A 63,307-nucleotide genomic window follows, 5' to 3' on the forward strand; every position below is an offset into this window, starting at 1 on the left:
AAAGCAGGTTATATGTTCAGTCTACACTCACGGTGTTGCCAAGTCTACAGGTCGAGCCACTTTTGCCACTTCGTTTAATTTTAGGCAAATTTTCTTGACCTCGGTTTGGAGGTTTGCATTTTTTGCATCTAAGTCAAATAAGCTGGGAACAAAACCAAACAGCAAACGTACAAGCTATTACACATCCATTTTCTGGGGTTAGCCTACTGAGTTACAAGGGTGCCATGAATCAATACCCTTACTGAAGCTTTACATTTATAACCACATCATTTTTCACATGAAATTATGCCATGCCATCTTTCATACATTGTTCTTCTGTAGCAGGTTTTGTAGTACAGTCACAAGATCTCTCATTAACCATAAGGGAAAAAAATCTCAAAATGAAATTGTTTGTGGATCCTTTTTGTTTGAGCCATCCACAAACATAACGAAATCAGGGTAAACCAGTGGTACATCAAGTAAATCTGGCCTAGCCGCCATTTTGTCATGTACAATAGTTAAGCAGTAATGATGCGGTGTACTGTTATCAGGTGTAGGTAAGAGGGTAGCCGGATTTAGTATTGTGCACCTCTCAGTGGTAAGGTGTGGTTGAGTCAAAAGGACAACAGTGTAATAGAGATGTTGAGCAGACGATAACAACTGTCTTTTTCTGCAACAAAAGCACTGAAACTGCATGTGGGAACAATAGTTTCAGTTCCTTAAAAAGTACAAGCACTGCCAAGGCCTCGACAGCTAAAGCAGAGCAACGACAGCTTGTAACCCTACTGACATTGCTCATTCTACTGGATCTAGCTTAGTGGAAAAGAAAGCCACTGGACGTAATTTAGCGTGTGTTTGCAGAAGAACAGAAGTCATAAAGCCATTTTTATGTCAACTGTTTGAACGAAAGGTTTGGACATATCGGGTAATCCCAGAGTGGGTGCGGAAGCCAACTGTGTTTTCAGGTCCAGAAAGGCTTTTCAGTCTCTGGAGTCCAGACTATTTTATCAGTTAGACACAAATTCCAGCCATGCGATATGGAGAGCAATGGTGCAGTTCTTTCAGAAATATGAGGTGTCCAGGCTCAACAATAAATTTCCATTCCTAAAATGGAAAGGATCTGTCTTTTAGTGGATGGTTTAGGAAGAGTAGTGACAGCCTGTACTCTATCCATCATAAGTTTTCTTCCCTCTGTGGAGATATTATATCCTAAGTATTTTGCATTAGGTTTCCAAAGGTGAAGTCCATTTTCTGCCAAAAAGTGTAGTAATGCGTGGGTGTCTTTTTGATACTCGGCTACATTATTAGAGCATAAAAGAATATCGTCAACATAAAGAAGGACTTTACTGCCACAAGGGGGATAAAATCTTTCTAAACTTTCAGCCATTTCCATAAAAAACACAGATGGATGCTTTCAATACCCTTGCAGGCACAGAGTAAAAGTGTACTTTTTAGTGACTATCTTTATGCACCGGTATTGAAAAGAAGGCATTAACAATGTCGATGAACCCCGAAGGGATATTATTTTAAAGGGTATATGGATCTGGGACAATAGGAGTACAAGGTATTATTGTGCTATTTACAGCTTGTAAATCTAAGACCATCCTCTACCTGGTGGAGAGAGCTTCTTTTTTTAAATGGAAACAGGGGCATGTTACAGGAGGAATCAGGACATGGAACAGTCACTCCACTGTTAAGTAAGTCTTGAATGATGGGACTAATGCCTTCAATGGCCTCTGCCTTCAGAGGATATTGTCTTTTACAGGGTCTCTGCATGGAGACACCATGTTCACCAAATTGGAACCCCCCCCCCCCCCCCCCGATCCCTTGCAACAATTCATTGTAGAGGTGGACACCTCTGACTCAGCTGTGGGTGCGATGCTCTCCCAACAGTCTGCCCCTGACCAGAAACTTAAACCCTGTGCCTTTTTCTCTGGTTGCCTCCAGCAGAATACACCTACGATGTGGGGAATCGTGAGTTGCTAGCCGTGAAGTTATCCTTGGAGGAGTGGAGGCACTGGCTTAAAGGGGTTTAGCAGCCCTTTATCATATGGATCGACCATAAGAACTTGGCCTACATCCAAAATGCCATGTGCCTTAGCTCCCTTCCAGTCATACCCTGGGCCTGTTGAAACGGCACTTCTGGTAGCCTACATTGAACGCTGACACCCGAGCCTTTGTCGCTGCCTGCACCGTATGTGCCCATAATAAGACCTCACACCGCCCGCCTTCTGGCCTACTACGACCCCTGCCTGTTCCCAGTTGCCCTGGTCACACATTGCCTTGGTCTTCGTCACCAGTCTACCCCCTTCCCAAGGTAACACTGTCATCCTCATCATATTAGACTGCTTTTCAAAAGAAGTACACTTTGTGGCCCTTCCCAAGCTCCCTACCACCCAAGAAACCGCAGACCTCCTCGTAAGCACAGCATCCTCCAGGACATTGTCTTATTGTGACTTTTATTATTTTCTATCTTACCTCATGTTAGCTCTGTATGCAGACTGTCATGTAGCAATATTTTGCAACCAATGAGTCTTTAGAGTAAAATAACTTAACAAGATAACAGAAACCTAAGTTTCTAAGTTTATTAGGTAAAGGAACACTTGTACACCTTCTCAATTATGCAGTTTCCAATCAGCCAATCATGTGGCAGCAGCACAATGCATACAGTCTACAGTAACTCAAATAAGCAAATAAGCATCTCAGAGCACACAACACATCCAACCTTGAGGTGGATAGGCTACAACTGCAGAGACCACATTGGGTTTCACTCCTGTCAGCCAAGAACAAGAATCTGAGGCTAATTATGGGCACAGACTCACCCAAAATGGACATCTTCAGCTGTCCAGTTTGGATGAGCCTGAGCCTGTTTGGCTGATCTCTGTGACAGTTAAAGTCAAGGATGAAGCGGAAGAGACGGATCCAGACGGAAATAAAATCATTGAGTATTACCTGTAAGAGACCGCAGCAGTCCACGTACATCGGATCTCATCACAATAGGGGCATATGACTGGTTGGTCCCATTGTGATTTCTGGACTACATCTGCCTTAATGTTTGAACATATAATTTGTCATCAGTCATTCTCTGTTACACAGATATTATGTTCAGGCCTACATCGCTATATCTCTATGGAATAATAGCTCTGTGAATAATAGCTGTTTATTGACTGTGTTTAGAATAACAAAAGGTATGTTTATATGTTATAAATAATGGCTTTGACATCAATACAACCACAAAGAGGATTATATGGACCACAGCGACAGATAGATAGATAGATAGAGAGAGAGAGAGAGAGAGAGAGAGAGAGAGGGAGGGAGGAAAAATACGAGTCTAAAGAGAGCTGGGAGCTGAAGTTACACTTATTTATGCAAGTGATAATCCTGGAATTTGGGATATATATATATATATATATATATATATATATATATATATATATATATATATATATATATATATATACACACACACACACACAGATTGAAGCAAGAAATTCAATTTGCACAAATAACAGCTCTTTAAATATTTAATATCCTGCAAAAGCATGTTATTTTATAAAGCTTAATCAGATTTGAATTAGCAAATTCATAACCAGAGCTACAGTTTACTTTAATGTAATTCAAACCTAAACTGAATTTTTCTGCAGTCATTCTGATTACTTTTTATTACCGTTTGAATCTCTGATGACAGAAAGGAGCCATCAGTCTTTAACACCACTTCATAATCTCATCGTTGCTGTCAGCACCTCAGTGACTGTGTGTACTTTGGCAAAACCAGCATGTCAACACCCGACATCGAATCCGTTAATACACTGCTCTCGGTGTGTGAGATGCAGAGCTCAGTAGCACATTTGTATTTCTGAAGGACGTTAATTTATCCAATGCTGACAATCTATTAGTGCAGGATGCCGTGGGCCAATTACATAGTGCATGTAAGTTTGTGACAGCATTAAAGTCTCAACAGAATAAACTCTTTAAAAAAAAAAAAAAAAAGAGACTAGCTGTGTACATTTACATTTACATTTATTCACTTAGCAGACGCTTTTATCCAAAGCGACTTACAAATGAGAAAAATACAAGCAAAGTGATATATCAAGCAGAGAACAATACAAGTAGTGCTACCATACAAGATCCATTAATTGAGTTCCAGGAGAAGCAAAGTGCACAGACTAGAGGTGTAAGTGCAATTTTTTAATTTTTTTTTTATGAGTCGGTTAGGTGTTCACGGAAGAGGTGGGTCTTTAGCTGTTTTTTGAAGATGGTGAGAGATTCTGCGGTCCGGATTGAGATTGGAAGTTCATTCCACCACTGAGGAACAGTTAGCGTGAAGGTTCTGGAAAGGGACCTTGCGCCACGCTGAGTGGGAACTACTAAACATCGGTCGCTAATCGATCGCAGATTGCGAGAGGGAACGTAGGCCTTCAGGAGAGAGTTGAGGTAGGGGGGTGCTGTTCCAGACAAGGTCTTGTAGGTGAGCATCAAGGCCTTGAATTTGATACGGGTGGCTACAGGAAGCCAGTGGAGGGAGATGAAGAGGGGTGTGACATGGGTTCTCTTGGGCTGGTTGAAGACGAGGCGCGCTGCAGCATTCTGAATCATCTGAAGGTGTTTGATGGAGCTGGCTGGGAGGCCTGAAAGCAGTGAATTGCAGTAGTCCAGTTTAGAGATAACAAGAGCCTGGACTAGTATCTGTGTAGCCTGTTCGGTGAGGTAGGGTCGGATTTTCTTGATGAAAATCAAGTGTAACACACCTTGCTATTTTCCTAATTCTAGCTAGTTTTTAGCCTGCATCTAGCATGCACAGGTTTGGCAAAATTTCCAGCCAAACCCAAAAAATGCACAAAAAGAAGTGAAACTATCCCAAAATACTATATGTTGGTGGAATATCACAGACCAGAGACAATATAGTGTAAGGCCGTTTATTCATTGGTCAAAAAAAACACAAGTAATCAATTTACTCACCTGCCTTGAAAATGCATGAACATCTTTCTTTTCTCTTGTTTCCTTTTTGAGGTTGAATCTAAGACTTTGCCAATCACAGGTTATTTTTTAAACCAACAAATTTGTTCCAATAGTAGCCCAATATGGTGTAAAAACCATGTCCCTGGTAACCCTGAGTATATATTACAATAGCATACTAGCTTTTCAGCTTAGATAAAGACACATGTAGGCTTTTTAACAAGCATTTTCACACAGGTGTTTACACAGAAGTAAGTAACAAATATTAAAATTATATATATATATATATATATATATATATATATATATATATATATATATATATATATATATATACACACGCCTCTCTCCTTCTGTCGAGCCACACATGATTTTATGGAGATGCTACTGATCCTGACCCTTTCTGCTCTCCGAATCTGTTTAATACGTTCGGTTGCCCTGCCTCAGGATGGAGCTCTCATCAACTCCAATTCCACATGGACATTCTCGCTGTGGTTGCTGGGACTACGGTTGCTGCTATGGCCTTGGGACTGCAATTACCACATGCAGTTTTGCACTGGGGTCTCCTTTGAACAGTGGACTAGTTCAACAAAGACTTCATGTACAAACTATAATGAAAGTTCTTTCAATTTCACACCATCCGTTATTACCTTGATGAGGATGGGTTCCCTCCTGAGTCTGGTTCCTCTCATGGTTTCTTCCTCATATCATCTTAGGCAGTTTTTCCTCACCAACAGCTTGCTCAATTGGGATTAATCCACAGACTTAAAATCTGTATCCTGTGTTTATATGTAAAGCTGCTTTGAGACAATGACCGTTGTAAAAAGCGTTATACAAATAAAATTGAATTGAATTGAACATAAATAATTCAATTGTCATTTGGAATGTAATCTGATAATCATCTTTAATTTTTTTGTATCTTTTTTTTGTCTGTTTGTTAATTTATCATTTGCCATGGGTGATTGTGGATACTTCTGCATTATTGGGTTATGAATAGGGCTGGGTATTACAACCAATTTGGTGATTAGATTCTTATTCATATGGTTTCAATTCGATTCAGTATTGATTAGTTATCAGTATTTCATTTAGAATTTTTAGTTTTGCAGACATGGAATCCATGTTTTAATATAACTGCTGGTAACTGAAACTCTCCTACTTAGCTATATTACTGAAATACACATTTACTTCAACAATAGGGCCCACACAATTATGTTTAATTACTTTTTACTTTTAGTGACAAACATTGTAACAAGAAATCGTAAATATGTGCATACAATGCACACAAGGTAAGCACAAACTGCACATTACTGTAAAAAAATAAATAAAAACGTTGCAAATGTGAAACAGTGAAATTCCTTAACAACTTGAACTATTTTTTTTTGAAAAACCATTTTCAAAATTCAAAACATGACAGATGGCGCCATATTCAGGACGAGAGGCGAACTACAGATAATATTCACACCCTCTCAAGTAAAGCACGCGCATTAAGAATTGATATCGTTTCATTAAATTGAAGATTGATTAAAATCGAAGAATCGATATTTTTTACGAATATCAATTTATGAATGTTAATTTAATGGGGAACCTGATTATCTCACCCACACACTGAACCTTGGGTGAACCTTCGGTCCTGGCATTCATGTGGATGTTACTTTGACATGTACCACTTATTTACAGTAAATATTGTTGCAGACCAAGTACATCCCTTCATGGCAATGGTATTCCCTAATGGCAGTGGCTTTTTTCAGCAGGATAATGCACCCTGCCACACAAATTGTTCAGTGGTTTGAAGAACCTGACAAAGAGTTCAAGGTGCTGACTTGGCCTTCAAATTTCCCAGGTCTTGTGGAGTCCGTGCCTCAGCGGGTCACACAAAATTAGGCAGGGGGTTTTAGTGCTATGGCTGATGGGTGTATGTGCTTGCTGAAAATCCCATTCCAAAACCATGGGCATTAAAAGAGAGTTGGTCCCTGCTTTGCTGCAATAATGACCTTTACTCTTCTGGGAAGACTTTCCACTAGAATTTGGAGCATGGCTGTAGGGAACATTAGTGAGATAAAATTCTTTATTCTAGTATTTTGAGATACTGGATTTTTGAGCTGTAAGCCGTAGTCGGTGTTGCTTTAAATAAAGCTTTTATACTCATTGTATAAGTTGTTTAGCTGGAGTGAAACAAGTGGCTTTTTTATTCGCTGCCATTTCACTATATCTTCACTCGACTGCTAGGCCTGCTTGTATAAGTATGCGTGAGCCTTAATTGCCAAATTCTGGCTTGAATTAAGGGAAATAAGCTATACCTGAATTTTGTTGATCGAACACATTAAGCCTCCTGGATTGCACGAAGTCAAGCACGGCTTTTTCAAATAAGCTCCACTTTTATTAGCTTTGTGGAATACACCCTGGTCAGGATTGTGGTGGTTTAAATTATACTGATAGTTTGTTTATATTTTGGGAAATAGAACCAACTAAATTCATTAGAAAATACTGCAGGCAAATACATAAAAAATTAAATAAAAAGACCTCTATGAGTATAAGAAACAGTCCTGCATCCATGAACTTTCCACAGACTCTGGAAATTTAGAGGTGAAGATGAAATCATCTAACTACAGCACGTCGTCACCTGAGAGGTAGTGAGATTATGCCCAGGAAACCAACACTATGGTAAATGTTACAGTAAACGGCTCATGAAGAACTAATGTTTAGAACTGTAAAAATCTTTAAAATAAAAAAAGTAAAATAAGATTTTACTAAGTGTGTTAAACATCAAATATAAAAAAATAACACATTTAAATAATAATAACAACAACAACAACAACAACAACAACAACATACATGTACAAAAGCACAACAGTTCAAAAGCTTTACTTATATTTTTGGTCTGTTAACAATATTCCAGAGGAAAAAAGTCCTCAGAGGAATCCATAGAAAAAGAAAATGAGAGAGTTATTTAGGTACATGGTCATGTTTGGTCTTCTTTTTCATTGATACCTCTGTAAATTTGCATGTAATGTCTTAATGACATTGAGACAGTAGTAAAAAAAAATGGGTAGGATCACAGTTAAGCATTACTCGTTAAGCATTTGAAGTGGTTCTTGAAGTAATAAAGACCATTTAAGTTGTTTGAGTAGTTGATATAACGTAACTTAGCATAGGCCTTATCAGTTTCTGATTGTCCCCATGGCAGCATCCCTTTGATCTTTGATGCATGGTTGACTATAACATCATCACAGGAACCCACATGGAGAACACCAAGGCCATCGATGAAAAACTCTAGAGTGGGAGGAGATTTTTTATAGACATAAAAGTGAAATGAGAACCTTTACATCACATCATACATTGTACATAATTATCAATAAATGTGACAGACTTTTTCATTTGACATCAAACTGCTTACCTAGGTGTGCGACCCGTGCCAGGAGAGGGTCAAAGCCCACTTGCCGCACCTTGTCAGTACGCGCCATGAAAAAGTTAATGACGGCATCCGTGACCACACAATTAGGGAAGCCCTCAAGAGCTTGATAGAAGCCTCTTCTAATGTGTAAACAGTCTCCATCTTCTCCACCTTTTTCTGATGAGATGATATTGCGGTAGGTTGCAGTGTATCCTGTCACCTCCCTGACTGCTCCTCCAACCTGGGTGTGTGCAAACAAACACACAAGGACACTTAGAATACATGGGTAGATAAACCTTTTATATCACTATATTGTCATAGGGTCTCAGGCGTACTTGCTTTCGGTGGTAGGAGATGCAAATTATCCTACATTCATGAACATAGCTTTAAGTCATGAATTAATTACATCAGTATTATTACTCGAAGTAAATAAATTAGTCTTGAGGACAGTCATTTATAGTTCTGTAATATTACAGAATTACAGTCCTCTCTAAAAACTATTGTAAATGCAAGACCAATTCATTTTTTTTTTTTTGTGCTATACACCAAAAACATTTAGGCTTGAGATCAAAAGATGGATATGAGATGAGAGTTTAGCATTTCAGCTTTTATTTCCTGGTATTTACATCTAGATGTGTTAAACGACATAAAACCTTTTGTATCAGACCACCCATGTTTTAGGTGAGCAAAGGCATAGGAACAGATAACTGCATCAAGCCTGTGACTCACTGATTGTGTTTACATGGACAACAATAATCCACTCTTAAACTAATTAAGACCATAATTTGATTAAGAAACTACCATGTAAACAGCAACCTTAATCTAATTATGGTCATAATCTAATTAAGCTCTAATCGAACTAAGACGGGAGATTACTCCTGTTTTAATCGTATTATGGACGTGCATTACAGACATATAAACACCTTAATCACATTATGAACGTCGTGTGAGCGTTTTCACCGCATTTTGCGACAGGACACGATCACACACGGCAGTTTTACGTTTTACGGCGAACAAGAGAGTTCGGCTGTGTCCCAAACTGCATACTTGCCTACTATAGGCCTGTAGTGGGGAAAAACACATGCATCTCGGCTACTATACAGTAGGTAAGTATGCGATTTGAGACGCAGCCCACGGCTTCAAGCAGTCGTCTATTTGCACTTATAGCATGACTAATAATTAACCGCACTTGAAGCGTTCGTAAAAAATTTAAATAAAAACACCCAAAACTGTATACGGTACCATAACGAAGACCAACTGTATGTTGATACGTGAAATTCCGGAGGGACGTCGGACGGCGTGGCGCGGTGACGTAATGACGCGGGCTCTTAATCTAATTATGATCAATAACATGTAAAACGGGTACATGACAGGAGTATTCTAAAAGCGACTCATGTAAACACCTTAATCACATTATTACCTTACTTAGATTAAGGTCAATAATTAGATTATTGCTGTCCATGTAAACGTAGTCATTGACGTCACTAAATTGCTGGATTCTTCTTGTGTTACTTTCTCAGGCTTTTACCTCAGCCTCTTTCAGTTGTTTGTTTCAGGAGGTTTCTCTCTTCAGTCTCCTCTTCAGAAGGTGAAATGCTGCTCATGTGGGTTAAGGTCTGGTGATTGACTTGGCCAGACTAAAACCTTCCACTTTTTCCCCTTATAAAGTCCTTTGTTGATTTGGCAGTGTGTTTTGGATCATTGTCTTGGTGCATAATAAAGTTACTCCCGATTCATTTGGACGCATTTCTCTGTAAACTGGCATGTTCCTGTAAACTTCTGAATTCATTCTGCTACTACCATCATGAGTTCCATCATCAATAAAGATTAGTGAGTCGGTTCCAGAAGCAGCCATGCAAGCCCAAGCCATGACACTACCTTCACCATGCCTAACTGAGGAGTGTCTATGTTTTGGATCATGAACAGAATTTCTTTCTCCACACTTTGGTAAAGGTTAATCTTGGTTCCAGAACTTTTGCAGCTCATCTCTGTATTTCTTTGAGAATTCCAATTTGGCCGATTCTTACTGCTCAGGAGTGGTTTGCATCTTGTGGTATGGCTTCTATATTTCTGCTCTTGAAGTCTTCTTCAAATGTTGGATTGTGATACCTTCACCCCTGCCCTTTGAAGGCTGTTGGTGACATCACTCTCTGTGGTTTTTTTTGTTTTTCCTTCACAGCTCTCACAATGTTTCCGTTATCATCTGCTGTTGTCTTTCCAGGCCACCCTGTTCCATGTCTGGTTGTTAGTACACCAGTGGTTTCTTTCTTTTTAAAGACATTCCAAATTGTTGTACTGGCTATGGCCGATGCTTGTGCAAGGGCTCTGATAGATTTTTTTCTTGTTTTCTCCCACAGACAGCTATCTGGTCTTCATATTGGTTTATCATTTTTTATTAACAAATGCAGTCTTCATAGGTGAAAACTAGGGCTCAATCCAAGAGTAGACATTAAGACCTATTCATTCTTTAAACAATCAATTTAACAGGGCACACTGGTGCAACAAGAAACAGCAAGACATCACTCACGTGTTCCAATATTACTGGTCACTTGGAAAAAAATTAGTAGGTTTAAACAAAAGCTGCCATGTTCCAAGTTGTTTAAAGCACCTAGCTGTAAATATGAGGAAATGAAAGCTGAAATTCTGATCCATCATCTCATTCATCTTTTGATCTCAAACCTAAATGTATAGTGAAAACAATAGAATTGGCCTTGTGGTTCCAGATCTTTTGGAGGGGAATCTACATCGAGGAGTCTCACAGTGACTGGTCCAGCCCCATGGTCCTGGTAGCCAAAGCAAATGGTTCGGTCTGGTTTTGCGTGGACTTCCGAAAAGTCAACATTGTGTCTAAATTTGACACAAATCCAATACCACGCACAGTACATCACACAGTAGCAAAAGCATGCATGTTCAATTGTATCCCACACTCCCTTCTTTACACAATCATATTTTAAACACACAATATGAGAAGTGGCATCAATGTATCATTTAGTCAGTATTTTAATCAAGGAGCACTTTAATAAAAATAGTCTTTTCATCCAAAAACTGGAAACATACATTACAGTATCTGACCTGCCAATTGAAATATATAAACATTACAGACAGTTTGGGAAAACCAGACTATTAAACATACATGTACATGATACTGTACATCACATTGAAAAGATCCATTAACAGTGTCTTGGTTGAGTGCATGACATCCTCTTCACCATGTAGACTATGAATGAACCTTTAGCTGCAAACCAGTTTTTAACACAATGGTTCAAAACTATTTTTCGGAAAGCCTCATTTCACTATCACTACTTACGTGCAATTTAAGCAAACTGGCAACAAGTCAGAACATTTTTGTTTGCAAGAGTAAGTTGACTTGGGTGGTCAGCGTAATCAGAGAGTAAAAAGCAAAGCCAAAGTCAATGTGTTCCTCTTACCAGGTCTAAACTGGTGCGCTCTAAAACATCCACCATTTTCTCCAACCTTGTTTTAGAGGTGAAGATAAAGTCATCATCCGCCCACAGCACGTACTTAGTCGTCACCTGAGAGACAGCGAGATTACGCCCAGCAAACCAACCCTGTGGTAAACTTTAAAAGGTTAGTTATAAAATCAGCAAGCTTTGGCAGCATAATGCATGTTAGATTGCATGCATGCATGCAAAAAAAAAAAACCCTCAGAAAAACCCATAATGATCCTGTCATAAGAACAACGCTGACAACCAGGACGAAATATTTAAATGGTTCTATAAATTCATACATTTAAAATCTATATCCCGAATTTATATATTTCTATAAAGCTGCTTTGGGACAATTCCCATTGTTAAAAGCGCTATACAAATATTACTGAATTGAATGGAATAATGTATAATCATCAACGAGCTTTAAAATGAAAGGTCATCAAGGCTAACAAGGAACTAGCATAATAAACAAACAAACCCAAAAACATTTCTATTAATCTCTATTAATATGCCCATTTTAAATTAACAAACTGCCATGCCAAGGTAATGAAACACCACATCATTTGAACTCAGTTCATAATGTCAACAAAGGGTTAAAATAATAATAATTTAAAAAAATGTGCGCGCTGCTGCGATTAGCTGTCAGTTAGCATGACATAGTTAGCAGTGCAGTTTGTGGTGGTCATGCTAGTCTTAATTTAGCCTACATTTGAACATGCTAACTATATCACACATATTGACCATGCTAACTATATCCAGCATATTAAGTGGCTGTATTAGTCAACTAGTCCATGCTATCCTTAGTATATGTGACATAGCAAAAACTACCTGTTGGTATGTGCACTTTATTATACGACTGTTTTGCTGTGTGCGCCTGATACATTCCATGAACATGATGCGTTCGATTCTATCTATTTCTCATAACTGCATGCAACAAAACTACTTCCATGATTACTGAACTGAAAGCTAATATTACATTTTTTTCTAAATTACTCTACCATGTTAAGATAGTTGAAATACAGTATTTGTGTTGACATTTGCTAGGACAACACTTAACAAATAAGAGCTTGTCAGGCACAACTGTTTGTGTGCTAGGATTAGAGTCTGTAATATGACACTATTCAGACATTATACTGAAGGGACATTTTAATATCAAAAGGATGGCTCTTAGATTAAATCCATGGTTAATCCATACCTGTTGTACAATAAGCCACCCAACCATTTATTTTACACTACAGAACAGTAAAACTCTTTACCTTTTTGAAAGGCATGGTGTAGTGCTCTATGTAAGGGCCAGTTACAGGCTTAGGATGCTCGCTGTCATCAGCTATAACTATCGTGACCGTTGGATAGAACTGTCGAATGCTGTCAATCAAATCTTGCAGCTTGTCATAACGCAGAAATGTTTTCGTAGCAATGGTCACAAGTGCGCTTATGTTGTATTCTACAACAGGAGGAAAGTAAAAATGAATGAAACACAATTGTTCATTTTGAAAACATTTGTATGTGCTAAATTATGCTTCATTAAGACCAGTGTGAATTACCTCCTTTAGGTCCACTAGGTCCAGGATAATAGAGTTTAGGAGTGATTGCATGCCGGATTTTAATGGTGAAGGCTGCTTGGAATCCATCAGTCTCGAACTGCACTGTTTTTAAAAAAATAAAAGGGATTAATTGTCAATGCCAAAGTCAGATTAATAAAAAACAACCATACAAGACTACAAAAAAATGGCACAAGTTAAAACCAGACAAGGTTAAGTGATTCCATCCATCCATCCATTTTCTATACTGCTTATCCTTACTAGGTTGCGGAGAGCCTGGAGCCTATCCCAGGGGACATGCCAATCACCCCTGGATGGTGTGCCAATCCATCACAGGGCACAATCTCACACAGTCGTACACACATTCATACACTAAGGAAATTTTGGACAATGTATGCCTTTGGACTGGGGAAGGAAATTGGAGTACCCAGAGGAAACCCCTGAAACATGGGAAGAACATATAAACATTTGCACAGACAGGGTTGTGGCAGGAATTGAACCATCAACCCTGGTGGTGTGAGGCAAATGTGCTAACCACTAAGCCACCGTGCCCCCCAGTTTAAGTGATATTTGAAAAAATATATACGATGTCAAACTTCAAATAGAAATAAAAATCTTATTTCTAGATCATCTATGCACTTCCAAGAAATCATCTATTCTCATGCAAAATATGTAAGCATTTCTACCATTTCTTAAGACAGGACTAGAGAATGGAAAAATACATATTAATCAGTCACCTTGATAACATTGTTACAGTTTTAATAGCCAAGACAATTCAATAGCCAGACTTGAGCTATATGGCAGCTCACCTATGTCTGCAGTATTGGGATGAAAAATTGTATTTGTATAAGTGACAAACTGCAGCTGTCTGTTAAGTGCAGATAGAAGTGGGCTGGAAAAGCTTATGTGCATTTTTCCTTCTCCGCTTCTGCTGACATCATCCACCAAGGCTGTTACGTCAAACGTGCCCATGCTGGCAGTTAAATTTACCTGCAACAAACAGAGAGGTAGATTTAGGTCAACATTACTATAGCAAAGTCCATATATACAAGGAACGCCCTAAACCAAATGTAAAAAACAAAAAACCACATAGCAATTGTAAACATAGATGAAGAAGAACATTTGGAAAACTCACTGAATAAGACTGCCTTGACATAAGTTTCAGACCCAACCCTCAGAACAAAGAAAAAATAATTACATTAGGACTTGCAAAAGAAAACTGAAATAAAACAAAACATAAATGGACACAGCACACTAATCTATGCATTTAAAGGCAAACAAGCAATTATTAAAAAAAAATTAAGTATGAGACCATGTTGATCACACATCCTCTTCACACCTTCAGAAAATAAGGTTTTACCACCCTCAACACTTTTAATTTACCTAACATCCAACAATTTATCTATTCATTTTCGGTTCCTATGCATAGCCTATGTGGTTTTCACGTGACACAAGAAACCAGAGTACTCAGGAAGTGAACTCATTTATTCCAATTTCCTGTACAGGGGCCTATGCAGTTTATCATGTTACAAATATAGAAAAATATGTTGCGCATGCACAGCCAACACAAATGAACAAATCACTCTCTGAGACAACTTGTTATTCCCATTTCAAAAAGAATGAATAGTCCATGAATAACCCATCACTACATTTCACAGAGATATGTTGTGCAAAAGTGAGAGCTCGTGGAACTTGTCATTTGTGAGCGTAAAAACCCCCCCAGCATTCGAGGCTCGTAGTGGCAGATTCAAGCAGTTGTAGTTATTGAATTGTGTTTATGCTAGAAAAATATCCCCCAAAAAATCTATTTGTAAGAAAATATTGTACAGGTGTGCAACTGTCATTGCGTGAATTCACATACTGATTTGCGGATGTGAAAAATTTGTCTGTTACTTCACATTTTCGCAGAAATGAACACAAAATCAAGCAAACTCTGCAAAATCCAAAGGAGCTTGCAATTTTTCAAAATGATCGCAGATTTTCCACAGATTTGTACAAGATGCATCATGTGATGTCATCACAATGGCATTAAGCTAAAGCCCTCTTCGAGTTACGTGTGAACATGAGCACAGCTAAAAAGTCTCATTTACTAACAAACATCACTGCCAAAGACCGTGCAAAACAATTTCGTGCAATTGCGATTTGTGCAAAAAAGCACAAAAAAACTCTGTTGCAAGTGTTTTGCACCATATTCTCTGTAGCAAAAACGTGAGCATACGAGTTTGTAGTTTGTGGAATAGGGTTTGTGCACCTGCAATGAAGGATTTGAGAAGGTGCTGTGTTGCTGAACAACTGCTATGTTGCATTTGTGGGAGAGATAAAATTCTAGAAGTTTGCAAGTCCTAAAGCATTTTTCTCTGTGACTTCAAATTTACTGATACACGTGTGACTATTTTCTACAACTACAAATTCCACTGTCACAGGTGCTCAGTTGTTTTGCTCGTCTCACAAACAGTGACACTGGCAGCTGTTTCCATAGATGTTAAACATCTCTGTACAGAAAGCTTCACCATATCAACAAATCTACATTTTTCCTAGTTAAATAACATTCTCATTAATTTCATTAATCAGTGGCGCATCTGCCGTACAACTCACTGTGGACGAGTTCTTATATTAACAAGAACAAGATATTAGAACAAGTACAATATAAACCTGTGATTTGAATGATAGTAGGCACTATTATGAGTGCTGCTGGTATAGAAAATTAATCAACACCTTCTGACCAATCAGATTTGAGAATTCATCATGATGTGAATAAAAAGCAACCACAAATGTAACAATGATCTCTGAACATTGTGCAAAATCGAAAAGCATACATGTTAAACTTGGTTCCAGACATTTTTAAAAATCCACTCATGCCCAGGACAAATTTACATACAATTAACTTTAAATATCTATTCAGTGACGGGTTTATAATGGTGGCACTTACCAGGAATTAAGGTGGACTTTTTAGGACGGACCTCCACACCCTGGGTGGGGTACTGAAGAGGACTATTGGCCTCAGCAACAACGAGAAGGTTTGCTGCTGTATGTGAGCTGCAAGTCAAAAATAAATAAATAAATAAAGAAAGAACACTGATCACAGTATGAAAACACATTACACAGAATATCCTGGAAGTAGTGGAGCAGATAAAATTTATTTATTTATTTATTTTCATTTATGTATTTATCCTGGTCAGGGTGGGTACAGAGCTTATCCTGGGAACACTGGGCAGAAGGCATGGAGACACTGATGGACCATCACACACACACACACACACACACACACACACACACACACACACACACACACACTTCCACATACTCATTATGGATTATGGAATCACTCAATGTTGAGAAAAAAAAATTATGGAACCACTCAATGTTGACAAAAAATTGGAATCACCTTGTAATTTGCATTTCTAAAACAAATACCAGCACAAGTCTAAAAATGCAAATTAGTCTGCAGTTAAGAGAAAGTGTTTACAGACCTTAACCTTGGACTTTTTGAAAGGAAATATGGCCCCAACAAGAGAGTTGTTAACTAAAAAATATGTAAAGGATTATAAAACTCCTTCAAGAAGGAAATCCAACACGGAGTGTGGCAAAAGATGTCGGTTGTTCCTGGTCAGCTGTGTCTAAAATTTGTTGCAAGTATAAACAAAATGGGAAGGTTATAAAAGGAAAATGTATGGGTAGACCAAGGAAGACGGCAAACAGGATAGAAAACTCAAAGCAATATGCCTTGAAAATAGAAAATGCACAACAAAACAAGTGAAAAACAAATGGGCGTAAACAGGAGTCAGTGTTTGTGACAGAACTGTAAGAAATTGGCTGAATGAAATGGGATTTACGTGTAGAAAATCCAAACGAAAACCAGCACTTACACTTAAACTGAAGAAAATAAGGTTACAGTGGGCTAAAGAGATGCAATCATGGAGTGTGGATGATTAGATGAAAGTGATATTCAGTGATGAATCACGCATCTGCATTGTCTAAGGAGATGATGCTGGAACTTTTGTCTGGTGCTGTGCTAATGAAACATATAAAGACTACTGTCTGAAGAAAACAATCAAATTTCCCCACTCATTTATGACATGGGGTTGCAGCGATAGAAAATAGGTTTGGTTTTGATGATGATAATGATAATGCATCTTGCCACAGAGCAAAGAGTGTTAAAGCTTTTCTTCAGGAAGGCATATCAACTCAACGGCATAGCCAGTAAACAGTCCGGATCTTAATCCTATTGAAAATTTATAGTGGAATTAAAAAAAAAAAATTAATAAAAATAAATCCGTCCATGACAAGAAAGTTGGAACCAGCTTGATGGAGAATATTGTTTTTCATTAGTGAAGTCCATGCCTCAAAGAATTCAGGCGTTCATAAAAGCCCGAGCAGGAGCAGCAAAGTACTAATTGTGATTTTTTTTTTGTTGATGACTCAACATTGGGTGATTCCATAATTTTTCAAGTTTCAAGAAGCCAGGATGTTCATCTATTAAAGAAAAATTGTTTTTAGTCATATCTGTGATTTGTTGATTTGTTTATAAGTAAAAATCCCAGGTGAGCATCCTTGAAGTGTGACAATACAATAATTTGTTCCATAATTTTTGCCAGGGGTTGTATAACTCCCACAAAGCTATTAGAAAGGTCTGTACAAGTTGTATGGAGTTAAGGGGGTTATTTAAAGTCAAAGAACAAATTGTTTGACTAGTGCAACTTCAATAATCCATGTGCACCTATATTAAGCAAATAAAAAGACTTTTGAATGTAAAGATTTTTACACTTTAACAATATGTGTGGTGGTCTGTGAAAACCAGGCTTGGGGAGTAACAGAATACACATAACAGCATTACATAATCAGGATACACAAAACTGGTAACTGTAATCCGTTACAGTTACGTCAAAAACAAAGTAATCAGATTACAGGAACACTTTGCAAAAAATGGGAATACTGTCAGGATTACAATTATTTTCATTTAAAACCAAAGAAATTAATTTGACAACACAATATAGACTGCTGCTTGATTATAGTTCTGGTTCTCTCTTGCCAGTCGTGGCTCACATGAGCAACCTCCTGGTGCATGAGCAAATAAATTTAATTTGGTTAATAAAGTTAACTTGGTAGAAATTAAAACAAATTGTTCTCTGAAATGCTCTTGTTAGGGGGAACATCTCCCTCCCTACCCCCCCCCCCCCCCCCCCAGACATGTCCTCTTTTTTGGACCTAAATTTGAGAAAATGCCCAGGATTCTGCTTTAGTTTCATTATGATGTGCTTATTTTCTAATACTGCAACATGTGCGTGCATGTTTGCATTACTTTAACCCCTCTCTGTAATTCACACCTTCTCTCACACCAATTGGTCTAACACTTTCACACTAGAACTGTGTACTGATCAGCACTACACTGTCACACTTTGTCCTGTTTTAGTAGTTATGTACCATCTTGTGTTGTTTACACATGTTTGCATGTGCACTTTATGTAGAATGTGTAAGTCTTACTTAGTTCTGTCGTCTCATGTGGTTAGTGTGTTGTTTCCATGGTCCTGGAGGAACATTTTCATTTCACTGTGTACTGTACCAGCTGTATATGGTTGAAATGACAATAAAACCAACTTGACTTGTTGTGGCTGTATTCAGGCAAATAGCCTAAAGCATTGAAAAACTGGGTTTTTACCAACAGTGGGTTTTTTTTCTACTAGGAAAATACAACTATTTCCCCCAAAACAACATGGAACATTTTTTTAAATTAACTTTCTAAACTTGCCTGGGTTCTCTATAAAGATCACATTAAATAGATAAGAAACCATTATAAGGAACATGGCTGCCAAAATGGCTGTAGAAAGGCAGGTATGAAGACAGACATGTCTTTCATAGTCATATTTCTCATTTTTATATTTCATTTATTAAAGTAAAAGTAGTGAAATTTCAGTAGCATTGTAAAAAAATGTTTAAATGCAATTCCTCCCAATTCACTTTTGCATTGAGCCGTATTTCAAAATGGTAGAACTGTACTTATGATTGAGATACAGAAAAAGAAAGACATTTCAGTTCAGGAAAACATGCAGGTACTCACTAGGTATAGAATGAAGAAAAAACAACACTTTGACCAAAGCATGGTGCTGGTTGCTATTTATCGCCTCACCTTCTCAGGAACTTCTTGTACTCATTTTGTCGACGCTGCTTCATTTCCTCCAACTCTGAGGCTCTGAATGCAGATTGCAACTCCATAGCATCCACCCAAGGAAAAAACAGGTGACCAAAAGGCACATTAATATGCCATGTGTCTCCTTTACAAACGCACTCATTTCTGCGGAGTAAAATGACACATTAAGTTTAATAAAGAATTTCTCGGATTTCAACTTAAATATTGGGCTTTTTTTACACAATCACAAGGTTTTCTATGCATATCGTTGGGCAGATTTAACTCACAAAACAGATGCAGCAATAATGGGAAATAGTTAGTCAGCACTGGAATGGACGAGGAGTTTATAAATCAGCATATGTTCCTTACTTTCTATGTCAAGCCACAAAGGGGGAGAACAAAGGTGAGGTGCTAAAGCTCTTTTGCCAATTTGGTCTGTAAATCATAGTCTTTTCAAATTTACTGGTAAATGGTGGGTCATTCTATTCAATGTTTTACATTTTATCGGTCTGGTAGTCCTGCAAACAAGCACGTTTTATGATAAATCCAACTTTTTGTCTAATTTTCACATTTTTTAAGCAATTCGCTCTCACATGCAACAACAAAAAAAAAATGCATGCAAACAATATAGGAGTTTGTCCGTTGATTTCAACGAAGGCCACAGTTTTCCATTTTTATACCTCCATTATGGAAAAGTTTGAAGTGGAGCAGCGTTTCTATGTACACGCAAATGTCAAAGAAGCCCTATGCAGGCAACGAATATGCGACCATAATGTGAGCAGACTGGTTGTTTCCTGTGTTGGAGTATGGGCCTTTGGCACTTCCTTCTTGCTTGGTCGATTTTTTTTTTCTTTGTAGGCTGCGGTTCCTTGTTTCACTTCTCTACGCCAGGTGTTATCTTGTGCAACAATGTCCCAGTTGTTATGATTGATGTTGAGGTCCTTCATGTTCATTTTCAGAGTATCCTTGAAGCGTTTCTTCTGTCCACCTCGAGATCGTAATCCAACTACAAGTTCGCCGTATAGGATACGTTTGGGAAGGCGCGTATCTGACATTCTGCTGACATGACCGGCCCAGCGCAATTGAATTTGTTTCAGCATTGCAAAGATGCTGGGTATTTTTGTTCACTCCAGAACTTCAGTGTCTGGGATTCTGTCCTGCCATTTGATGGCGAGTATATGTCGAAAGCAATTGAGGTGGAAGTGATTCAATTTCTTGGCGTCCTGCTGGTAGACGGTTCAAGTTTCCGAGCCATAGAGCATGGAGGATAGGACGACGGCCTTGTACATACAGAGCTTCACAGAGAGGTTAACGCCACGTCGATTCCAAACTGATGACCTTAGATGTCCGAAAGCGCAGCTGGCTTTTGAAATCCGGAAGATCACTTCAAACAATATAACAATACTGCAAGCAATATATTTATATGTACGCTGATTAACAGTTCAGCTAACACCCCTGCTCCCAACCCCAAAAAAGGGGGGAAAAGGGCGTCTTCTTTTTGGAAAACCAGAATACGGTTACCCTAGCTTTTGAGATGTAATGTTTCCCACATCAGGGACAGTGATCTTTTTATTTTTTTATTAAAACAAATCCAAACACTGAACATACTGATCATATTTTAAGCTCTAAATAAAAGTATTTTAGATCATATTGCTTTTCTCTTGACTTTATTTACATATGTGGTCTTGAAGTAGTCCAAAAATAATCAGATGACATTACTTTCATATTGTGATACTTGGATTACTTTACTGATTACATTTTTTTATGAAGTAATTTATAACAGAATACATTTTTAAATTAACCCTCCAAACCCTGATTAACAATATCTGAGTGCAAAAATACATTGAAATGGTCAAGTTTAGGCACAATAACTTGCTTAGTAGTGTATTCATAAGATTCTGTATTTGAATCAGTTTCAGTTCATTTCATCTGCTTCCTGAGCTACCAAGAGTTCAAATATGCGGTATCATAGCGACATAATGCTTCTTACGGCTGTGTGGTAGCTCTCCCCACACGTGTGTACAATAAACCAAGATCTGCTTCACCTGGATTGTTTATTAGAATTTCCTCATTGTAAAATGTGAAGGGTATATTTAAGAGAATCATTGATATCACCTCACCATGCACAAATGTAGCTTTGGAATACATTTGAGTGCCACAGCAAGAGTTTTATCAGAAAATGTGGACTCACTAAACTTTTTGATCTTCCTGAAACCGATCATGAGCTTCTTCAAAGGACTTCATTCTGGAAACCTGACCCCACAAGAACATTGTGTTTGCATCATGAAAAGGTATTTCTTGGCAAGTACTCCTTTCTACTGAAGGTCTGCTGTGACCTTTTCAGTCTCCAACCAGAGAGCTAAAGAAGGAAATCCCTACAAACCACTGACTTACAAACAGCCAACCATATCAGCACCACCACAGGGTAAACAAACCAACCAGGGCAGACGTTGTGTCATATATGTGAGACACAGCACTCAGGACCAACAACCCTCCACAGGGGAAGAATCAGACATGGATGTTGCTGCAATGGCTGCATCTTGAGAGATGTCGTCTCTGCATGCTCTGGTCTCAGAGAACACTCTGCAGTGGCTGTCAAGATTAGCTTCACTAATGCAGGATTGTCACCTCTCAAAGTAAAAAACATAAGTAGGAGAGATACAGGGGTATAAATAGGAGGTAACACATATGCCAAATTCCCTTAGTCATGCATAAGCAAAAAGCTGTTGACCTTTGCAAAATGTGAAGTGGTTGTAAGAAAATAGCAAAAGCATTGAAAATGCCCATTTCCACCATCAGAGCAATAATTAAGAAGCTCCAGTAATCTGGAAATGTTATGAATCAACCTGGCATTGGACGTGTGTCTATATCATCTCAACGCACTGTGAAGAGGATGGTTCAAGTGCACAAAAAATCTCAAAGGATCACAGCTGGAGTATTGCAGAAAAACTATAACCCTACATCAAGTTTGTTGGAAGGGTTTCAAGAAAAAAGCCTCTATTCTCATCCAAAAACAAACTCAAGTGTCTTCAGTTTGCCAGACACAATACTGGACCTTCAAATGGGATCGGGTTCTATGGTCAGATGAAACCAAAACAGAGCTTTTTGGCAATAAACACCAGACATGGTTTTCGTGCACACAGAAAGGTAGCCATATGGAAAAGTACCTCATGCCCACGGTTAAATATGGTGGTGGTGCTTTAATGTTTTGCTGTTTTTCTACCAGATGACCTGGACATTTTGTTAGGCTACATGAGATCATGTACTCAATCAGATATCCACAGATATTAAATGAAAATCTGACTGCCTCTGCCAGAAAGCTTAAAATGGGCCATGGTTGGATCTTCCAGCAGGACAATGATCCAAAACATACATCAGCATCAACACAACAATGGTTTACTGACCACAAAATCAAGGTCCTGCCATGATCATCCCAGTCCCCTGACTTGAAACCAATAGGTAACCTGTGGAGTGAACTGAAGAAGAGAGTCCTCCAGCGTGGACCTCGAAATTTGAAGGCTCTGGAGAGATTCTGTATGGAGGAATGGTCTCAGATCCCTCGCCATGTACTCTCCAACCTCATCAGGCATTATAGGAGAAGACTCTTATCTTGGCAAAGGGAGCTAGCTAGGGAGGCATAAAGTATTGACAAAGAGTGCCAATAATTGTTGCACACCTATATTTAACAAAGATTTTTTTATAAACCTGCAGTTGTTTGCAATTGTTTGATATCCATGAGAGTAGAGTATTTTTGTAATTTGTTTTTAAACAAAAGATCAAAACATTCAATAAAAGACAATTATATATGCATGCCTGAAGGACCTGTAACTATTAAATATTCATGAGACTTTTATCAGTTTGTAATTCCAGAGTCAGAGTGCCATAATAGAGTCTACTCACCGTGCTGTGGTTTCTTTGAGGTGGTAGGGAATATGGTTGTCACTGTTCTTCCACTGTTTATTACGTTCAAGAAGCTTCTCTATGGTGGAATCTAGACTTTTTTGACTGTGTATCACAGTTGGAGCTCTTGCAGTCCAGTGATGAAGAACAGCTACGAATAATACTAGCATCACAAAACTAACCAAAACCTTCACCCTCCACACATGCATGATGACCTGTAGATCATAGAGATGGGGTAGCATATGGCTGTTGTACAGAATTTTTAGATGATAGATTCAGCAAACATAATTTGCTGCAAGTGTCCTGTAAGCCACTTCAAATGTTAAGATTCAGCATGTCTATTTATATATATATTTTTTTCTCACTTTAATAGGAACATCTGTACATTCTACATTCTTAATAATGTGGCAGCAATGAAATTCAAACATCATGCAGATACAGGTTAACCGTTTAACCATGGCATGGTGGTTGGTTCCAGATGGGTGGTTCCAGAAGTGTTGATTTGAGTGTTTCAGAAATGGCTGATCTCCTGGGATTCACACACACAATAATCTCTCAGTTTACACAGAATGGTGCATGAGTGCACATGTTCTGTGGGAGGAAATGCCTTGTTGATGTATAGTAACTCAAAATAAAATCACTCTTTACAATGGTGGAGAGCAGAAAACCATCTCAGCATGCACAAGACATCAATCTTTGAGCTGGATGAGCTACAACAGCAAAAGATCACATTGGGTTCTACTCCTGTCAGGAATCTGAGACTATCATGGGCACAAACTTAGCTGAACTGGACAGTTGAAGATTATAAAATAACCCGTTCTTTTTCCAGTCTTTAACTCTCCAGTTTGCATGAGTTTGTGCCCATGATAGCCTCAAAGAAGTGGAACCTGAAGTGGCCTTCTGCTGCTGTAGCCCATCCACCTCAGTGTGATGATCCCTTGTGTTGTGCATTTTAAGCTTTTCTGCTCACCACATTTGTAAAGAGTGATTATTTGCCTGACTAGCTTCCTGTCAGCTCAGACCAGTCTAGTCAGTTCCCTCTGATTTCTCTCATAAGCGAGGTGTTTCAGCCTGCAGACCCTCTGCTCAAAAGGATGTTTTATTCCCCACCCACCCTTCTGTACAAACTCTATAGAGACTGCTGTGTATGAAATTCCCCAAAAGGTCAGCAATTTCTGTATACTTAAACCAGCCCATCTCGTAGCAACATCCATGCCACAGTTAAAGTGACTGAGATCACACTGGGTATGTGTCAAACAGCTCCCTAGTTCAGTAGGTCTTGAATCAGTACAGTATATCATGTACACAAGTTCAGGCACTGGTAAGGACTCTGGTAAGGCTTTGGGGTCCAAGACTGTCTGAGTTACACATGTAAAACAAAATGCACTATAATACAATCCATTACTGCTACTAACTACAACAAATATATTTTAAAAACTCTGTTTTTTAAATTTATTTTTATTTTAAAAAATGAAAAAGAAAAAATAATGCAACAACTTTTTGACCACGAGTTACACATGTAAATCAAATGCATGTATTAATGCAGTTATTTATTTATTTTATTATTATTATTATTTTTTTAATTATAAAAAATTAAAACAACTGAGTTTTTACAAATATATTTGCTGTAGTTGGTAGCACTAATGATCGGTGTCCTATTGTATTTGGTTCTGTGCAACTCAAGCAGTCAAAAAGTTAAAGAATTTTGATTAAAAAAAATTTAATTAAATAAAAAAAATTACAGAGTTTTAAAAATCTATTTGTTGTAGTTGGTAGCAATAATAAACTATTGCATTTGCTTTTACACATGTAACTCAGTCAAAGTTATTCAATTGTTATTTCTAGAGATGCACCCATACTAAATTTCTCAGCCGATACCGATAACCGATTATTCAGGGTGATATCGGCCGATACCGATAGTTCTGGCTTTTATGCCTTCTTTTAAATTAATAATAATTAATTCCACAATTCTGAAGGAAATGCAAATAAAAAACTTTATTATCTCAATTTCAACAAGTTGTTTCACTGTAACTGGTCTCATAAGCAGAAAACACATTACTCTAATTAACATTAACACATGAACTAAATTCTGAAGATTAAAGTAAGATTTCTTAATTTATTGAATGTTATTAATTCATATTAACATTGACTGAATTCTAAAAATCTTCCTGTTAGTCTCACATTCACTCACCACAAACAAAAGCATTTCTACTTCATCACTGAACATCAAACTACTAATATATAATATCAACTTTTTTATATATTAACATTAACTGGATATGAAATGTATTACTCTACAAATATATTTTTCTGTGCAATATATACTACTTTGTCACTCATTATTAGCACGGGGGAAAAATTAGACTCATTGCTTCACTGCTGCTCATTTTCGGTGCAAAATTTTTGCGGTGCATAGCTTACAGAGATTACAAACTGCAGTTTTGTCGCCATTCCACACAAGAGACATCATCTTTACACACAACACGAAATCGATGCGTTTTCCCGCCCTCTTTTGATTAACAGGATATAATCGGCCCTGATCATCGGATGTTTTTAAACTATCGTCCGATAGCAGGAAAAATAGCATTTATCGGCTGATACATCGGTGCATCTCTATTTATTTCTCTTTAACTAAAAAAAAAAAAAAAAAAAATTTACAAACTGAGTTTTTAAAAATTTGTTTGTATATTATATATATTATATATATATATATTATATTATCTTATCGCATTTGGTTTTCCGATAAACAAATTTGCACGTGTAACTCCTATGAGCAATAAGTTATTGAATTTTAATTATTTTTTCTTTATTATTAGATCTTTTTTTTAAACAAAACTAAAAAAAAACAAAAAAAAAAACCCTTGATTAAAATAGAGTTGTCTTTGATAAGAAGAATGGAGCATAATATAGTGTGAATCAGTTTATGTGCAATAAAAATGTATAACATTAATAGTCATTAATAGAATATATGCTATAAAACAATAAACAAATACTGTGTCTATACTGTATCCTAACACTTCAATACGTTAGATATCCTGTGAAGTAGACGACTATAACCTTGGTAGAATTTTACACAGTTGCCCAGGTCATGCACTTTTTAGACGGCCCCTTAATGGCCATTATTATAAAGCGCGGATGACCTGCGTTTCGCAAGATTATCTTCAGATCGCATTAACGGGAAAAAAAATTTGCAATATGTTCAATTGTACTCGGCTCTCTGCCCACTCCGGAGTAAGCAAATGTACATTCGAGAGAAGCTTTAATATGCAGTGAACGTCCATATAAAACCAATTTGCCCGCGGTCTTATCACAGTGATCTCGCGGAAGCACGAGCCCACCGTAATGAGTTATTTTTATGTGGCTGTAGAAAAGTGATTTATTGCAATAATCCAATAGATTTTAACTGTGGGCTCACAGATGTTTTTCTACTGAGGCTGTGTTTACACGTCCGCGCGCGCTTTGTAGCTCCGGTGTCCATGTGGTCCAGCGCCAGATTAGCATGAAAAACGTATTTCCGTGTGTTGTTTAAATGTAAGCAATGAAAGCAACTTTCTGCCTTGTCCCCTTTCATCTCCATGACGGTCTTTGTGCGCATTGCCCAGTCTTCAAGTAAGTCAGCTATAAACGGTTTTATTCAGATTTACTCTAAACCTTTGTGCACTATTGGTGAATATTACATTAAGCATATGTATTTTGTATTTTAATGTCTGTCTCCTGATGGCATTATTTTCTGAGTGTGGGGAATTAAACATGGCTAGCATCCATACGCATAAATTTCAAGAAGATCCCATGCCGGATTTGTGCACATAAATCTGATACTGTTTGGGGATATATAAGGTTTATTAAGTTTCACAGGAATTTGGTAAATGCAAATGCAGTATGGTATTCAAAAACGTTAACTCTATCTGTATCTATCATCCCTCTAACTGTATTTACCATCCCTCCCTCCCTCCCTCTCTCTAACTGGACCTATAGTCCCTTTATTTATTTATTTATTTATAATATGTAATATATTGTCCTGTTTGTTCTTTTCAAAATTTCTAGCCACTCTTTGGACCCTCAGATGGATCAGGATCTGAACCTGAAGCATTCAACATTTTCTAGTTCAGAAGTTTAGCAGTTTATTTACTTTAGCTCACTTGGTGCGTTGCTGTTTGGCCATGTTGGCCTGTTCATGAAGTCTTGAAATATTGTCTTTGTTACTTTTGGTTTTATGATGACCATGTTGATAAACTTGTGTTGTTAAAAAAAAGCTCATGCGGTTTGTATTATTCCTGTATTGTTTGAAGGGCCATGTTGGCCAATATGTGAAGTTGTGAAGTGAATAAAATATTTTCATGTACAAAATTAACTCTGCATTGTTTTTAGGGCCATGTTCTCACATAGTGTCTATTAATGTATATGTGAAAGTTATATTTTAAATTTTGACCAGTTTTTCAAGATATTAATGCATTGCAAATGCATTTATTATATAAATAAATATAATATAAATATATTATGATATATTTATATTATATAATATAAATATACATAATGATTATATATGTACACATAGTATTTTCCTGTATTCCCTAATTACAGTAAGGTCACTGTAAAAATTACAACTGGTAACCGCTTGGAAGCCCTGCTGCCAGTATTTTACAGTACATTTTGTACAGTTTGTTTTTTAACAGTGTTCTTCATAGCACTAATAGAAAGGATGAATAGAATAGATAGTATGTAAAATGTCCTATTTATTTTTTATTTACTATTTTTGGGGGAGGATTCTTCCAATACTGTGCCTTAATGCAAAGTATTAAATGAGCGATTTGGGGTCAATTTGCATTAAAAAAAAAAAAAAGTGTTAAGTTTGTTATTGCATGGATTCTACATGGAGAAATGTCTTTGTCCATCTATTATGGCAGTGCTTCTCAAGCACTGCACATTTTGTGTGTCTTCCTCATCGAACCCCCAGCCCAAGAACTTTGACAGTTCGAACACTGGAATAACTGCTTAAGAAAGCAGGTGTTCCTAATAAAGTGGACGGTGAGTGTACACTTGGCTCTCCACATTCGCGGGTTTAACGTTCACGGATTTGATTATTCCCGAGTTTGCCATCAATAATTTCAATGGCATAAACACATAAACTGTATTCATTTGTTGATCAGCTACTACCTTAAATATAAAACACATTTATTATAAAAAGTTACATTCTGTAAAAAAGTTTGTGCGCTCATGTCTCGGTACTGCCTCACTCACCGGTTTTCTCTCTCAATGTGCGGTGTATCTCGCGTTTCTCTCAACTTTTTGCATTGTTTAAAGTGCAATAAGCGTAGTGCTTCTGAAAGTGCTCCCAAGCGGCAAAAGAAACTGAAGACCTCACAAGTAAACGTGGAGTTATATGCTACAGCGAGGTCAGTTGCTGCGGTTATAGTGTCTCTTTGTTGTAATGCTTTTATTTTTACTTTTTTTTTTTTTGTGTTGCCTAACGATATTCGCGGTTTTTAATGGAGGCGGTATAAATAGCGTGCATTTTCCTACAACAGTAGCTATATTTATTAAACATATTTTATATTAATTATCCCCACAATCTAAAAACTGATTAAAGTTTTTAGACAGGAAGGAAACTTTGAGAGGTCTAAAAAAAAATAAAAAATACTATTAAATGTTAACTACGATAAACCCCTTAAATAAACTTCTTAAATGTTAAATGTTTTATAAATCTTACACCTAGAAAGAAGCTGGCTTAAAGAAACGTGCAGTTAATTCTACATGTAATTAAACGTGTAATTAATTCAGTAGGTACTGAATTAATTTAAAAAAGTGACCAATAAAGCGGATGTTGCGTTTTTTTTTGGCGTCGCGCAGAAACCAGAGCTACAAAATGTCGCTATTTTAAATAAACAAATAACTTTTAATAATCCAGATATCAATCTCTTCTTACCTTCATATTTATGACCGTTTAATTCCGATTTTTATTCCCCAGCATTGCTCGGCTGTTATGGGACAATTAGTGAGAGTGAAGCGCTCTACTTCTATCAGGGTTGCCAGATAGATGCCTAACTACACCCTGAAAATTAACTAGGGGTGGGTCACAAATATATATATATATATATATATATATATATATATATATATATATATATATACACACACAATGCAAGGCATTTATATTTAGGACCAATATGATATGAGCAGAGCATAATGACAGATAATCTACTTTGAATAGCACTGCTTAATTTTGCCTCCCTTTGGCTAAAGCGACACCAAACTAACCTAGTCTCAAGTTAGATAGCCAGAAAGTGTGACATTTAATCGGTCTGTTAGTCCTGCAAACAGTGATCACACCTGAGGTAAGTTTAATGATAAATCCAACTTTTTGTCCAAGTTTAACATTTTTAAGCAATTAGTCCTCATATGCAAGAAAAAAAAAACAAGCATCGAAACAGTATATTTAGAAGTTCATTAAAAAAAAAAAAAAAAATTAATGGAGAAGAATCTGGGCTCAGCCCCGGATGATTAACAGTTTATTAACGCCCTTGTTGCCAGACATGTGTGAAGAAACCAGCCTCGGTGGGTGTGTTAAAGTGTCCCTATTATGCTTGTTCAGATATTACCTTTCATGTAGTGTGTTATATAGCTGTTTGTGAATGTTAAAAATCTGCAAAGTTTAAAAAATCATGGTTGAATACCTTGTAAATGTATGTGTGATGAGGACCAGCTTCACAAATATCCTGTATCGTGACTTCCTTAAAAAGAGCCAATGAAGCCGACATTCCCCTTTTTGAATGTGCTGGGGATATATGACCCTTACTGGAATATGCCAAGGATAGCTTCCACTATCCAGTGCAATAAGCGTTGTTTGGTGGATCACATAACGGGCATCGTATTCAGGGATTGCAAGTGGGATTTGGCCCATAAAATCAGTTTGCGTGCCAACGTGTGTAAGAGGAGTGATCAAAGACCACCCTGCCCTCGTGGATGCCCCCCCCCCCCCCCCCCCCAACTGATCAGTGACTCATCTGTCGTAATGACTTTTCTGGCCTGAACAACGTCCATGGGTACCCCTTGAGTCAAAAAGAATGGGAATCTCTACTGGTGTAGTGCCAGCACCACCTCTGACGTCTCTTACTCTCCTCTGAGAGTGCCATAACGGGTGTAGTCTCAGAGAGACTACCCAGGGCTGGAACTCTCTCTCATTAATAATCAACCTAGGGGAATGATTATCAGCACTGAAGCTATGAGCCCTAATTGTCAGAGGCACTTTTCTCTAAGTGGAGATAAAGCAGCTTCTGTGCATTTGAAGTACACTCTTGGGCTAAGAGACAAGCTGAAAGGAAGATCTAAATATTCGTGTGTCACCCCCTGAAACGCAAACCTCAAGAATTTCCCATGGGGTGGAAGATTCCTATATATGGAAATAAGCATCCTTCAGGTCGATGGACATGAACCAATCGCCTGGGCGTACAAATTTCAGGAATGTCGAATGAGTGAGAATTATTAACCTATATTTCCTTAGGTATTTGTTCAGTGCATGTAAGCCTAATATGGGGCATAGAGCCTGTGTCCCTTTCTTTGGAACAAGGAAGCATCTAGAGTTAAAACCACTCTGACTTTGGGTGGAACCACTCTTATGGCTTTCCTGTTCAGGAAACAGGAAATTTACTTTTGGAAAACATACACTGATTCCCTCCATAACTGAGAGTGGACTATCTGGACTCTCTATGTGGACTCTCTGAATTGTGGGCATGCATGAAATTTTCCTCTTCTTCAGCCTGCACTGGCCCTGCTAGATCATAAATTTCAAAGCTTATGTACTTTATTAACCAATCTGACTTATAATTTAGAGAAATAACATAGCAGAACTCATGTGGACTGGATTCAGAAGAAGCAGGTTTATTCAGCAGTCAGCAAGACAACAAAAAGTGACACATGCAACAAGAAACAATCATTTACAATGTATCTTATATGCAATTAAAGCATCCATGTACCTTTAGGGAGTGCCCTTATCTTAGTTCGTACTTTTTCTCTTATGTCTTTTCTGACTGGCCCTTGAGTTTTTTCTAGTGAAAACTTTTGCCTGCATCTGCTCTTCTCCTTTTGCTGAGTCACGAGTGCGAGTGCATGCAGTCCTTATCTATTCCTAGGCAGTGGCCTCTATCTATTTTTTCCCTACTGTGTTTTGGGCAGGTGCTTTATATGTTTCATTTTTAACGTCTTTTAATGTTATCCGTGCATCTAAATGTATGATCCAAAACCATCTACCCTGGTTCTTCTCGGCAGAACCCTGGACCTCCCATTGAGAAGGAAAAGATAAATACTTTTTCCCAAACATACTTTACTGTGCCTTTCATAAAGAAAAGATACGCATATATCATATGGTACACAGCCTCCCAGTAGCCCCTGGACAGTGAACTATAAAATTATGTACCCCCCAAGATCTTATGTAAAACCCATGATTGTTAAAAAGTAATTCCATCCATCTTCTACCACTTACTCCTTTTCAGGGTCACGGGGAACCTGGAGCCTATCCCAGGGAGCATTGGGCACAAGGCGGGGTACACCCTGGGATAGGCTCGCATACAATCGCATACACACTCACACACCCATTCATACACTACGGACACTTTAGACTCAGTCAATCAGCCTACCATGCAGGTCTTTGGACCGGGGGAGGAAACTGGAGTACCTGGAGGAAACCCCCGCAGCACGAGGAGAACATGCAAACTCCACACACGCGGCCCCGGCAGGAATCGAACCCCAGACCCTAGAGGTGTGAGGCAAACATGCTAACCACTAAGCCACCATGCGAAGTTTTCAAAACTCTTTGTGTGTGTGTGTGTGTGTGTGTGTGTGTGTGTGTGTGTGTGTGTGTGTGTGTGTGTGTGTGTGTGTGTGTGTGTGTGTGTGTGTGTGTGTGTGTGTGTGTGTGTGTGTGTGTGTGTGTGTGTGTGTGTGTGTGTGTGTGTGTGTGTGTGTGTGTGTGTGTGTGTGTGTGTGTGTGTGTGTGTTACATACACACAAATTTTCTTATCTATTCCTGCAGGCTCGCCTCGCTCAGGCCCCTTCTACACTTAGTTTTTTCAGCTCTAGAATAGGAGGGTTTTCCTTTTTAATTTCTATATTTTCCTATTTTAATCTAATATAATTTTCCAACAGCAGGTGTGGGGGATGGAGGGTGGGATGAGGCAGTCTATACCCGAATTGTGTTGTTCTTAAAACCCAGCATGACTGTGTGCATATTAGAGCAATGGGTGCCATTTGCTTGTTGTAACTTGTTTAACCAAATTAAACTTAATTTTTTTTTAAACACTGAATCTAATAACACTCCTTTGTAACTATTCAAAACGTGTATTGATCTCAAGTAACTTTGACTGCATTTCTGTATATAATATATATTTTATTTATGTATTTATTTATATATATATATATATATATATATATATATATATATATATATATATATATATATATATATAAATGTGTGTGTGTGTGTGTGTGTGTGTGTGTGTGTATGTATATATATATATATATATATCTCACATTTTTATTAAGCAATCGGATAAATGATGCACCAAACATAATTTATAAAATAATGGTTTAACTTGATTAATTTTCTTATTTATTTATTTATTTATAGAAAAAAAAGAGAAAAACTATTTAGTACTATTTACACTGATTTGTTTCTTAAATTTACTGTGAATAATTAGAAGGTATACTGAAACTCGCAGCATGAACAGTTTCAAGCAAATATCCCACACCATAAGTTTCAAGCAAATAGAAAGTTTCCCTGCCATGGTTCTCTGACATGAGTATATAATAACCTGATTGGGTGTTGAATGTTGAATGTGTTTAACAACTTTGTTAGAAACACATGTTAACAACTTTTTCTTATCCCTTTATGATCAAAATTTTTACTTAAGAAATTCTAGCTCTAGGGCCGGCTGTGGTTCAGGTAGTAGAGCGGGTTGTCCGCTAATCGCAGGGTTGGCGTTTGATCCCCGGCCCACATGAATCCACATGCTGAAGTGTCCTTGGGCAAGACACTGAACTCCAAGTTGCTCCTGATGGCAGACAAGCACCGTCCATGGTAGCTCTGCTGCCATTGGTGTAGGAGTGTGTGTGAATGTGTGAATGAGAAACAGTGTAAAGCGCTTTGTAGAACTGCTAATGTTAAAAAGGCGCTATACAAATGCAGACCATTTACCATTTAGTTCTCACTGAATCTTAATATTACAATATAGAAATTATGACAGTTAATTTAATACATTTTACTCTACCACAAAGTTTTTTTTTCAGTGTAGCAATGACCCCATTTCTTTGTAATCTAGAAGCCTCTTCAGTTATTACAGTTATTGCAAGTGAATTCACCTTGCCAAAATCACTGCCTAACTTCATTAGTGAGAATAGTTACATATCTTTTAAACCCATATATTTTAGTGCATTTGGAGCCTCAGAGCTGGAGGAAATGAGACAGCATTAAGACATTAGAGAGGTTTTCACAGACCACTGTAGATATTGATGTGTAAAATCCTTTACCTTCAAAGGCCTTTGTGATTGACTGGCTTAGGGAGGCACATGACAGCATGCACAACTGTGATTTCACTTGGCTTTTTATAATCAGTCAATTTGTTCTTTAAACTCAACTAACCCCGTAGAAATGTGTACAAACCTTTCTAATAGATTTTGTTTCGGGACTGTGGACACCATTGAACCATGGGAGTTGTACGTAATTGTACATGGTTCTAATTTTTTACTAAATAGCATACTTTCCTTTTAATCATGACTGAACACAGCAGTGCAGTGCGACAGTGCTGACACAGTTGTAGTGCCTTGCAGAAGTATTCACCTCCTTGGCATTTTTCCTATTTTGTTGCCTTACAAACTGGAATTAAAATGGATTTTGGGTGTTTGCGTCATTTGATTTACAAAACATGCCTACTACTTTTGAAGATGCAAAATATTTTTTATTGTGAAATAAATAAGACAAAAACCAGAAAACTTGAGCATGCATAACTATTCAACCCCCCACCCCCCAAAAAAGGGGAAAAAAAAGTCAATACTTTGTAGAGCCACCTTTTGCAGTAATTACAGCTGCAAGTCTCTTGGGGTACATCTCTATAAGTTTGGCACATCTAACCACTGGGATTTTTGCTCATTCTTCAAGGCAAAACTGCTCTAGCTCCTTCAGGTTGACCGCAATCTTTGTCATACCACAGGTTCTCAATTGGATTGAGGTCTGGGCTTTGACTAGGCTATTCCAAGACATTTAAATGTTTCCCCTTAAAACACTCATTGTCCTGCTGGAAGGAGAACCTTCGTCCCAGTCTCAAGTCTCTGGAAGACTGAAACAGATTTCCCTCAAGAATTTCCCTTTATTTAGTGCTATCCATCTTTCCTTCAATTCGGGCCAGTTTCCCAGTCCCTGCTGATGAAAAACATCCCCACAGCAGGATGCTTCCACCACTATGCTTTACTGTGGGGATGGTGTTCTCTTGGTGATGGGTTTGTGCCAGACATAGAGTTTTCCTTGATGGCCAAAAAGCAAAGTTTTAGTCTCATCTGACCAGAGTACCTTCTTCCATATGTTTGGGGAGTCTCCCACATGCCTTTGCGAACATTTTTTCCTTTTTTCTGGCCAGTCTTAAAAAAGTCCAGCTCTGTGGAGTGTATAGCTTAAAGTGGTCCTATGGACAGATACTCCAATCTTTGCTGTAGAGCTTTGCAGCTCCTCCAGGGTTATCTTTGGTCTCATTGTTGCCTCTCTGATTAATGCCGTCCTTGCCTGGCCCATGAGTTTTGGTGGGCGGTGCTCTCTTGACAGGTTTGTTGTGGTGCCATATTCTTTCCATTTTTTAATAATGCATTTAATGGTGCTCCATGGAATGTGCAAAGTTTTGGATATTTTTTATAACCCAACCCTGATCTGTACTTCTCCACAACTTTATCCCTGACCTGTTTGCAGACCTCCCTGGTTTGTCATGGTTTGTCTTGCTCAGTGATGTTGCAGACTCTCTGGCCTTTCAGAACAGGTGTGTGTGTTTGTGTGTGTGTATTTATATATGGGTGCACGGTGGCTTAGTGGTTAGCACGTTCGCGTCACACCTCCAGGGTCTGGGGTTTGATTCCTGCCGAGGCCATGTGTGTGCAGAGTTTGCATGTTCTCCCCGTGCTGCGGGGGTTTTCTCCAGGTACTCCGGTTTCCTCCCCCAGTCCAAACACCTGCATGGTAGGCTGATTGGCGTGTCTAAAGTGTCTGTAGTGTGAGTGTGTATGTGATTGTGCCCTGTGATGGACTGGCACCCTGTCCAGGGTGTACCTTGTGCCCGATGCTCCCTGGGATTGGCTCCAGGTTCCCCTGCGACCCTGAAGAAGGAGTAAGCGGTAGAAGATGGATATATATATATATATATATATCCATCCATATATATCCGATATATATAAAAAATATATCGATGGATGGATATATATATATATATCTCCATCCATCGATATATTTTTTATATATATATATATATATATAAAAAATATACACAGTATCTCACAGAGTACACCCCTCACATTTGATTATATCTTTTCATGTGACAACACTGAAGAAATGACACTTTGCTACAATGTAAAGTAGTGAGTGTACAGCTTGTGTAAAAGTGTAAATTTGCTGTCTCCTCAAAATAACTCAACACACAGCCATTAATGTCTAAACCGCTGGCAACAAAAGTGAGTGTTGTGAAAATGTCCAAATTGGGCCCAAAGTGTCAATATTTTGTGTGGCCACCATTATTTTCCAGCACTGTCTTAACCCTCTTGGGCATGGAGTTCACCAGAGCTTCACAGGTTGCCACTGGAGTCCTCTTCCACTAATCCATGACGACATCAAGGAGCTGGTGGATGTTGGAGACCTTGTGCTCCTCCACCTTCCGTTTGAGGATGCTCCATAGATGCTCAATAGGGTTTAGTCCATCACCTTCACCCTCAGCTTCTTTAGCAAGGCAGTGGTCGTCTTGGAGGTGTCTTTGGGGTCGTTATCATGCTGGAATACTGCCCTGCGGCCCAGTCTCCGAAGGGAGGGGATCATGCTCTGCTTCAGTATGTCACAGTACATGTTGGCATTCATGGTTCCCTCAGTGAACTGTAGCTCCCCAGTGCCGGCAGCACTCATGCAGCCCCAGACCATGACACTCCCACCACCATGCTTGATTGTAGGCAAGACACACTTGTCTTTGTACTCCTCACCTGGTTGCCGCCACACCCGCTTGACACCATCTGAACCAAATAAGTTTATCTTGGTCTCATCAGACCACAGGACATGGTTCCAGTATTCCATGTCTTTAGTCTGCTTGTCTTCAACCAACTGTTTGTGGGCTTTCTTGTGCATCATCTTTAGAAGAGGCTTCCTTCTGGGACGACAGCCATGCAGACCAATTTGATGCAGTGTGCGGCGTATGGTCTGAGCACTGACAGGCTGACCCCCCACCCCTTCAACCTCTGCAGCAATGCTGGCAGCAGTCATATGTCTATTTCCCAAAGACAACCTCTGGATATGATGCTGAGCACGTGCACTCAACTTCTTTGGTCGACCATGGCGAAGCCTGTTCTGAGTGGAACCTGTCCTGTTAAACCGCTGTATGGTCTTGGCCACCGTGCTGCAGCTCAGTGTCAGGGTCTTGGCAATCTTCTTATAGCCTAGGCCATCTTTATGTAGAGCAACAATTCTTTTTTTCAGATCCTCAGAGAGTTCTTTGCCATGAGGTCCCATGTTGAACTTCCAGTGACCAGTATGAGGGAGTGTGAGAGCGATGACACCAAATTTAACACACTGCTCCCCATTCACACCTGAGACCTTGTAACACTAACAAGTCACATGACACCGGGGAGGGAAAATGGCTAATTAGGCCCAATTTGGACATTCACTTACGGCTGTACTCACTTTTGTTGCCAGCTTTTTAGACATTAATTGCTGTGTGTTGAGTTATTTTGAGGGGACAGCAAATTTACACTGTTATACAAGCTGTACACTCACTACTTTACATTGTAGCAAAGTGTCATTTCTTCAGTGTTGTCACTTGAAAAGATTTAATCAAATATTTACAAAAATGTGAGGGTTGTACTCACTTTTGTGAGACACTGTGTGTGTGTGTGTGTGTGTGTGTGTGTGTATATATATATATATATATATATAATCACACATTCCCCCCATTCAAACCCCCAAATCCATTTTAATTCCAGGTTGTAAGGCAACAAAATAGGAAAAATTCCAAGTGGGTGAATACTTTTGCAAGGCACTGTAGCTGTTACTATGGAAATAGTACCGTGTTAGAACGAGCACATTAAAACTAACTTTCATATTACAGCCAGTGGAACTACCTGTGCTGTTATACAAAAATAATGCACACCTTCTGACCAATCAGATTTGAGCATTCAACTATAAAGAAAACTAATTACCACCTTCTGACCAATCAGGATTCAGCAGTGATTTAAGGTTTAATATTGTTAAATACAGCTTCCCAACCAATATTTAATAATTAACTCCAATCAATACACAGCCATATCCCACTTGTCCACCAGAGGTCTCTGTCACCACAATACTAACTCTTGCCAAGGGCTGGTTCTAGACATTTGGAGGCCCTTCCTGCACATCACTTCAGCAAATGAACATCAGTGCCTTTATTGTTTTTTCCTAGTTGAGAGTGGGCAGGATTTCCCCCTCCTACTGAACCAATATAGACTACAAATATATTCATATTATGTGTTGTAGTGCAGTACCTTAAATATGCACTATGTACACAAATCAACTGCCAGTAGAACTGAAAGAGACAAACTACTAAGAAGAAAGAATAGTTCATTTCTGAACAATTTGTATGGTTATTTTTCAATAAACATAACCGTATTTATGATTTGAAAATTAAAATAAAGTAGGCCATCGTGTTAAAGCAGTAATGTAAACATCAGTGGAATTTAAAAAATATACAGACAGTTGAGGTAGCCTGTTTTTTTGTTTTTTGTTTTTTGTTTACCCTTTGACTTTGAACACAAATTTCTTTACTTTTACTTTTGTATTTTTCTAGTCAGCTCCCGACACATTGTCAGTGTACACGTGAATTCAAAGTGTCTGACAGTATCAACGCGTCGATGACGCTCCCGCTCTTTTGAACTCTGAATAAGCCTGCAAATGATCTATCCCGAAATTACTCTGATCGTCAGAACAAGGCCCAGTTTATTTTTAGAGTACATTTCAATCACTCCAAAATGGATGATGATGATAACTTGCATACCTGCATCATGAACTGCACGTTCTTTGCGTGCATGTTTAGTCTTTCGTTCACCAGCCCCCGAAGGATGTATTCGTTTCTGCGCCATCGTAAGCCACTGACTTACTGTAACGTCAGTCAGCTGCAGAAAAGTTGCATTTTGTTCATCGTACCCTCTCTTCATACATTCATAGGGTGGGACCCACTTTGAAACGGTGACATTAATTGGTATCGCTACAGGTGAGTGACAATTCATCTATATCCAATGGACAATGGCTGTCCATCTTGATTGGTGGACTAGCGTACAGCGATGTGACGGTTTTGGAGGCCCCGCCTCCAAGCCTGAGGCCCTATGCAATTGCCTACTTTGCCTATAGGTAGCACCGGCCCTGCTCTTGCCATTGATGCCATTGTGTCTCATTAAAAGCTGATCAAATTTCAGTCTGTTTAAACACAACTTTCTTCACATACTTATTGCAGGAACTTGATCTGATAACCATTGTAGAGTTTCAGTCAATTCTGAACCTTTTCCCCCTCTACCTTTCATATATACGTCAGTGAACTTGACCTTTGACTGTTTCTTGTTATTTGCTGCCTCTTGGACTTTGTATGTTTGTTTTACTCTGTTCTCTACCTCAGAACATTTTGTGGATATTATGTTTTTGTACTTAATATGCTCCGGATATACTTCTCCAAAAAATAAACTCCACATGGATTTTCATTACTCTTGCTTCTCTGGTAAGTGAATGTGACGAACGTTAGGAAAAATTAAGCAACAGATTAGAATAAAATCTTTACTATTGTGTGACTAAGGCCAGTGGACATTGCTGATATAACATTCCTCCTGTAATTGACAAAAAACACAGAATATCAACATCGCATGGCAGTACATGGTATTTTATACACAGTAAACACAGACATACGATATGTGCAGATCATGTTCGCATTAAGAGTAAAAGCACATGACAACATGTGTGAGGAAACAGTGTGAAGGTAATTACTGAGTAACCAAACCTATATGAGGAAGGTGAGGTCTTGAGTTACCGAACACTGTAAAACATTACATCCCCATTTAGTTATGTTCACTTACTACTTCTTTTTCGAAGAGCTTTGACAAGTTTTGGATTTTGAATTCAACTGTATGAGTTTTGAAAAGTTAAACTTGCAGAAATTCATTGTGCAGATTGAACTCAGGTTTGTTATTGTAATTATTGGGGGGGGTTGACTTCTGAGTTTAAGAGAAATTGTCTTCTGTAATCAAATTCCAACACAAATATATGCACGTTTGTGGTAGACAAGGACTTGTGGCACTGGTGGAGGGAGTAACGTTACCTGTGTGAATCGAGGCAGAACAATACACCATTCTCAGCTCAGTCTTTCTGATTTTGGAGCGGAGTGTGTGAGAACTTTTGCCCACTGAACTGCAGTGCCAGGAGGTAAGGTCAAATTATGTCTTTAATCAAATATTTTCTATTAACCATAGATGTAATAATGTTATAACATTAGTAACATTATGCACATTTTTTTAACAGCCTGGAAAGGCTAAATTCATGGCCTTTGTTAAGCTATCTTACCCATAATTATCAGTCTTTTTATTTATTTATTTATTTTTATTCATGCTTTTGATAAAGTATAAACGTAAAGGTATTGACGAATGATTTAGCTTTTTAATGCGACCGCAATAGTATTATTTTTTATTCATGAGCCACTGAAACTCAACACCCCCTCCCGCGACCGAACACAAGGTAGCATAGAGAGCTAGCATTAGTTAGCTAACGTTAGTGTGCTAGCATCCACTATTGTTACTGGTAGTCAAGGCTAAAAGTTAACGCTCTGGCTGGGAGGTTTACATCGGAACGGCTATCCATGATATGGTTTACCTTGCTCTTTGTAATTTTTTCATTGACTAGTAAGTAGGAAATTCATTTATTGAAAATGTTTTGATAGTGGATTTTATGTCGGTACTTTGTTCTGATACTGTGGAGCATACTGAGGGATGTAAGTTTGAGCAGACATTTTGCCTCATCGCTCACACAAGCGACAGAAGAGGGAGGCACTTTTCGCCTCTATGTTGTCTATTTGCTTCGCAAATCACTTCAGACTTATATTTTATTTACATTAACAGAGTTTTTAGATTGTACAGAGTCTATTTCTCACTAACTTTTTTTTTTTTAAAGTCTAAGGGGGAAAAAGCCAAAGAAATTTGTATTTATTTAGAAATACCACTGTCTACGGAGTTAGCTGCGCCATCTTGGATAATTTTTTGAGTTGAGGTTTCATCAATGCGTGTGATTCTGCCAGTACTCCCATTTGTAGTTGTCATGACTTTGTCACCATGACATAGTCGCTCAGAAGAGCATTATCCATACACCTGTTAAACAAGCAGATTCCGCTCCCTCCGCAGTCAACCCACTCCCTCTCCGATTGACACAGAACTGCAATTTCTTGAATTAGCTTGAAACCAACGTCACTGGGTAAAAGTATTTGAGCCTATTCAGCTGAGTGTCTTATAACCGTTGAATAATGATTACTTTGAGGTATCCAGTTAGGAAGGATAGGGCAGTGGTTTTCAAAGTGGGGACCACCAGGGGGCGCCCGGGGGGCTTCAACAATTTGGTGTGAAAAATAAATAAATACATGATTTTTTCGTTCTCACTCTCAGACAACCCCCCACCCCTCCACACACACAATCAATTCCTAATGTAATGTAAAGATGAAAGGTGTAATTATTAATAATAAAAAAAGGGCCTATATTCAGAAGAATGTGTTTTAAAGACATCTTACAAAAGGGGGGCCTCGGTCAAATGTTAATGCCATTTGGGGGGCACTGCCCTGGAAAAGTTTGGGAACTCCTGGGATAGGGTATGGCAGCAAATATTTTTTTTTACAACCAATAAAACCAATATATTTAATAAATTAATATAGTCATTCTAGTAATCAACAAATTGAAAGTGTTAGAGATTTAATGTTCCTTTTCTGTCATTACTCTGTTTCGGTCATTACGGAACTGTAGTGTTTCTTGTATTTTGTCCAGTTCATAATGTAATGCAATTAAATGTACACAAATATCCTGTTTGCTTGGCTTAGTGAAATGTGTTTATGTTTTGGTTATTTCTCAACTCTCTACCTAAACTCCCCCTGTCACGAATCAAGGATGGGCTCGGAAGCAATCGCAGTTAGATCACATTTATTATATAAACAAACAACAAAATATAGACACTAAGACAACTAGGCAAAATACTGTGGCACGAAACAAAACATGGGAGCATGGAACATGGTAGTCTAAGACAACGAAAGACAGAGAATCAGTGCAGACAATGGCTATATATACACAAGAGTGCTCATTAACAGAAATGTGAATCAGGTGCAGGTGGTCATGTGACATGTAGTGCAGTGCAGTGGCTGATGGGAACTGGAGTCCAGAGTTTCCTGATACATGACAGAACCCCCGGCGCGCCCAAACATGCACCCCCTCCATCTGGCGGTCCAGGCCCCCTGGGCAAAATGTCCCCAGAAGAACCAGGAGACTGAGCGGCCTCCTCAGTGGAGCAAAAAAAAAGGTGCAACGCCCCCAGCGGGCCTGGAGCTCAGAGCGAAGTCTGCATGGCAGGACAGCAGGACAACCTCCTCCACAGGACAGGAGAGGGGAGCAAAGTTCTCTGTGAGGCCTGAGGGAAGCTCAAAGATTTCCGCGAGGCCATAGAGGGGAGCGAGGTTCTCCGCGAGGCAAAAGGGAGGAACGATGCTCTCCGCGGAGCATGAGGGGGGAACGATGTCTTCCGTGGAGCAGGAAGGGGGAGCGACATACAGCGCGCAGCAAAGAAGAGGAACGACGTCTTCAGCGGAACATGGAGGCAGAGCGACATCCTCCGCAAAGCAGGACGGCAGAGAGACGACCTCAGCCGAGCAGGAAGGCGGAGCGACGTCCACAGCCGAGCAGGAAAGTGGAGCGATGTCCTCCGCAGAGTAGGAAAACAGAGCGCTGTACTCAGCGGAGCAGGAAGGCAGAGCGACGTCCTTATATTTCTAATAACTTGTATGGACACACCCTGACTTTCAGCTGCCTTGCTGTGTTTCATATACTGGAACAGCTGTTAGAGCCTCTCAGCTGTAACCTTCCACCTATTTTCCATTTTCTTTAGGACCAGCAAGACCTTCCCATATTGTTTTAGATTGAGAGTCTCCTCAAACTGCCTGTCAGTGTGATCTTGTGTAGTTTTAGTTACTGGTGTAGTTTTAGGTGAGTTATTATTGCACTAATGCTCAAACCACAACTTACAATCTCTGTTGCAACATTGTTTGAGAATTTTTAAGGTATGCCTACATCACACGCTACAACAACAACAACAACAACAATAACATTGCTTGCACATAGGAAGTGCCTTCTAAAAACCTTCTGTCTCCTCTCGCCTTTATTCCTCCAATAATTTTTTGGCTCACAAGCTGAAGGAGGTATGGTTGAGGAATCAAGGAAGAGACCTTCATTAAACTTTTGGAAAGTACTCCATGGACAGTGTTAAGCTATTTGAAACTATATATAATGAGTGTGCATTGTATTGGAAGGGTGTGCTACTGGGCTTTGACTATAATCAATCCAAAAAAAAAAAGGACAATTTTATGTTATAAATCTGACTCTGTTGCTTGCCACATTCACAGATCCAAATATTAACACACTAGACATCTCTTTTTTTTGTTTTTATAAACAAATTTGAGCAATATTGTCCATGCTGAAAAAAACAATAGAAACCATCACATAAATTCTAATGCTTTCCACTACAAATACCATTACAAACCATCAACTATCCATTAAAACAATTACCATAACCATTATGGTTAATTATTAATTGTATCCACTAGACATAACATGCCACCAACAGAAGGCAAGAAATTACAAGTAGAGACCAAACAGGGACCATTACAATTTTCATTAAGACCGATACAATTCCAACAAATAACCATTAAAACCATTGGTCTGTGTTCATCCTAATGCCCGGATCCTAATGTTTCGGATGAGACCTTAAACCGAGGTCCTAACTCTCTGTGGTCATTAAAAATCCCAGGACATTTCTCGTAAAGAGTAGGGGTATAACCCCGGTGTCCTGGCAAAATTCCCCATTGACCCTTATCTATCACGGCCCCCTAATAATCTCCATTCCTGAATTGGCTACATCACTCTCTCCTCTCCACCAATAGCTGGTGTGTGGTGGGAGTTCTGGCGCACTATGGCGTCCGTCACTTCATCCAGGTGGATGCTACACACTGGTGGATATTGAGGAGATTTCCCCCCATACAATGTAAAGCACTTTGATTGCCTATATAACTCTAAGGAATTAATTAATTAATTAAAATTCTATGACTGTTTCTATTGGTTTTTTTTCAGCTGGGTTAAATTGCTTTAATTGTCTAAGAACAACAACAACAAAAACTTTAAAAAGATTATCTGTTTGTAATTCTTTTCCAGCTTCAGTGTCTTGTAATTTTCCAAACTTGTCAGTATTTTGTTTATTTTGCAGTTAATCTTCCTCCGTTCTTTTCTTTTTTCTCTCCGTTTTATTTTGCTTGCTACAATACTACTACTACTACTACTACTACTACTACTAATAATAATAATAATAAAATTATTTAAAAAATAATAATAATTTAAAAATTATTAATAAAAATAATATCTTTGAAACGTCGCATATCCCAAAATGCCCGGATGAGACCACGGCATATGATTTGCCCAGATCACTTCTGCGTTGTTGCAAGATATGTAGTATGTAGTCTCAAAAATGGACTACAACTAGAACCACAAGCGTATATATTAAAATATATGAAGTGTACATTTGTTTGTTTTACCAATAAAGCACTTTCATTGGAATGAATCGACTTTTCGTGATAAATGTTATCCGTGGTGACGCATTCACTATGGTACGTTCTCGACAAACTTCCGCAAGTGGGCGGGGCTCCTGCGAGCAGAGAGCTGCCGTTCATCCAATGAAATCCCTCAGCGGTGCAGCTGGTGGCAATGCAGCGGGTGAATGAAAGTACATAAAGGAGGCCTTAAACGGAAACCCGAACGAACGGTTTCAGACGCAAGGTGTTTTGTTTTTACTCAAATTCGGCGTTTGTTGGGATTTCTTTGTTTTCTGGACTGTTTGTGACATGACAACTGAGTAAATATTTCAACCCGTTAAGCAGAAGGACAACGACGAGGTAACAGGCTGAAGTGGGAAATTTTTAACAACAGGAAACCGATCAGCTGATAGATATTTTTGTTGTTGTTGTTGTTGTTGTTGTTATTAATGAATAAAACGTTAAGTGTTTGCATTTCAAATTCTATAATATTCCAACTCCAGCTATTACATTATATTTGATGCACGTGTAGTTATCTATCTGTAAGTTATCTAGTGTTTCTGAGCATGCTGAGAATAATCATAGTAACCAAACATAAGGAATACCTTATCTACATGTGCAGTATGTACATCACATTTGTTTGTTTGTTTGTTTGTTGTTGTTGTTGTTGTTGTTTTTAATCCAGATTATTAATTATCATTTGATGATGTGACTTAAAGGAAGCAGATGTCCTGTGTGCGCTGGGAACTAAGGTGAATACCAGGATTTTCCAGTCACTCAAGGTAAACAAGCTTAAAATGCTCTTCATCCTCACCTTCCAAATCTTCCTTTATCTCAGTGTGAGGTAATGTAATTGTGTGATACTTAGTGGTTCTTGAAAAGGCTCGCATTGAGTTTCGAAAGTATTGGCCCTCTAAAGAGAAAGCTCTAAAAGTTTTTTGCCTCCGTACGCATTCGGTTGTAAAATGTATTGGCACCCGATCTGTTCAGCTGTCAGAAGTATTGGCACCCTGCATGACCAGCTCTCAAAAGTACTGGCGCCCTTGACAGTAGGCTCAAAAAGTATTGGCCCACTAAACGGCCAGCTCTAACAGCGCCCTATGTGTCCGGCTCTCGAAAGTATCGGTTCCCTTCGCAATCGGTTCTCGAAAGTATTTGTGCCCCGTCCCTGTTTCGCCACGGCAAGCACCACTCACGTTTTCGTGAGGAAATGTACCGGTCTAGTTGATACTGTGGTTCAGCGTGGAGGAACAGGAGTTTGGGATGATAATCGTGCACAAGTGTTTGGAATGTGGTCTGAATAGATTTTAAGATGAACACTTAAGATTAAGACTAACACATACATACATACATACATACATACATACATACATACACACACACACACACACACACACACACACACACACACACACACACACACAGTCCAGGGTAAAACTGGGTAGTGTTCAACCCAATTCTAAAAACGTTGGGACGCTGTGTAAAATGTAAATTAAAACAGAATGCAATGATTTGCAAATTACATAAACCCATTTGATATTCACAATAAAACATAGAAAACATATTAAACTGTGGTAATGTACCATTTTAAGGAAAAAACCAAGGTAATTTTGAATTTCATGACTGCAACACGTCTCAAAAAAGTTGGGACAGGGCAACAAAAGGCTGGAAAAGTAACTCTTACTAAAAAGAAACAGGTTAACTGGAGGTTAATTGTCAAAAGATCAGTAACATGACTGGGTATATGGAAGATTGTTTCTTAATATTAGTTGGATCTGGTCCTGGGGCTAATTCTTTACTTGGTAATATGCAGTAATTATCATACCACTTAATGTTATTTGTTTTTGTTTTTTCTAATCTCTTGCAGTGTCACACCCAAAAACGAAAGAATACGGTATGGCAATTAAGTAAGGAATGCAGGGTGTGTACAAAGTTCCCATAAATAGGGGAAACACTTTTTTTAAACACTTTATTTAGCAAAATATTTTCCAAAAATTTTACTTTATTTATATTATATACATTTTTCAGGTAGCCTTTAAGAATGCCTATGGCAAAAGAACATGTTTAAATAATTCTCATGGCTGAATCAGGAAGCTGTTGCGATGGACTGGACACAGCAGGCACATCACGCGTCACACTGTCGCCAAACTTTTTAATATGTTCAAAAAGTCTGGAAGTGTTGTGGACCAACCGAGAAATGGACGCCACGAACAAAGGCACACCTGACGTGGTGCTGGCATAAATAGTGTGTCTGGAGACACCTTGTACTAAGGAAGTAGCAATTTTTGGAAACTGGTTATTTATTGCACATTTCAAAGTGAAGTCTCTGGGTCCTGTCCATAGTGTGGTGTGGTGGGATCTCTGTGCATCAGCATTGATGTGGTTTAGTGTGTCAAATGGATGGTGCAGGTTATTGCACAAACACATCATGCATTCATCTACCATTTCTCCATCAGTCGCCAGCCATTTCTTCCCTTTAGGATGAGATTAACATGAACAAAATCTCAAGGTGGTTAATGGGTGTGAATGTGGCTCCACCCTGGAAGCATGTGGGTTTGTTCTGGTCGTTGTTTGAGGTGTTGAACATCAATGAAGGCACCTTGGCACCTTCTTTTTACAAGTATACAATTTGGGGAAATTGTCTGTGGACCAGGCAGGGGAAAGTGACTTAGGAATTCACTGACCTGTTGTATAGGCTTTGGTGATTAAAAAATAATCACAATAATAATAATATACTCACTGTCCACTTTATTAAGAATGCCTGTACACCTGCACATTCATGCAGCCAATACATCAGAATGTGGAAAAAGATGGTCTTGGTGACTTTAACCATGGAATGGTGGTTAGTACCAGATGGGCTGGTTTGAGTAGTTCAGAAACCGCTGATCTGGGAATTTGACACACAACAGTCTCAAGAGTTTACACAGAATAATGATTGACAGAACTCAGGTAATTCCCAGGATAAAAGAAGTCTAAGTCTAATCATGCCACCCTTACTGTGAATCTGAATGCTTTGAATGACTTGGAGAGTTGCCCAATGAGGATGTCAGTATCTTATCAGTTCATGTGTACAATACTGTGGCTGCAAAGGTCATAGGCTGCACTACATTAAAAAATGTTCATCTTTTCATGCCTGTTTGTTTGAGAGGAATCTATCTAAAGAACCTAGAGGTAACCCATGCAGCACTCAGGCTTGAACCTCAGTCATGAGACACTAACATGACTTCCTGCTCTATAATGCTGTCTGTCCATGAATAATCTGAATAACGCAAGATCAGTTCCTCAAACCATGAGTTCTATTTCTTTACAGCCCTTGAGTGATTGTAGCCGACTGTGAAGAGGTTGCCATGAAAGGGGTGAACTCCAGGTCTGCATTCCTTCTGGGCATTCTGGTAGGCTACTGCACTGTTTACTTCTTACTGAAGGAGTTGTGGTTCGAGCAAAACTTGAGCGTGTGGCACCATGCACATCAGGATGAGCAGGACGGCTACAGGAGCACTTCTGGAAACTTCAGCTGGAAGAGGCAACATTTTGCCAGCATCAACCTGAGTCACCCTCATCATACAGGTGCATCAGTGCTTCCCTCTATTGGGGCTATACAGGTGATTTTCACAGCAGGTGTAGCATGAGAAAGTTGGTGTAGCACTAGGTCATTAGTGTCATCACTAAGATGATTGAAGTAACTACTGATTACTTACTGGGAATAATAGTAACCACAACCAACCAGTTTTACTTGTTCTTAGGCATCTTTTACTGTTTTTAACAATGTTTGCTTTTGTTATCCCTTTTCTTTGGTGTGTCATTAGAGCAAGATGTTTGATTCCCAAACATGAAATGAAGCTTTTAAAAAAAAATTTTTTTTTTTTTATTCCAATTTTTCCCTATAGAAGAAGACCACCATGTTGCAGATGAGCTTTACAAAAAAGTACGTATCCTGTGCTGGGTCATGACAAGCCCTGACAACCTACATTCAAAGGCACGGCACGTGAAAGCAACATGGAGTCGTCATTGCAACATGGTGCTGTTCATGAGCTCGGTGGAGAATCGTGACTTTCCAACAGTGGGTCTTGGAACATCAGAAGGACGTGATCAGCTCTACTGGAAGACCATCCGAGCCTTCCATTACGTTCTGAAGAACCATGGCGAGGAAGCAGACTGGTTCTTCAAGGCTGACGACGACACTTTTGTGGTCGTGGAGAACCTGCGCTGGATTCTGTCCAACTACTCCTCCGAGGAGCCGATCTACTTCGGCAAGCGCTTCAAACCCTACGTCAAGCAGGGCTACATGAGCGGCGGAGCTGGATACGTGCTCAGCAAGGAGGCACTGAGACGATTTGTGCAGGGCTTCAGCACCGGCGTGTGCACCCATACTACCTCAGTGGAGGACCTAGCCATGGGTCAGTGTTTGGAGAAGATGGGTGTGAAGGCAGAAGATTCGAGAGACAGTGTACAGCGTGAGACTTTCCACCCATTCATCCCTGAGCACCATCTCACTATGACTTTCCCCAAATCCTTCTGGTACTGGAATTACTGCTATTATCCCATTGTGGTGGTAAGTCTCTGATTATGCGTTTGAAATTTCAATTAATGAACATGTCATTCGTGCATCAGATGCTCAGCAAAACTCAATACACTTGTAAGTTAAGTCATTTCTTTATGCTCAAGGGAAATAAGTTTAATATGGGTTTGCCCTAGGCACACCCTCGTCAGTAGCTTGTATCAAATGTTCTACATTGATTGCCCCTGAGTGTGAAATAAGGGGTTTATGGAAGATCACGTGTTGCATCATTATTAGTCCAGTGACTATTATTTGTGACAGTGTGTAGTGCCGGTATATTATTTACGCTTTCATCAGGGATTAGTACTTCAGCTTAAGGAATGTTTTAAATTCTTTCCGCTGACATCACATACTATTCTGATGATGAATAATATAAAATATATAATGAAGCACAAAGAAGACTGAGATGAATTGTAGTTGTAATAATTTGTCAGTTGTATAAGAGCTGCAGATCAAAAAATCAGATTTGATGATCCTGCATTGCTGTGGTATAAAATATCATACCGAATCTCATTGTTGTGATTGCTGATATATTTATTCTTCTGTTTGTCAGAAGCTCTTTTGAATTGTTGTTCATGATCATCTTGTCTTCTAACTGTGTGACGTTTGCATTCACAGGGTCCACAGTGCTGCTCTGATCTCGCCATCTCCTTCCATTACGTGGACTCTGAGCTGATGTACATTCTAGAGTACTACACGTACCGCCTGCGGCCGTACGGCTACCAGCACCGCTACCGAGCGCCAGATCCAGCTCTCCTCAACACAATAGTGAACACTGAAAGACCAGGGAAGGTCACTGTGAAAGTAACTCAGCATGTAGCAGAACAACCAAAGGCGTCAGACCAGGCGCAGCTGATCCACGCCAGGCAAGAGGGAGACGGGGATACAGGGGGTGACTCGGGGCAAGAGACAGTTCAAGAGAATCACCCAGCAAACGGCAGCCCCGTAACCAGTAAGGAGAGTCAGAGATGAGTGTTTTATGTCGAGAAAAGGAACGTGTGCATGGACATGTAATGTCAATTGAACATGGTGATCTCGTGCAGCAAGTTCCTCAGAAGCTTAAAGGAGGTGAAAGAAGTTTATTCAAAGTTATACCACAGCACTGTTGACTTCTCAGATCTGATTGGTCAGGTGTTAGTAACAGTTTCCACAGGTTTATATTAATGCGCTCATTCTAAATCGTTATTATTTCTACAGTTACAGATATTCAGACACACTGATACGATGAAACTTGGTCAAGAGATGCTTGTTTATGGAAGGAGTCTCCAGTGTGAGCACTTTGTTACAGTCAGTAAGTTTTCCACCACAGGAGTCTTCAGGACTGGGCACACAAGATATTTATAGCTGCTATAACACAAGTCATAACTATTGTTTCTCATACATTAAATGTAACTATAAATGGATAAAAGCTATCCTGTTTTAATAAATAAAAACAGTAATTATCAAAGTGCTGTGGTATAAGAGGAATTAATTACTTTATGGTGTGCTGTTGTAGGAAATGAATCAACTTTGGACTGGTAATTGTAATTATCAAAGTGAAATATTTATTTTCCTATAACCCCATGTCCTCACTTCAAGGCATTCGAAAGTCCCAAGTGTGTAGACTGGTTTCTTCACCTTAATTTTAATTTAAATTTTAATTTCACTTCTGCCAGCTAGCAGCATTAATGTTGATGTTCTGGACAGCAATGCATTTGCAATCACATCACTGTTCAGGTGTCTCGTTTACCAAGTGGACAGTTGATTTGCATCTTTTCCAGGAATTAATTATTCAGATATTAATTTGTTGTCAGTGTTTCATTAACCTCCTGTATTCCATACTTATTTTTTTCTCTGCAGTGTTTAATGGGAGAACTAGGCCTGTGTAAATGATGACTCACTGTAATTATGATTTACAACAACTGAAATGTCTTTGTACTGAGAAATGGACACTGACCATTTCAAATATTTTCTCTTAAGTTATTGTGCCGCAAATGACATATCGGTGTACATGATTTTATTTTCTTTCTTAAATTGCCTTGGGCTTAATGTGAGGTACATTTTTTTTTCTCTGGAGGATGATCTAGTTACTGTTTATTTCTGCCGGTGTCTGTGAAGTTCTATGACTGTCTCGTTGCAAAGAAATTATTTGACCACTAATAAAGCCTGTAGGACTCGGACTACATCTGATTTATCCACTCTGTGGTGGGTTTCTTGCTATTTATACATATTTCATCTTAATCACAACGTACATATTAGAGAGCTGACCAAGAAATAATATAAAACATTCCAGTGTTTGATGTTAATGTTTTTGGAGTGTCTACTGTATAACACTTTTTTTTTTTTTTCTTTGATCTTTTTAACCATTTAATCCACCAAAATCTACTGTCTATGAACCATATCAAAGCTGATGAGCACTGGACATGGCATGAGAGAAATTAAAATGTCAGTCTGTATTTATTTTTCAACATGTTCCACCTGAAACTGAGTAATTCCACACATCACTGCCATTCAACTCTATACTGTTAAGTCATTTTTATGGCTCCTCTGCCATAAGTTGCATGTGAAAGACTTGCTGCTGGTTACACACATAACCCGATAAGACACACACACGATAAAAATACCAGATGGCCTTGAGCCTGCACATTTCAACTATACCTAATATCATGCAAATCATATTCATTGTGTGAATTTTTCTCCATTTCTAAAATCTGTTCTCTACATTATGCTACATGTGAAATCTTAATATGTAGCACACAGAATAACTGGATTTTAAACACAGCATCCCCTGTTTTGTGCTGCTGAGGCTATTAGACCTTCAAATATATTGATGCACCAACATATACAATGTTCTCTGTGTATCAATGATGAGCTCAATTAAATAATACATTTATTTACAAAAATTATGCTTTTTTTTTTTACATTAGAAAGTTAATATGGTAAATAAATATAGTCAGATAAAGATGTTGTTTCTAGAGATTTATATACTGCTACTGGTATATACAAATCTATGTAAGTTCTAGTTGCAGTTCAACATAAATCATCATCCTTCGACAAATATAATTTAGAATAATTGCTATTGTGTAATTATTTGACTCTTTTTTTTATTTTTTGCAAAGTGTGTCATGAAAAGGAGTTCATCCTGTGAGAATGGAACAGCTGGTCCAGAGGATTTTTGCCTATAACCCACGACGAAACCTGCAAATGAAAAACACTGGTATTAGTTAGCAATAATGCATGCATGTGCTGCAGTTTTCAAGGCCGGATACAACACTAACCTCAGTCTGCACTTGTTAAAGAACAGGCCACGTGTCTCTGGGTAGTCTTTTCTCCATGGACGTTCAGTGTCTGTCAGTGTAAGTAAAACACATCTAAGCTGATGGGATTTCACATGTGAAAATCTCAGGGGTGAATTAACAACGCAGAAACCCAGATGGATTTACACAGGTGTTAATTCAGCACTGGGGATTTGCCTATAGGCTTGTCGAGGAGATAATGTGCTTACGAATTCTTAAAACGGATGCAGGTACTTAGGCTTAAATCTATTCTCACCATCTTCACTGTTTCGCCGTCCCATAAGTCCCACAAAGATGTCATGCATTTCTCCTGAAATCAAACCATAAAGCATGAAACGAGACCATTTCTGTGGAAAGGAGAATTATAATGAGTGGAAATTAGAAAGGAGGATGGTCTTACTTTTACGCTGAGACTGGTCCTCAGCAGCAGCAGCAGCATCTGAATGCAAATAATACTTTCAGATTTTACCACTTAAAGGAACTTATCTTAATCACACATTAGGAAAAAGGACTGGAAATGGTCTTGGATGGTAAATAGGACTAGGGTTGCGTTTGTGTCGTGTCTTTTTATCTTTCTGGTTCATGTTTGGGGTGGTTTACAGTGATTATTATTATTATTATTATTATTATTATTATTGAGCCAAACCAATCTAGCAATCCTAAAAACATGGTCTAAGCATCTCGTGCAATGGTATAATCACTACAATCATGAAGAAGATTAAAATGCTTTCTCACCGGCGCTCCTGCGGCCCATCAGTCCAACAAAACTGTCGTAGTCTATGTCGTGATACCGCTTCAGCAAGTTACGAGTCGCGAGTCGGAAACTTGAACTCTCCTGCGGGCAAAAAAACAAAAAAACAAAAAACAAAAAAACGACTGGAGAACATGATGCTACCAAAAAATCACCCCCCCCCATAAAAACAAACAAACAAACAAACAAAAACAAACAAACAAAACAAAAACAAACAAACAAAACATATACTGCTTTACGGTAATGTTAATTCACTTACGTCCGAGGCTGATCTCTGCGTCTCTTGTTCCGCGCAGCTCGACTCACTGAGCCGAGTCTCAACCAGAAGGATGAGGAACACCAACAGCAGTCCTCGGTACATTTTCACACACAGTCTGAGGAGAGAAAACAATAGAAAGTGTTCTGTGGTTAATATGCACTATGTTACTAAGCTGAAATAAATAAAGCAAAGCATCTGTTACAATGTATAATGCGGTGCGTAATGCGTAAAGATCATACTGGTCTTTTAACGCATCATCATCATCATCATCATCATCTCTCTCTCTCTCTCTCTCGCTTACCAGATTGGATAAATTTCCCTCCAAAGTGTGTTAGTAAATAAATGCAAATTAATAAACAAAGTATCTTATGTTACTATATGTGCCACTAACACTTCTTTCACAATTTTTTTTTGGAGAAAAGGAAATGAATGAGAAAAGAAGTGCCAAATGAAAGCACAGTTAGCTTTTATTCTCACGTTTATGATTCAGTATTACAATTTGAGATTGTATTGGGACGTTAAACCGCAATGACACTTTTTTGGGTGATGGGGAAGGTTGAAATCCACGTTCTTTGGATGTTCCTCAGGGGACCCTTAAATGTTCTACATACAACCCAACAATAAAGTGTTTATTCATCTAAACTAGAACTTTTTTTCAGAAGCAAATAACCCTTAACAATACAAAGAACCCACTGAAGAACACGTATTAACATTTTCTAAGAGCATAGTCATTGAGAAATTCCAATCTGGCAACCATACATTTTCTAATTTTAAAAAAAATAAATAAATAAAAAAATAGAGCAAACGTAATGTGTTGTGTTGTATACATACTAAATATCTTTCACGTGAACAGGTGCATAACCTGCATATAAATATTATTTCTGTTATTTATTTATTTTTTTTCCATCCCTGACTTCTCCCATTCCAGTGAGAGTCATATGTTTTGCGCATTGAACAAAATCTGTTTGGCACTCATAACCAAATAGCTACACGTAGTTGAAAATGAGCTTTGAAGTGTGCATTTTTCAGGTCAACGAAAATAAACATTAAAAAGAAATAAATAATTAAAAACAACCACGCGAGCGAATGCGTAAAGATATGTAAATCGTCAGATCCTGCACGGAGCGCCTTTTCCTCGTGATGATACTGCCAGTGGTTGGAAATCATGCATAGCAGGAAGGCGAACGTAGTATCAAACAAAAGGATGTAACACATTTCAGGTATGAAGATAAAAATATGGGAAATAATATCCACAGAAGAGGGAAAAGCTCTTGATATGAGTTTGTGCGTAATGGAAAGGTTTTGCCATACAGGGCTGATGATTTAGTTTCCATTCATTTAGATGCAAATGAGATGACTCTAACATACAGCTTTTTTGTGATTTGTCATCTAATGTTGACATGGATCTCTAATTTAAACCTGTTATTTCTCAGCTGGAACAAATATGGCTTTTTGGTGCGTTTCACTTCTGGTGCGTTCTGGATCACCGTGCTCAAGCTTATACATTTGTAAAGTGTAGGTTGCTAAATACTGTAAGATATCAAGCTTTAAAATATCAAGCCTACATTCAAAACCACATGATTTTCCACACCTACAGTGTTTTTTTTTTTTTTTTTTTTTTTAAGGCACTGTGTACACTAGTATTGCACCTACCTGAGCTAATAAATCGCCTGAGGCACAGGTGAGGCGCACGGCCGAGTCACTTGGATGCGTTAGAAGAGGAGCTCACGGTTAAAGCTGTACCTCGATATCCTGTCAGAGCAGATATCCGCATAGATGATCGCTGCATCAGCTAAGTCCAATCAGCCGTGTCTGTGTAGATGTGGTTTGCGGTTATATAGTCTCCGTGTCACGCAAATGAAGATCCTGACATCACAGGGTGCGAAGGCGTTCCATAAAAAGAAAACCCCGCAGCGCGCGCTTTGGTCACCCACTGACGTCATTTCATGACTTTAGATATCAGGGTGCCATTTCTTTAAACACAGCAGTAAGTTCCATTCGCTTATATAGAAGCATGACATGTAGTGATAAAGTCTTGGATTGAATGTTATCATTATAATTTTCCTGATAATATGAAAATAAGCCTCTAAGCAATCAACAAATTACTATAAGCATTACTACAGAAATTAATTCACCGAAGTCTTATATAAATATTATAATGTGTTGCAATTTGATCAGCAATGCTCCTAACTTTGACTAGTCCTCAATGTCACACACAACAATAATTGCATAACCTCTTAACATGATGGATACAATGTCATTTGGATTATTAGAAACATTACTACACTGATCTTCAGTAACTGATTTATCCTGGTCAGGGTTGTAGTGGATCTGGAGCCTTTCCCAGGAACACTAGGCATGAGACAGGTATACACCCTGGATGGGGAACCATGCACACATTAGCATATCCATTCACACTTATTGATAAGTTAAAGCAGCCAATCCATGTCAACGTATGCTTTTGGGAGGTGGGAGTAAACCGGAAAACCCAGTGGACATGGGTAAAACATGTGAAACCACACACAGACAGAAACGCAAGCTCAGGTTTGAAGCAGGGACTCTGGACCTGTGAGGCAGCAATACTACCCACTACAACCACCCACATTGCTACATGTTTATAGATAAACAAAGATTTATCTTCTGAATAATATTATTTATTTATTTTTGTTAGTTTATTTTTGCCTCGCACCTCTGGGGTTGGGGATTTGATTCCCACCCCTGCCTTGTGTTTGCAGAGTTTACATTTTCTCCCCATTCTTAAGGGGTTTCATTCATGTACTCTGGTGTCCTCCCCAATCCAAAGACATGTGTTGTAAGCTGATTGGCATCTCTAAATTGTCTGTAGTGCCGTAGTGTGTAAAGTGTGTGAGTGTGTGTGATAGGTTGGGACCCCATCCAGGGTGTCCCCCGCCTTGTGCCCCGAGTCCCCTGGGATAGGCTCCAGGCCCCCCCACCCCATGACCCTGTGTTGGATAAGCGGTACAGAAAATGGATGTATAGATGGACTCAGATTTCTCAAATTAAAGATGCTAAAATACGGTCCAAAGTCAAGATCAAATTCCAGTGCAAATATATAACGTCATATCACCTCACTGATTTTGGGACCCTCACGGTTTTTGGCTTGTCACTCTGGAGGAACCCTTGAAGGTTTTATATCCTACCCTAAGACGGTGTTTTCCTATGAGAATGAATTCCAAGTAGAAATGTTTTTTTCTAAGCTTAAAACTCTTAACTATCCACAGAACCCTTCAATTTTTTTATCTCTTGATGCAGTGCCATTTAATAATACCCTTGTTCATTCCAAGTCAGTGTAGGAATAATTGTCAGGTATGAATTTGACCTCTGAATGTTTGCCTTGGATGAATCAAATGAGGAAGTGCATCAGGACTTGACAGGACATTATCAGTGGAAAATATAGCCATACGAAGTAACTACGTCAGAACCTAAGACAATCAAATGACATCTCTGCAAATAGTGTGAATGTTCAAAACCCACACAGATCATTCTTTCAGATGGTTCTTTGTGATAATATGTGAAAAAAATATGTGATATATTTTTTTTTATTTGCTTCCAGATAAAAAGAACAAACAACAAATCATCAGTAAAAACATTGTTTTCTAAATACTGTACACTGGAGAAAAGAATATTAGTGAAAACATGTTGTATTAATTTGCTCTCAGTAAAGCCTTTTCTCAGTAAAGTGTATAAAAGTATATCCAGTATTTTATTTTACAATATGTACACCTGTGCGTGTGCGTGTTCAACATACTAAAATGTCATCTTTGTTGACATAATCTGTTTGAACTCTTCGTTTTTGCTAAGTAGGGCCTTATTGTCCTTTTTTATGCCTGGCTGCCTAATTGACAGAGCCATTGGCGAGAATGTAATCTCGCAAGGAAGTAATTACATAGATAGCCTTGGTAGAACTGTCTCACAGCCTACATGAGCTTCTTAAAGGGGGAAAGGGGGGGCATCTGACTGGTTAGCAGTGATGCACAGATGATTAATGGAGACATTAGTGGCCACCCACACTGAACTTACAGACCATAACTCATCATCATCATCGTCATCATCGCCACCAACTACAACAACATTTTAGAAGTCTGGGAAATGGGATAGTTCCAATTTTAAAGAAACAATTCTACTCTTTTTTTTTTTTTTTTTGAGATGAAGACCATGCAACAAGTGCAGTTTGACTAGAATGAGTCTACACTTGAGTAGAAAGCCGTGTAATAGCTTGGAAAAGACCAGGCACACTTCCTGTGGTGAAAATGACTAGCTCTGTACCACTGTTCAAAGGTCCCTTGTAGGAGTATTCTCATGGCTGAAAAACAGATAAGTACCTATGACAGCAATCATAAAGAGTCTGGCAGACCATTTGATTTTAAATGAACACTATGATATTTTATAGAATTCTTCTTGTTTGTGCAGCTTACAGTAAATATTTTCCTCAAATATTGAAGAAGATAAACTACTCAGTGACTCATTATGCATGAAATGAAGTGCATAATGCATATACTCCTAAATATTAAGCTTTGAACACATGCTTTTTTTGCCACCTTCGTAAAATGCTGGGAAGGATTGGTGCAGCATCAGAATTGCACATAAGCACACGGTATCTAAAGTAAATATTGAACATAATAATGGGCAAGGAATGCCGCAGAACGGTTAGAAGAGCATTCGAAAAGTCAACATACCATGTTGTAATGTTCTACGGAACTTGAGCTTTACACATATTCAAACAGAATCAGAAGAAACAACAACAGACCATAATTAACTCACAAGTCTCTAAATTATAAATCCCCATGCAATGTATTCAAATATCAAACATCTGCTGGGATTTTACTCAAATTAATTGCTGGAAATGACCCTTTTATCAGGTGTGCATGCTCATAGGACAAACGCTTAATCTAGGACACTTAAGGGTTGTCCCTCAGGAAGAACCCTCAAGTTCTAAGTTCTTTATAGAACCCTAGTGTTTCCTTACCTATACAAAGAACCCCTGAAGAAGGTTTTTTGTCTAATAGTGTAAGCTTTGTCTGTAATTTATAATAAAACTCACACATCGCATTGCATATTAGAGTATAATCTACTCTACTGTAGAGCTATATGTTTATATGATTATCTAATCATATTTCCATTCATATATCCATTTTCTGTACTGCTTATCCTACACAGAGTTGCAGGGAACCTGGAGCTTATCCAAGGGAACTCAGGGGACGAAGCAGGGCACACCCTTTATGGTGTGCCAACCCATCGTAAGGCACAATCACACACACATTTACTTTGGAAATGGCAATCAGTCTACAATGCATGTCTTTGGACTGGGGGAGGAAACCCTCAAAGCATGGGGAGAACATGCAAACTCCACGCACACAAGGCGAAGGTGAGACTCTCACCCCCTAAAGTACGAGGCAAACGTGCTAACCACTAAGCCAATGTGCCCCACTGCTAGTTGTATTTTTTCTTTTTGTTGTATTTAAGTCTATTCCAGTATTCACTGCGTAATACAAGTGTGTTAACACCAAACACATCAAATCATGCAAACCAGGTATGCATGTATTCGCACACAACTGGCAACATTCAATAACAATTTTTGTCCTGGTCAGGGTCATGGTAGATCTAGAGACTCAGAATCTTGAGAACACTGAGTGCAAGTCAGGAATCCCCCCTGGATTAGATGCTAGTCCATTGCAGGAGACCATACACACACACAAACATACACAAACGCTCACTAATTTACACCTCGGGGAAACTAGAGAACCCAGAGGAATCCAATGCAAACGTGAAGGAGAACATGAAAAACACCACACAGAGAGTAACCCGAGTTACATTTACATTTATTCATTTAGCAGACGCTTTTATCCAAAGAGACATACAAACGAGAAAATAAAACCAAAGCAGAGAATATATAGAGAATATAGATATATATATATAGAGAGAGAGAGAATACTATATCAAGCAGAGAAAAATACAAGTAGTGCTACCATACAATATTTATAATTGAGTTCCAGAGAAGCAAAATGTGCAGAGTAGGAGTGTAAAACCCAGTGTAAGTGCAGAATGTTATTATTATTATTATTATTATTATTATTATTATTATTATTATTTTAAATATGTAAGGGGGGAGGGACAAGTTGGAGGTTAGTTAAGTATTCACGGAAGAGGTGGGTCTTTTGAAGATAGTGACAGATTCTGTTGTCCGGACTGAAGTTGGAAGTTCATTCCACCACTGAGGGACAGTCAGTTTGAAGGTTCTGGTAAGGGACCTCGTGTTACGCTGAGAAGGCATAACCAGGTGTCAGTTGTTAACTGATCTCAGGTTGCGTGAGGGAACATAAACCTCGTGGAGTGTGTTGATGTGGTGGTGGGGGGTGCACATCAAGGCTTTGAATTTGATGTGGGCACCTACAGGAAGCCAGTGGAGGGAGATGTAGAGGGATGTGGCATGGGTTATTTTGGGCTGGTTGAAGACAAGGCGTGCTGCTGCATTCTGAATCATCTGAAGGGTTCCGATGGAGCTAGCCGGGAGGCCCGAGAGTAGTGTGTTGTATTAGTCCAGTTTTGAGATAACAAGGGCCTGGACTAGTAGCTATGTAGCCTGTTCAGTGATACGGGGTCTAATTTTTTTGATGTTGTACAGAATGAACCTACAGGATCATGCAGTTCAAGTTCAAGATTAAACATATGTCCCTGGAGCAATTGGAAAAATAAATTGATGCATTATAATTATTTATGTCAATGATTCATTCTATTCTGTGAATTTTATACTGTTTATGTGTGGTTTTGGTCTTTTACACTTTTAGGGGTGAGGGGTGGGGTTGGTGAAGTTTCTGTGTTGAACCCTAAAACAGAGTGTTTCCTATCAGAAAGGGATTCAGGCAGAACAATTAAAAATAAGCTAAGAACCTTAAACTATCCAAAGAACTCCCGAAGAGCAAACTGTCCTATTTTCTGAGATTGTAATTTAGTGATTTAAGAAAAGCAAAACATCACTAAATAAGGAAATAAATAAATAAAAAACCAAAGATACACAGAAGGAAGTTATGCTTGACTGGTCCTTTTGGCGAATGTTTCCTGCAGTGCTCACTTGTAAGATAAATACTGATATTTACTTGTCCACCATCAGGAGCGTTCATTTACCGTAAGAGATTATACAGTAGTGTTTATTACAGTTGAGTAAAGATCATTGCAGCTTAACCTCATCACAAATGGGACTGACTACCCCTTTAGTATTAGAAAAATAAATCCGATTTGTAAGAGAAAACTTATTTGGCTATAATGTGGAAGCAGGCTGGTCTCCTATGTTTGAAAGTATAAACCTGTTGTCAGAATGGCTGATTACAATGCATGAAATTAATTTGCAAATATTTAACCTGTCCAAGCCCTACAAAGCCCTGCAGACACATATGCTGCCCCGAGACCAAACACTGAGTGGTGAGGATACATGTTGAACAAGAAAGGGCAGGCGGAGAACCAAATGGTGTTTTTTCTCAAAGGGTACGGCATTACCAACATGATGTTTTAGTAATGAGCCTGAAGCCATATTTGGGGTCTCTTCCTGCACTGCGTGGATCACAGTGGGTCAATAGGAGGATAGAGTTGGGGCAACAGGGAGATCTGACAGAAGCGGGGGCAGAAAAAATAATTAATCGCATTCGTCTATAATTAATGACTTTCTCTTCCTCTTAATCAAAGAAACACATCCTGAGGTTATCAATGAGGACGCATGGAGAAAGCCATAGGCTGTTTATTTAGATCATGTGGGAGTGTAGGAGGTTACCCACTACGACATGAATTATTAATGATTCATGTGCATGTGCAGAGTGGAGAACATAATACAATAAATTACATATTGTAGAGACATAATGTAATATTGCTTTACATTATTTACTTCCTTCCCTTTGAGGCAGGGCTGCTAAATGAGGACTGGGAACAGTTGGATTGATTGAGATGGCAAATATCTATCAAACTTAATCATAAACACACCTGCTGCCTTGTCTTTATATGCCCTAGCCACTGACATTCAGTCTGTGGATCTCATGAGGTGTACGTCTGGTGATACAGATGTTCAAAATAAGACGTTTTTCACACATGATCCGAAATAATTCTTTCAGTGATGGTGAGTAAAACCTTTGTAAGTTCGTCTTTTGTGTTCTTTCTCAGTAGATCATAAAATAATTCATCCTGTCAGAAGATCTAGTTGGTGAGTTTGGTTCAAATAGCCAAGAGCCCTTTACACCTTACTAACATCATTTGTTCAGAGACAGTGACTCTCCGATGAGAAAGAGAGAACTTGAATATGATATGACAGTTGATGAGATGGAGGCTGACAGATTGATGGTCACAATGATGGACTCAATAATAGCAGGGTGCTGTTGAGGGACTATCTTCTATCTGGGTCTAAATTAAAGATTAAAGAACGATGAGAGAAATGATCGATAAGATGTCAGAGCAGTAAGCACCTTTTAAAACTTTGAGTCACGTTTTGAAGTCACCAGTAGACAAGTCCAGATCCATGTCACCGGTAGATCAACAGCATCCGAAACGTTCGAGACACATTCGAGAAATTTTCCTCCAGAACTCAATGTGGTACGGTGTGATAAAGCCCAGTATTTTATTCCTCTTACACCACAAAAAACTCTTAAATAAACAACACATCATACTCTTAATTATTTATAGTAATCCTTAGTATATGCTCATGACCTGCACTGCAGGAGCCCATCATGTGACATCATACACACTGTGTGAAGAAAAATCAATGAGACTGTAATGAAATGATGCCCTAGACTCAGAAGATCACAATTACCTTTTCCTAGATGTACTGAATTTCACAAGCGTTTAATTAATATTCTCTAATGGGGTACATGGCATTTTAATCGTATGCATTTTCAATAATCCGTGAAGAGAAGCGAGAGAGAAAAGGAAACCAACCTATTTAACAGAACGAAATTAAAATTGAATCAGATCGGTTTACAAGAAGAATGGAAGTAGAACATAACAGAGATTAGAAGTTGACATTGAGGTGGGTCAATGTAGAGTTCAAAAAAATTGCATCCTGGATAGTCATGTCTTTAAATGTGTTATATGAATAGTCTTTACATTTTGCTTACTTCTGTTCCAGAGTGACTGAAAGAACATCAATATCGAGTTGATAGAGTAAATATTTACAAAATACTGGTATTAGATACTGAAGCTACTATAATATCCAGGTTTTGACATTTAATTCCTGGGTGTTACAGTTAACTCATTCACTACGGCACACAAATATTCATTTTCTTATTTGAATACATTTCTAGTCTCTGATTTAACAAATTAATTGGTCATAATCCTCTTCTTAGTAGGTTTGCTCATGATTTTCTGTCATTCAGCATCAAACATTCTCATCTCCTTTTGATAAAGGACACCGCATTGAAGCGCTGAAAATGGGAAGCAACCTTGATGACCAGACTGCAAGAAAGGATTCAGAGAAATGCACGTATTTGTGAACCCACAGGTCTGCATGGTGATTATGTGCGTATAGTGTTAGACGGGCAGGAGCACGAGGCTGTTGTGTTCATCTCCCATTGCGTTGGCAGCCAAAGCGGAAGACCTCAAACTCCAATCACTTTGTGTTGGACTCTGCAGAAAGAACATGCGAGGACACATTATATTGAAGAAAAAAAAACCTGTATCTACTGCAGTGTTACAAAACACAATTGCTGAAAGGATGACATGACGGTTCTGCAATGTGCCTTTCTCCTCGTCACAGATTCACAATGCCTTTTAGGGATACAGTTTCATAAATAACCCAAAGTAATTTTTTTAGCTTCCTTATTTTAGTTTAGGTTCTATTTACTACCTAATGGACATCCCATTGACGCATAGCTTTTTAAAAAAAAATTTTTTATGGCAGTATATTGTGTACATCTTCGTCATCATCATCATCATCATCATCATCATCATCGTCATCATCATCATCATTTCTCTGCCTAATTATATTATTTATTATTATTTATGGAAACTCTACTAAAGCTAATGTCTTATGTTTTTTTTATACCCCACAAGAGTAAATGAAGGAGG

General features: G+C 38.6%; 3 protein-coding genes across 14 annotated transcripts; 1 reads left to right on the forward strand and 2 right to left on the reverse strand.

Moving 5' to 3' along the window:
* Positions 1-6,134: 6,134 nt before the first annotated feature.
* LOC128619300 (beta-1,4 N-acetylgalactosaminyltransferase 1-like) lies at positions 6,135-29,364 on the reverse strand. 7 transcript variants are annotated; one of them, XM_053643395.1, is made up of 12 exons: positions 29,264-29,354; positions 23,341-23,491; positions 21,880-23,063; positions 19,441-19,605; positions 16,246-16,352; positions 14,452-14,489; positions 14,126-14,306; positions 13,320-13,421; positions 13,032-13,219; positions 11,755-11,895; positions 8,330-8,567; positions 6,135-8,205 (listed from the first exon to the last, which is right to left on the reverse strand). In XM_053643395.1, the coding sequence occupies exons 4-12, from the start codon at positions 19,524-19,526 to the stop codon at positions 7,994-7,996; spliced, it is 1,293 nt and encodes a 430-aa protein (XP_053499370.1). In that variant the 5' UTR covers positions 19,527-19,605; positions 21,880-23,063; positions 23,341-23,491; positions 29,264-29,354; the 3' UTR covers positions 6,135-7,993. The 7 variants fall into 7 exon arrangements, with proteins under 7 accessions (XP_053499370.1, XP_053499366.1, XP_053499369.1 ...); XM_053643391.1 differs by lacking the exon at positions 21,880-23,063 and having other exon boundaries at positions 23,341-23,555; positions 29,264-29,364; XM_053643394.1 differs by having other exon boundaries at positions 22,845-23,491.
* Positions 29,365-34,877: 5,513 nt separating this feature from the next.
* c1galt1la (core 1 synthase, glycoprotein-N-acetylgalactosamine 3-beta-galactosyltransferase 1, like a) lies at positions 34,878-51,129 on the forward strand. 5 transcript variants are annotated; one of them, XM_053643660.1, is made up of 6 exons: positions 34,878-35,143; positions 39,862-40,003; positions 45,122-45,184; positions 47,713-47,969; positions 48,290-48,954; positions 49,579-51,129. In XM_053643660.1, the coding sequence occupies exons 4-6, from the start codon at positions 47,750-47,752 to the stop codon at positions 49,930-49,932; spliced, it is 1,239 nt and encodes a 412-aa protein (XP_053499635.1). In that variant the 5' UTR covers positions 34,878-35,143; positions 39,862-40,003; positions 45,122-45,184; positions 47,713-47,749; the 3' UTR covers positions 49,933-51,129. The 5 variants fall into 5 exon arrangements, with proteins under 5 accessions (XP_053499635.1, XP_053499634.1, XP_053499633.1 ...); XM_053643659.1 differs by lacking the exon at positions 34,878-35,143 and adding an exon at positions 39,070-39,305 and having other exon boundaries at positions 39,862-40,008; positions 45,126-45,184; XM_053643658.1 differs by lacking the exon at positions 34,878-35,143 and adding an exon at positions 39,070-39,305.
* A 117-nt stretch (positions 51,130-51,246) lies between these two features.
* Positions 51,247-54,979, reverse strand: tac3a (tachykinin precursor 3a). Of its 2 annotated transcripts, none has more exons than XM_053643662.1 (6): positions 54,899-54,979; positions 53,246-53,360; positions 52,971-53,070; positions 52,636-52,674; positions 52,492-52,545; positions 51,247-52,287 (listed from the first exon to the last, which is right to left on the reverse strand). In XM_053643662.1, exons 2-6 carry the CDS (start codon positions 53,345-53,347, stop codon positions 52,160-52,162), a joined length of 423 nt encoding a protein of 140 aa, XP_053499637.1. In that variant the 5' UTR covers positions 53,348-53,360; positions 54,899-54,979; the 3' UTR covers positions 51,247-52,159. The 2 variants fall into 2 exon arrangements, with proteins under 2 accessions (XP_053499637.1, XP_053499638.1); XM_053643663.1 differs by lacking the exon at positions 54,899-54,979 and having other exon boundaries at positions 51,247-52,137; positions 52,218-52,287; positions 53,246-54,390.
* Between the last annotated feature and the right edge of the window lie 8,328 nt (positions 54,980-63,307).

The sequence above is a fragment of the Ictalurus furcatus genome, chromosome 15 (genome assembly GCF_023375685.1).
Source record: "Ictalurus furcatus strain D&B chromosome 15, Billie_1.0, whole genome shotgun sequence".
Classification (NCBI taxonomy): Eukaryota; Metazoa; Chordata; class Actinopteri; order Siluriformes; family Ictaluridae; genus Ictalurus; species Ictalurus furcatus.

Excerpts from the sequence above, each read along its gene's own strand:
- LOC128619300 (XM_053643390.1), bottom strand. The coding sequence starts at position 23,582 with ATGCTACCCCATCTCTATGATCTACAGGTCATCATGCATGTGTGGAGG. Across the intron at positions 14,490-16,245 it reads AAAGTCCACCTTAATTCCTG|GGTTGGGTCTGAAACTTATG; the intron begins GTAAGTGCCACC and ends CTTTGTTCTGAG. Across the intron at positions 14,307-14,451 it reads TGTCAAGGCAGTCTTATTCA|GTAAATTTAACTGCCAGCAT; the intron begins GTGAGTTTTCCA and ends TGTTTGTTGCAG.
- c1galt1la (XM_053643660.1), top strand. The coding sequence starts at position 47,750 with ATGAAAGGGGTGAACTCCAGGTCTGCATTCCTTCTGGGCATTCTGGTA. Across the intron at positions 47,970-48,289 it reads GAGTCACCCTCATCATACAG|AAGAAGACCACCATGTTGCA; the intron begins GTGCATCAGTGC and ends TTTTCCCTATAG. Across the intron at positions 48,955-49,578 it reads GCTATTATCCCATTGTGGTG|GGTCCACAGTGCTGCTCTGA; the intron begins GTAAGTCTCTGA and ends TTGCATTCACAG.
- tac3a (XM_053643662.1), bottom strand. The coding sequence starts at position 53,347 with ATGTACCGAGGACTGCTGTTGGTGTTCCTCATCCTTCTGGTTGAGACT. Across the intron at positions 53,071-53,245 it reads CGCAGAGATCAGCCTCGGAC|GAGAGTTCAAGTTTCCGACT; the intron begins GTAAGTGAATTA and ends TTTTGCCCGCAG. Across the intron at positions 52,675-52,970 it reads GATGGGCCGCAGGAGCGCCG|ATGCTGCTGCTGCTGCTGAG; the intron begins GTGAGAAAGCAT and ends ATTTGCATTCAG.